Genomic DNA, 72,089 nt, shown 5'->3' with positions numbered 1-72,089 from the left:
CAGAACCAGTACATAACAGAAAGATGTCTAACAGAACCAGTAGATAACGGACAGATGTCTAACAGAACCAGTACATAACAGACAGATGTCTAACAGAACCAGTAGATAACGGACAGATGTCTAACAGAACCAGTACATAACAGACAGATGTCTAACAGAACCAGTAGATAACGGACAGATGTCTAACAGAACCAGTACATAACAGACAGATGTCTAACAGAACCAGTAGATAACAGACAGATGTCTAACAGAACCAGTAGATAACGGACAGATGTCTAACAGAACCAGTAGATAACGGACAGATGTCTAACAGAACCAGTAGATAACAGACAGATGTCTAACAGAACCAGTACATAACGGACAGATGTCTAACAGAACCAGTAGATAACAGACAGATGTCTTACAGAACCAGGACATAACGGACAGATGTCTAACAGAACCAGTACATAAAGGACAGATGTCTAACAGAACCAGTAGATAACGGAAAGATGTCTAACAGAACCAGTAGATAACGGACAGATGTCTAACAGAACCAGTAGATAACGGACAGATGTCTAACAGAACCAGTAGATAACGGACAGATGTCTAACAGAACCAGTAGATAACGGACAGATGTCTAACAGAACCAGTACATAACGGACAGATGTCTAACAGAACCAGTAGATAACGGACAGATGTCTAACAGAACCAGTACATAACGGACAGATGTCTAACAGAACCAGTAGATAACGGACAGATGTCTAACAGAACAAGTAGATAACGGACAGATGTCTAACAGAACCAGTACATAAAGGACAGATGTCTAACAGAACCAGTAGATAACGGACAGATGTCTAACAGAACCAGTACATAACGGACAGATGTCTAACAGAACCAGTAGATAACGGACAGATGTCTAACAGAACCAGTACATAACAGACAGATGTCTAACAGAACCAGTAAATAAAGGATAGATGTCTAACAGAACCAGTAGATAACAGACAGATGTCTAACAGAACCAGTAGATAACAAACAGATGTCTAACAGAACCAGTAGATAACGGACAGATGTCTAACAGAACCAGTACATAACGGACAGATGTCTAACAGAACCAGTAGATAACGGACAGATGTCTAACAGAACCAGTAGATAACGGACAGATGTCTAACAGAACCAGTAGATAACGGACAGATGTCTAACAGAACCAGTACATAAAGGACAGATGTCTAACAGAACCAGTAGATAACGGACAGATGTCTAACAGAACCAGTACATAAAGGACAGATGTCTAACAGAACCAGTAGATAACGGACAGATGTCTAACAGAACCAGTAGATAAAGGACAGATGTCTAACAGAACCAGTAGATAACGGACAGATGTCTAACAGAACCAGTACATAACGGACAGATGTTTAACAGAACCAGTAGATAACAGACAGATGTCTAACAGAACCAGTAGATAACAGACAGATGTCTAACAGAACCAGTACATAACGGACAGATGTCTAACAGAACCAGTAGAGAACGGACAGATGTCTAACAGAACCAGTACATAACGGATATATATCTAACAGAACCAGTAGATAACGGACAGATGTCTAACAGAACCAGTACATAACAGACAGATGTCTAACAGAACCAGTAGATAAAGGACAGATGTCTAACAGAACCAGTACATAACGGACAGATGTCTAACAGAACCAGTACATAACAGACAGATGTCTAACAGAACCAGTAGATAACGGACAGATGTCTAACAGAACCAGTACATAACAGACAGATGTCCAACAGAACCAGTAGATAACGGACAGATGTCTAACAGAACCAGTACATAACAGACAGATGTCTAACAGAACCAGTAGATAACGGACAGATGTCTAACAGAACCAGTACATAACGGACAGATGTCTAACAGAACCAGTTGATAACGGACAGATGTCTAACAGAACCAGTAGATAACGGACAGATGTCTAACAGAACCAGTAGATAAAGGACAGATGTCTAACAGAACCAGTAGATAACGGACAGATGTCTAACAGAACCAGTACATAACGGACAGATGTCTAACAGAACCAGTAGATAACGGACAGATGTCTAACAGAACCAGTAGATAACGGACAGATGTCTAACAGAACCAGTACATAAAGGACAGATGTCTAACAGAACCAGTACATAAAGGATATATATCTAACAGAACCAGTACATAAAGGATATATATCTAACAGAACCAGTACATAAAGGATATATATCTAACAGAACCAGTAGATAAAGGATATATATCTAACAGAACTAGTACATAAAGGATATATATCTAACAGAACCAGTAGATAACAGACAGATGTCTAACAGAACCAGTACATAACGGACAGATGTCTAACAGAACCAGTACATAACGGACAGATGTCTAACAGAACCAGTACATAACGGACAGATGTCTAACAGAACCAGTACATAACGGACAGATGTCTAACAGAACCAGTAGATAACGGACAGATGTCTAACAGAAGCAGTACATAACAGACAGATGTCTAACAGAACCAGTACATAACGGACAGATGTCTAACAGAACCAGTAGATAACGGACTGATGTCTAACAGAACCAGTACATAACAGACAGATGTCTAACAGAACCAGTACATAACGGACAGATGTCTAACAGAACCAGTAGATAAAGGACAGATGTCTAACAGAACCAGTAGATAACGGACAGATGTTTAACAGAACCAGTAGATAACGGACAGATGTCTAACAGAACCAGTAGATAACAGACAGATGTCTAACAGAACCAGTACATAACGGACAGATGTTTAACAGAACCAGTACATAACAGACAGATGTCTAACAGAACCAATAGATAAAGGACAGATGTCTAACAGAACCAGTAGATAACGGACAGATGTCTAACAGAACCAGTACATAACGGACAGATGTTTAACAGAACCAGTACATAACGGACAGATGTCTAACAGAACCAGTACATAACGGATATATATCTAACAGAACCAGTAGATAACGGACAGATGTCTAACAGAACCAGTACATAAAGGATATATATCTAACAGAACCAGTACATAACAGAAAGATGTCTAACAGAACCAGTAGATAACGGACAGATGTCTAACAGAACCAGTACATAACAGACAGATGTCTAACAGAACCAGTACATAACGGACAGATGTCTAACAGAACCAGTACATAACGGACAGATGTCTAACAGAACCAGTAGATAAAGGACAGATGTCTAACAGAACCAGTACATAACAGACAGATGTCTAACAGAACCAGTAGATAACGGACAGATGTCTAACAGAACCAGTAGATAAAGGACAGATGTCTAACAGAACCAGTAGATAACAGACAGATGTCTAACAGAACCAGTAGATAACGGACAGATGTCTAACAGAACCAGTAGATAACGGACAGATGTCTAACAGAACCAGTAGATAAAGGACAGATGTCTAACAGAACCAGTAGATAACGGACAGATGTCTAACAGAACCAGTAGGTAACGGACAGATGTCTAACAGAACCAGTAGATAACAGACAGATGTCTAACAGAACCAGTACATAACGGACAGATGTCTAACAGAACCAGTACATAACAGACAGATGTCTAACAGAACCAGTACATAACGGACAGATGTCTAACAGAACCAGTACATAAAGGATATATATCTAACAGAACCAGTACATAAAGGATATATATCTGACAGAACCAGTAGATAACGGACAGATGTCTAACAGAACCAGTACATAAAGGATATATATCTGACAGAACCAGTAGATAACGGACAGATGTCTAACAGAACCAGTACATAAAGGATATATATCTGACAGAACCAGTAGATAACGGACAGATGTCTAACAGAACCAGTACATAAAGGATATATATCTAACAGAACCAGTAGATAACGGACAGATGTCTAACAGAACCAGTACATAAAGGATATATATCTGACAGAACCAGTAGATAACGGACAGATGTCTAACAGAACCAGTACATAAAGGATATATATCTAACAGAACCAGTACATAAAGGATATATATCTGACAGAACCAGTAGATAACAGACAGATGTCTAACAGAACCAGTAGATAACGGACAGATGTCTAACAGAACCAGTAGATAACGGACAGATGTCTAACAGAACCAGTAGATAACGGACAGATGTCTAACAGAACCAGTACATAACGGACAGATGTCTAACAGAACCAGTACATAACGGACAGATGTCTAACAGAACCAGTACATAACGGACAGATGTCTAACAGAACCAGTACATAACGGACAGATGTCTAACAGAACCAGTAGATAACGGACAGATGTCTAACAGAACCAGTACATAACGGACAGATGTCTAACAGAACCAGTAGATAACGGACAGATGTCTAACAGAACCAGTACATAACGGACAGATGTCTAACAGAACCAGTACATAAAGGATATATATCTAACAGAACCAGTACATAACAGACAGATGTCTAACAGAACCAGTACATAACGGACAGATGTCTAACAGAACCAGTACATAACGGACAGATGTCTAACAGAACCAGTACATAACGGACAGATGTCTAACAGAACCAGTAGATAACGGACAGATGTCTAACAGAACCAGTAGATAACGGATATATATCTAACAGAACCAGTAGATAAAGGACAGATGTCTAACAGAACCAGTACATAACAGACAGATGTCTAACAGAACCAGTACATAAAGGACAGATGTCTAACAGAAACAGTAGATAACGGACAGATGTTTAACAGAACCAGTAGATAACGGACAGATGTCTAACAGAACCAGTACATAACAGACAGATGTCTAACAGAACCAGTAGATAACGGACAGATGTCTAACAGAACCAGTACATAACAGACAGATTTCTAACAGAACCAGTACATAACGGACAGATGTCTAACAGAACCAGTAGATAACAGACAGATGTCTAAAAGAACCAGTAGATAACGGACAGATGTCTAACAGAACCAGTACATAACGGACAGATGTCTAACAGAACCAGTACATAACAGACAGATGTCTAACAGAACCAGTAGATAACGGACAGATGTCTAACAGAACCAGTACATAACAGACAGATGTCTAACAGAACCAGTAGATAACAGACAGATGTCTAACAGAACCAGTACATAACAGACAGATGTCTAACAGAACCAGTAGATAACGGACAGATGTCTAACAGAACCAGTAGATAACGGACAGATGTCTAACAGAACCAGTACATAACGGACAGATGTCTAACAGAACCAGTACATAACGGACAGATGTCTAACAGAACCAGTAGATAATGGACAGATGTCTAACAGAACCAGTACATAACGGACAGATGTCTAACAGAACCAGTACATAACGGACAGATGTCTAACAGAACCAGTAGATAACGGACAGATGTCTAACAGAACCAGTACATAATGGACAGATGTCTAACAGAACCAGTAGATAACGGACAGATGTCTAACAGAACCAGTACATAACGGACAGATGTCTAACAGAACCAGTACATAAAGGATATATATCTAACAGAACCAGTACATAACAGACAGATGTCTAACAGAACCAGTACATAACGGACAGATGTCTAACAGAACCAGTACATAACGGACAGATGTCTAACAGAACCAGTACATAACGGACAGATGTCTAACAGAACCAGTAGATAACGGATATATATCTAACAGAACCAGTAGATAAAGGACAGATGTCTAACAGAACCAGTACATAACAGACAGATGTCTAACAGAACCAGTACATAAAGGACAGATGTCTAACAGAAACAGTAGATAACGGACAGATGTTTAACAGAACCAGTAGATAACGGACAGATGTCTAACAGAACCAGTACATAACAGACAGATGTCTAACAGAACCAGTAGATAACGGACAGATGTCTAACAGAACCAGTACATAACAGACAGATTTCTAACAGAACCAGTACATAACGGACAGATGTCTAACAGAACCAGTAGATAACAGACAGATGTCTAAAAGAACCAGTAGATAACGGACAGATGTCTAACAGAACCAGTACATAACGGACAGATGTCTAACAGAACCAGTACATAACAGACAGATGTCTAACAGAACCAGTAGATAACGGACAGATGTCTAACAGAACCAGTACATAACAGACAGATGTCTAACAGAACCAGTAGATAACAGACAGATGTCTAACAGAACCAGTACATAACAGACAGATGTCTAACAGAACCAGTAGATAAAGGACAGATGTCTAACAGAACCAGTAGATAATGGATATATATCTAACAGAACCAGTAGATAACGGACAGATGTCTAACAGAACCAGTACATAACGGACAGATGTCTAACAGAACCAGTAGATGAAGGACAGATGTCTAACAGAACCAGTACATAACAGACAGATGTCTAACAGAACCAGTAGATAACGGACAGATGTCTAACAGAACCAGTACATAACGGACAGATGTCTAACAGAACCAGTAGATAACGGACAGATGTCTAACAGAACCAGTACATAACAGACAGATGTCTAACAGAACCAGTAGATAACAGACAGATGTCTAACAGAACCAATAGATAACAGACAGATGTCTAACAGAACCAGTAGATAACAGACAGATGTCTAACAGAACCAGTACATAACAGACAGATGTCTAACAGAACCAGTAGATAACGGACAGATGTCTAACAGAACCAGTACATAACAGACAGATGTCTAACAGAACCAGTAGATAACAGACAGATGTCTAACAGAACCAGTAGATAACAGACAGATGTCTAACAGAACCAGTAGATAACAGACAGATGTCTAACGGAACCAGTACATAACAGACAGATGTCTAACAGAACCAGTAGATAAAGGACAGATGTCTAACAGAACCAGTAGATAACGGATATATATCTAACAGAACCAGTAGATAACGGACAGATGTCTAACAGAACCAGTACATAACGGACAGATGTCTAACAGAACCAGTATATAAAGGACAGATGTCTAACAGAACCAGTACATAACAGACAGATGTCTAACAGAACCAGTAGATAACGGACAGATGTCTAACAGAACCAGTACATAACGGACAGATGTCTAACAGAACCAGTAGATAACGGACAGATGTCTAACAGAACCAGTACATAACAGACAGATGTCTAACAGAACCAGTAGATAACGGACAGATGTCTAACAGAACCAGTACATAACGGACAGATGTCTAACAGAACCAGTAGATAACGGACAGATGTCTAACAGAACCAGTACATAACAGACAGATGTCTAACAGAACCAGTAGATAACAGACAGATGTCTAACAGAACCAGTAGATAACAGACAGATGTCTAACAGAACCAGTAGATAACAGACAGATGTCTAACAGAACCAGTAAATAACAGACAGATGTCTAACAGAACCAGTAGATAAAGGACAGATGTCTAACAGAACCAGTAGATAACGGATATATATCTAACAGAACCAGTAGATAACGGACAGATGTCTAACAGAACCAGTACATAACGGACAGATGTCTAACAGAACCAGTAGATAACAGACAGATGTCTAACAGAACCAGTACATAACAGACAGATGTCTAACAGAACCAGTAGATAAAGGACAGATGTCTAACAGAACCAGTACATAACAGACAGATGTCTAACAGAACCAGTAGATAACGGACAGATGTCTAACAGAACCAGTACATAACGGACAGATGTCTAACAGAACCAGTAGATAATGGACAGATGTCTAACAGAACCAGTACATAAAGGACAGATGTCTAACAGAACCAGTAGATAACGGACAGATGTCTAACAGAACCAGTAGATAACGGACAGATGTCTAACAGAACCAGTAGATAACGGACAGATGTCTAACAGAACCAGTAGATAACGGACAGATGTCTAACAGAACCAGTACATAACGGACAGATGTCTAACAGAACCAGTAGATAACGGACAGATGTCTAACAGAACCAGTAGATAAAGGACAGATGTCTAACAGAACCAGTACATAACAGACAGATGTCTAACAGAACCAGTACATAACGGACAGATGTCTAACAGAACCAGTACATAACGGACAGATGTCTAACAGAACCAGTACATAAAGGATATATATCTAACAGAACCAGTAGATAACGGACAGATGTCTAACAGAACCAGTAGATAAAGGACAGATGTCTAACAGAACCAGTACATAACGGACAGATGTCTAACAGAACCAGTACATAACGGACAGATGTCTAACAGAACCAGTACATAACGGACAGATGTCTAACAGAACCAGTACATAACGGACAGATGTCTAACAGAACCAGTACATAACGGACAGATGTCTAACAGAACCAGTACATAAAGGATATATATCTGACAGAACCAGTAGATAACGGACAGATGTCTAACAGAACCAGTACATAACAGACAGATGTCTAACAGAACCAGTAGATAACGGACAGATGTCTAACAGAACCAGTACATAACGGACAGATGTCTAACAGAACCAGTAGATAAAGGACAGATGTCTAACAGAACCAGTACATAACGGACATATGTCTAACAGAACCAGTAGATAACGGACAGATGTCTAACAGAACCAGTAGATAACAGACAGATGTCTAACAGAACCAGTACATAACAGACAGATGTCTAACAGAACCAGTACATAACGGACAGATGTCTAACAGAACCAGTAGATAACAGACAGATGTCTAACAGAACCAGTAGATAACAGACAGATGTCTAACAGAACCAGTAGATAACGGACAGATGTCTAACAGAACCAGTAGATAAAGGACAGATGTCTAACAGAACCAGTAGATAACGGACAGATGTCTAACAGAACCAGTACATAACGGACAGATGTCTAACAGAACCAGTACATAAAGGATATATATCTAACAGAACCAGTACATAACAGACAGATGTCTAACAGAACCAGTACATAACGGACAGATGTCTAACAGAACCAGTACATAACGGACAGATGTCTAACAGAACCAGTACATAACGGACAGATGTCTAACAGAACCAGTAGATAACGGATATATATCTAACAGAACCAGTAGATAAAGGACAGATGTCTAACAGAACCAGTACATAACAGACAGATGTCTAACAGAACCAGTACATAAAGGACAGATGTCTAACAGAAACAGTAGATAACGGACAGATGTTTAACAGAACCAGTAGATAACGGACAGATGTCTAACAGAACCAGTACATAACAGACAGATGTCTAACAGAACCAGTAGATAACGGACAGATGTCTAACAGAACCAGTACATAACAGACAGATTTCTAACAGAACCAGTACATAACGGACAGATGTCTAACAGAACCAGTAGATAACAGACAGATGTCTAAAAGAACCAGTAGATAACGGACAGATGTCTAACAGAACCAGTACATAACGGACAGATGTCTAACAGAACCAGTACATAACAGACAGATGTCTAACAGAACCAGTAGATAACGGACAGATGTCTAACAGAACCAGTACATAACAGACAGATGTCTAACAGAACCAGTAGATAACAGACAGATGTCTAACAGAACCAGTACATAACAGACAGATGTCTAACAGAACCAGTAGATAAAGGACAGATGTCTAACAGAACCAGTAGATAATGGATATATATCTAACAGAACCAGTAGATAACGGACAGATGTCTAACAGAACCAGTACATAACGGACAGATGTCTAACAGAACCAGTAGATGAAGGACAGATGTCTAACAGAACCAGTACATAACAGACAGATGTCTAACAGAACCAGTAGATAACGGACAGATGTCTAACAGAACCAGTACATAACGGACAGATGTCTAACAGAACCAGTAGATAACGGACAGATGTCTAACAGAACCAGTACATAACAGACAGATGTCTAACAGAACCAGTAGATAACAGACAGATGTCTAACAGAACCAATAGATAACAGACAGATGTCTAACAGAACCAGTAGATAACAGACAGATGTCTAACAGAACCAGTACATAACAGACAGATGTCTAACAGAACCAGTAGATAACGGACAGATGTCTAACAGAACCAGTACATAACAGACAGATGTCTAACAGAACCAGTAGATAACAGACAGATGTCTAACAGAACCAGTAGATAACAGACAGATGTCTAACAGAACCAGTAGATAACAGACAGATGTCTAACGGAACCAGTACATAACAGACAGATGTCTAACAGAACCAGTAGATAAAGGACAGATGTCTAACAGAACCAGTAGATAACGGATATATATCTAACAGAACCAGTAGATAACGGACAGATGTCTAACAGAACCAGTACATAACGGACAGATGTCTAACAGAACCAGTATATAAAGGACAGATGTCTAACAGAACCAGTACATAACAGACAGATGTCTAACAGAACCAGTAGATAACGGACAGATGTCTAACAGAACCAGTACATAACGGACAGATGTCTAACAGAACCAGTAGATAACGGACAGATGTCTAACAGAACCAGTACATAACAGACAGATGTCTAACAGAACCAGTAGATAACGGACAGATGTCTAACAGAACCAGTACATAACGGACAGATGTCTAACAGAACCAGTAGATAACGGACAGATGTCTAACAGAACCAGTACATAACAGACAGATGTCTAACAGAACCAGTAGATAACAGACAGATGTCTAACAGAACCAGTAGATAACAGACAGATGTCTAACAGAACCAGTAGATAACAGACAGATGTCTAACAGAACCAGTAAATAACAGACAGATGTCTAACAGAACCAGTAGATAAAGGACAGATGTCTAACAGAACCAGTAGATAACGGATATATATCTAACAGAACCAGTAGATAACGGACAGATGTCTAACAGAACCAGTACATAACGGACAGATGTCTAACAGAACCAGTAGATAACAGACAGATGTCTAACAGAACCAGTACATAACAGACAGATGTCTAACAGAACCAGTAGATAAAGGACAGATGTCTAACAGAACCAGTACATAACAGACAGATGTCTAACAGAACCAGTAGATAACGGACAGATGTCTAACAGAACCAGTACATAACGGACAGATGTCTAACAGAACCAGTAGATAATGGACAGATGTCTAACAGAACCAGTACATAAAGGACAGATGTCTAACAGAACCAGTAGATAACGGACAGATGTCTAACAGAACCAGTAGATAACGGACAGATGTCTAACAGAACCAGTAGATAACGGACAGATGTCTAACAGAACCAGTAGATAACGGACAGATGTCTAACAGAACCAGTACATAACGGACAGATGTCTAACAGAACCAGTAGATAACGGACAGATGTCTAACAGAACCAGTAGATAAAGGACAGATGTCTAACAGAACCAGTACATAACAGACAGATGTCTAACAGAACCAGTACATAACGGACAGATGTCTAACAGAACCAGTACATAACGGACAGATGTCTAACAGAACCAGTACATAAAGGATATATATCTAACAGAACCAGTAGATAACGGACAGATGTCTAACAGAACCAGTAGATAAAGGACAGATGTCTAACAGAACCAGTACATAACGGACAGATGTCTAACAGAACCAGTACATAACGGACAGATGTCTAACAGAACCAGTACATAACGGACAGATGTCTAACAGAACCAGTACATAACGGACAGATGTCTAACAGAACCAGTACATAACGGACAGATGTCTAACAGAACCAGTACATAAAGGATATATATCTGACAGAACCAGTAGATAACGGACAGATGTCTAACAGAACCAGTACATAACAGACAGATGTCTAACAGAACCAGTAGATAACGGACAGATGTCTAACAGAACCAGTACATAACGGACAGATGTCTAACAGAACCAGTAGATAAAGGACAGATGTCTAACAGAACCAGTACATAACGGACATATGTCTAACAGAACCAGTAGATAACGGACAGATGTCTAACAGAACCAGTAGATAACAGACAGATGTCTAACAGAACCAGTACATAACAGACAGATGTCTAACAGAACCAGTACATAACGGACAGATGTCTAACAGAACCAGTAGATAACAGACAGATGTCTAACAGAACCAGTAGATAACAGACAGATGTCTAACAGAACCAGTAGATAACGGACAGATGTCTAACAGAACCAGTAGATAAAGGACAGATGTCTAACAGAACCAGTAGATAACAGACAGATGTCTAACAGAACCAGTAGATAACAGACAGATGTCTAACAGAACCAGTAGATAACAGACAGATGTCTAACAGAACCAGTAGATAACAGACAGATGTCTAACAGAACCAGTAGATAACAGACAGATGTCTAACAGAACCAGTACATAACGGACAGATGTCTAACAGAACCAGTACATAACAGACAGATGTCTAACAGAACCAGTACATAAAGGATATATATCTAACAGAACCAGTACATAAAGGATATATATCTAACAGAACCAGTACATAAAGGACAGATGTCTAACAGAACCAGTACATAACAGACAGATGTCTAACAGAACCAGTACATAAAGGATATATATCTGACAGAACCAGTAGATAAAGGATATATATCTAACAGAACCAGTACATAAAGGATATATATCTGACAGAACCAGTACATAAAGGATATATATCTGACAGAACCAATATGATATGGTACTGCAGTCCTACACAGAAAGTCCCTTTCTACTCAGAAAGGGGCTGAACTTGAGATGTAGCATGTCAATTATTGATGCAATGATGACACACAATTTAATGACATGATGAGTGTGTGTGTGTGTGTGTGTGTGTGTGTGTGTGTGTGTGTGTGTGTGTGCTGCTGCAGCATGTCTACATAGTTCTCCATTAAATATCTAATGGTCCGTTGGGGTTACGTAACCCTGGAGACAAGAGGTGGAGCCACACACTGAACACACACAGAAACCTCTCTAGCCCAACTTTATAATCAGGCCCCCAGTGTCCGGTCTGGAGGGTGAAGTCACGAGCTCTGCTGGTTGGCTACTGCATAGCAACCCAGCTGTGCCAAAAGCCCTGGTCGGCCCTAGAAAGCCTATATAAATTATGATAGCCAGAAAGGGAAATTATTATTGTTTTTACATTTTTGTTATTTTTTGGGCTCCACTTTTTTATTTTTTATTATGACCTCCAAAGTGAATTATTTTAAAGTTAGCTACAAATGTATATTTTTAATTAAATAGTGATCATTCTGACTACCTCATATGTCTTCACATAGGACCACGTGCTGACAGAGAAAACTACAGACCATGATCCTTTGCAAGCTACTGACACTTTCACCATGATCCTTAGCTATTTTGTGGTTCCATTCAGCCCAAATTCAGCAATTTGGCTCGATTCAAATTCACATACTTCCGGCATTGAGGGGATTTTCCCATAGGAATGCGTGAATGACGTCAGCGCCTCCACCATCTGCTGGTCTAAGGTTATAGTGCGTAGATGTCTGGCACTGAAACAGTTCACCTCTGCAAACGGGAGGTGCTCAGCTCTGCCCGCTGTCGGCACATTTGCATATCTGTCAGGACACTTCCATTGTCTTCCATTGCCTTTTGTCTTCCATTGTCTTCCATTGCCTTCCATTGCCTTCCATAGCTTTCCATTGCCTTCCATAGCTTTCCATTGCCTTCCATTACCTTCTACTGTCTTCCATTGCCTTCCAATGCCTTCCATAGCCTTCTATTGTCTTCCATTGCCTTCCAATGCCTTCCATAGCCTTCTATTGTCTTCCATTGCCTTCAATAGCTTTCCATTGCCTTCCATTACCTTCTACTGTCTTCCATTGCCTTCAATTGCCTTCTATTGCCTTCCATTGCCTTCCAATGCCTTCCATAGCCTTCCATTGCCGTCCATTGCCTTCCATTGCCTTCCATTACCTTCCATTGCCTTCCATTACCTTCCAAAGCCTTCTATTGTTTTCCATTGTCTTCCATTGCCTTCCATGGTGTCACGCCTGCTCCAGCTCTCCCTCTCTGGCGCTCGAGGGCACACCTGTCACCATCATTATGCACATCAGCGGTCATTGGACTCACCTGAACTCCTTCACTTTGTTGATTGCCCCTCTCTATATCTGTCTGTTCCTCAGTTTGTTCCCCAGGTCAGGATTAATGTCGTTACATCGTTTTGTTCCCCCAGTCCAGACGCTGTCCATTTTTTTTTCTTTTAAAATCAAATATTCACTCCCTGTACTTGCTTCTCGTCTCCCAGCGTCTGTCCTTTACACATAGCCTTTTCTTTTGTTATTCCCAGCCATGGCTCCTCCCCCACTGGACTCTGTAACTGGTGGGGAAAAACAGCAGGGTGGAGCTACAGAGCTACAGACTATCAAGGCACAAGGTGATACACAGATATAGAGACAGGAGGCAGATAGTTGGAGTCTTACAATGTTTATTCATCCAAAAGGAGTAGGCAAGAGAATGGTCATGAACAGGTAAAAAAGGTCCAAACCAGATCAGATTCCAGGAGGTACAGAACGGCAGACCGGCCCGTGGTCAACGCAGGCAGAAAGGTCAGGCAAGGGTCAAAACCAGGAGGACTAGAAAAAGGAGAATAGCAAAAGCTGTATGGGAAAAACACGCTGGTTGACTTGACCAAACATACAAGATGAACTGGCACAGAGAGACAGGAAACACAGGGATAAATACACTGGTACAGAGAGACAGGAAACATAGGGATGAATACACTGGCACAGAGAGACTGGAAACACAGGGATAAATACACTGGTACAGAGAGACAGGAAACATAGGGATAAATACACTGGTACAGAGAGACAGGAAACACAGGGATAAATACACTGGTACAGAGAGACAGGAAACACAGGGATAAATACACTGGTACAGAGAGACAGGAAACATAGGGATAAATACACTGGTACAGAGAGACAGGAAACACAGGGATAAATACACTGGTACAGAGAGACAGGAAACACAGGGATAAATACACTGGTACAGAGAGACAGGAAACACAGGGATAAATACACTGGTACAGAGAGACAGGAAACATAGGGATAAATACACTGGTACAGAGAGACAGGAAACACAGGGATAAATACACTGGTACAGAGAGACAGGAAACACAGGGATAAATACACTGGTACAGAGAGACAGGAAACACAGGGATAAATACACTGGTACAGAGAGACAGGAAACACAGGGATAAATACACTGGTACAGAGAGACAGGAAACACAGGGATAAATACACTGGCACAGAGAGACAGGAAACACAGGGATAAATACACTGGCACAGAGAGACAGGAAACACAGGGATAAATACACTGGTACAGAGAGACAGGAAACACAGGGATAAATATACTGGGGAAAATAAGCCACACCTTGGAGGGAGTGGAGACAATCACAAGGACAGGTGAAACAGATCAGGGTGTAACACAGACACCTTATGGGGAGGACACAGTTCGCCACTCTCTTTTTGGTGCGAGACAGACACATTAGACAGGGATAAGCGACAACACAGCAGTAAGCAACCAGGAATAAAACAATTTAAAAAATGGAAGGGCGAGGGGAAAGTGGAAAGAAGTAAAAAGGAGAGAGAGACTGTGTGAGTGTAATGTTTACTGTTCATTCTTATGGTTCATTTTAGTTTGAGAGAGAGACTCTGTGAGTGTAATGTTTACTGTTCATTCTTATGGTTCATTTTAGTTTGAGAGAGAGACTCTGTGAGTGTAATGTTTACTGTTCATTCTTATTGTTTATTTTAGTTTGAGAGAGAGACTCTGTGAGTGTAATGTTTACTGTTCATTCTTATTGTTTATTTTAGTTTGAGAGCGAGACTCTGTGAGTGTAATGTTTACTGTTCATTCTTATTGTTTATTTTAGTTTGAGAGAGAGACTCTGTGAGTGTAATGTTTACTGTTCATTCTTATTGTTTATTTTAGTTTGAGAGAGAGACTCTGTGAGTGTAATGTTTACTGTTCATTCTTATTGTTTATTTTAGTTTGAGAGAGAGACTCTGTGAGTGTAATGTTTACTGTTCATTCTCATGGTTTATTTTAGTTTGAAAGAGAGACTGTGAGTGTAATGTTTACTGTTCATTCTTATGGTTTATTTTAGTTTGAGAGAGAGACTCTGTGAGTGTAATGTTTACTGTTCATTCTTATTGTTTATTTTAGTTTGAGAGAGAGACTCTGTGAGTGTAATGTTTACTGTTCATTCTTATTGTTTATTTTAGTTTGAGAGAGAGACTCTGTGAGTGTAATGTTTACTGTTCATTCTTATTGTTTATTTTAGTTTGAGAGAGAGACTCTGTGAGTGTAATGTTTACTGTTCATTCTTATTGTTTATTTTAGTTTGAGAGAGCGAGACAAGAAAAGGGCAGTGAAGAACAAAAACACATTTATTTAGGTTTTCCCTTTTACTTGAACTATTTGCACACAGTTTGTGTTACAACACTGTATATGAAATGTCTCTGTTATTGTAACGGTTTTCTTCCGTTGAAGGAGAGGAGGACGAAAATGCAGCGTGGTTAGAGTTCAACATGTTTTAATAAAGGCCATACACGAGAACACTACAAAATAACAAATGTGAAACCCAAAACAGGCCTATCTGGTGCAAAGACAGAAGACAATCACCCACAAAGTACCCACACAATATGGCTGCCTAAATATGGTTCCCAATCAGAGACAACGATAGACAGCTGCCTCTAATTGAGAACCAATCTAGGCAACCATAGACCTACAAAATACCTAGAAAGGAAACAGCCCCATAAACATTCAAAAAACCCTAGACCAGGCAAAAAACACATAAATCCCCCATGTCACACCCTGACCTAACCAAAATAATAAAGAAAACAAAGATAACTAAGGCCAGGGTGTGACAGTTATTTTGGAACATGTGTGAGTGTAATATTTACTGTTCCCTTTTTATTGTTTATTTCACTTTTTGTTTAACTTCTTATGGCTGCAAGCAAAACGCATTAGCGAAGGTGCTACACGGCGTACAGACCCCCCCCCCCCCCCCCCCACACTCAACAAATGCAGTTTGTACAATACGTCAAAATATGTTTGAGTTTCCCTGCATTTGGGCGAGCTTGTGAAGCGAGCTGTAGCCTTTTGCCTGTATGATGCCTTTCATTAAACAAAATATATAGCTGTTGTTTAGGCTATCGCCTAAAATACATGAGATCATACGGGCAGAATCTTATATTTCGTAGGACACCTCATTTTTATCAGTTATTAACGTTTCTAGCGCAGGGGTTCCTCGACAACATTCAAAAATATTATTTTGAAATATGTAACTTTCACACATTAACTTTTTATGGCTGCAGGGGCAGTATTGAGTAGCTTGGATGAAAGGTGCCCATATCAAACGGCCTGCTCCTCAGTCATAGTTGCTAATATTTGCATATTAATATTAGTATTGGATAGAAAACACTCTGAAGTTTCTAAAACTGTTTGAATGATGTCTGTGAATATAACAGAACTCCTATTGGCAGGCAAAATCCTGAGTTGAAATCAAAACAGGAAGTCAGAAATCTGAGCTTGTACGTATTCACCAGAGTCCCCAAAGAAATCCCCTTGAGATATGAACGATGTTGCACTGCCTAGGGTTTCCACTAGATGTCAACCATCAATATAAATTATAATGAGGCTTTTATGTTGTTGTGAGAGTGAATGAGAGCAGAATATATCAGCTGTCCATCAAGCAGCCATTTTGTGATCCCACTTTTTCCTCATGGTAGTCACTTGCGTTCCATTGCTCACGAAGACAAGAAGGAATACTCCGGTTGGAACTTTATTGAAGCTATATGTTAAAAATATCCTAATGATTGATTCTCTACTTAGTTTGAAATGTTTCCTCGACCGGTAATACAACTTTTTAAAAGTTTTTGTCCGACATAACGCTGACCAGAATTAGCGTTTGTATACCAAACGCTCTAACAAAAGAAGGTATTTGGACATAAATAACGGACATTTTCGAACAAAACAAACATTTATTGTGGACCTGGGATGCCTGGAGTGCTTTCTGATGTAGATCAAAGATAAGGGAATATTTATCATGTAATTTCTTGTTTATGTTGACGCCATCTTTGCGGCTGTGTTGTTTTTACTTCTGAGCGACGTCTCAGATTACTGCATGCGTTTCTTTTTCCGTAAAGTTTTTTTTAAATCTGACACAGTGGTTGCATTAAGGAGAGGTATATCTATAATTCCATGTGTATAACTTGTATTATCATCTACATTTATGATGAGTATTTCTGTTGAAACGATGTGGCTATGCAAAATCACTGGATGTTTTTGAAACTAGTGAATCTAATGCGCCAATGTAAATAAAAAATGTTTATATATAAATATGAACTTTATCAAACAAAACATGCATGTATTGTGTAACATGAAGTCCTATGAGTGTCATCTGATGAAGATATTTCAAGGTTAGTGATTAATTTCATCATTATTTCAGCTTTTTGTGAATGCTATATTTAGCTGGGAAATGGCTGTGCTTATTGTGGTTTGGTGGAGACCTAACATAATCGTTTGTAGTGCTTTCGCTGAAAAGCCTATTTGAAATCGGACACTTTGGTGGGATTAACAACGAGAAAAGCTTTAAAATGATACAAGACACATGTATGTTTTAGGAATTGTAATTATGAGATTTCTGTGGTTTGAATTTGGCGCCCTCTATTTTCACTGGTAGTTGTCATATCAATCCCGGTATCGGGATTGCAGCCATAACAGGTTTGAACCATTTCACTTGCTTTGGCAATGTAAACATATGTTTTCCTTGACAATAAAGCCCTTTAAATTAAATTGAAAAGAGAGAGAGTTAGAGAGAGAGAGAAGAAGCAGCATATTTGTTAATAAATCAGAAGGACACAGACTTGACACACTAGGACAAGGTTGGAGAGTTCTGGGTTTAAAGAGCTCCACTCTGTTTTCATGTGGTCTGTTTCCATCATAGGCTGAGTGTTGAGAGAAGACTATATAAATAGCCCCTATTGAGGACGGCAGTGTCTGGTATGCATGTGAGAGAGAATGTGAGACGATGAGAGGGGGAAAGGATGAGAGAGGGGAATGGATGAGAGAGGGAATGGATGAGAGAGATAATGAGAGAGGGAAAGGATGAGAGATAATGAGAGAGGGAAAGGATGAGAGATAATGAGAGAGGGAAAGGATGAGAGGGGGAAAGGATGAGAGAGATAATGAGAGAGGGGAATGGATGAGAGATAATGAGAGAGGGAATGGATGAGAGGGAAAGGATGAGAGAGATAATGAGAGGGGGAAAGGATGAGAGAGAGAGAAAGGGGGAAATGAGAAAGAGTGGGGGAGATTTAGAGAGAGAAAGGGAGAGATGGACAGAGAGCAAATGAGGAGATGGAGAGAGAGAGAGGAAATGGTGATCTATATATATATATATATATATATATATATATATATATATATATATATATATATATATATATATATATATATATATTTTTTCACCTTTATTTAACCAGGTAGGCTAGTTGAGAACAAGTTCTCATTTGCAACTGCGACCTGGCCAAGATAAAGCATAGCAGTGTGAACAGACAACACAGTTACACATGGAGTAAACAATTAACAAGTCAATAACACAGTAGAAAAAAAGGAGAGTCTATATACATTGTGTGCAAAAGGCATGAGGAGGTAGACGAATAATTACAATTTTGCAGATTAACACTGGAGTGATAAATGATCAGATGGTCATGTACAGGTAGAGATATTGGTGTGCAAAAGAGCAGAAAAGTAAATAAATAAAAACAGTATGGGGATGAGGTAGGTAAAAATGGGTGGGCTATTTACCGATAGACTATGTACAGCTGCAGCGATCGGTTAGCTGCTCAGATAGCAGATGTTTGAAGTTGGTGAGGGAGATAAAAGTCTCCAACTTCAGCGATTTATGCAATTCGTTCCAGTCACAGGCAGCAGAGAACTGGAATGAAAGGCGGCCAAATGAGGTGTTGGCTTTAGGGATGATCAGTGAGATACACCTGCTGGAGCGCGTGCTACGGGTGGGTGTTGCCATCGTGACCAGTGAACTGAGATAAGGCGGAGCTTTACCTAGCATGGACTTGTAGATGACCTGGAGCCAGTGGGTCTGGCGACGAATATGTAGCGAGGGCCAGCCGACTAGAGCATACAGGTCGCAGTGGTGGGTGGTATAAGGTGCTTTGGTGACAAAACGGATGGCACTGTGAAAAACTGCATCCAGTTTGCTGAGTAGTGTGTTGGAAGCAATTTTGGAGATGACATCGCCGAAGTCGAGGATCGGTAGGATAGTCAGTTTTACTAGGGTAAGTTTGGCGGCGTGAGTGAAGGAGGCTTTGTTGCGGAATAGAAAGCCGACTCTAGATTTGATTTTCGATTGGAGATGTTTGATATGAGTCTGGAAGGAGAGTTTACAGTCAAGCCAGACACCTAGGTACTTATAGATGTCCACATATTCAAGGTCGGAACCATCCAGGGTGGTGATGCTAGTCAGGCGTGCGGGTGCGGGTGCAGGCAGCGAACGGTTGAAAAGCATGCATTTGGTTTTACTAGCGTTTAAGAGCAGTTGGAGGCCACGGAAGGAGTGTTGTATGGCATTGAAGCTCGTTTGGAGGTTAGATAGCACAGTGTCCAAGGACGGGCAGGAAGTATATAGAATGGTGTCGTCTGTGTAGAGGTGGATCAGGGAATCGCCCGCAGCAAGAGCAACATCATTGATATATACAGAGAAAAGAGTCGGCCCGAGAATTGAACCCTGGGGCACCTCCATAGAGACTGCCAGAGGACCGGACAAGGCAAGGCAGTCATCAGAAAAACCGAGGCTACTGAGTCTGCCGATAAGAATATGGTGATTGACAGAGTCGAAAGCCTTGGCAAGGTCGATGAAGACGGCTGCACAGTACTGTCTTTTATCGATGGCGGTTATGATATCGTTTAGTACCTTGAGCGTGGCTGAGGTGCACCCGTGACCGGCTCGGAAACCAGATTGCACAGCGGAGAAGGTACGATGGGATTCGAGATGGTCAGTGACCTGTTTGTTGACTTGGCTTTCGAAGACCTTAGATAGGCAGGGCAGGATGGATATAGGTCTGTAACAGTTTGGGTCCAGGGTGTCTCCCCCTTTGAAGAGGGGGATGACTGTGGCAGCTTTCCAATCCTTGGGGATCTCAGATGATATGAAAGAGAGGTTGAACAGGCTGGTAATAGGGGTTGCAACAATGGCGGCGGATAGTTTCAGAAATAGAGGGTCCCGATTGTCAAGCCCAGCTGATTTGTACGGGTCCAGGTTTTGCAGCTCTTTCCGAACATCTGCTATCTGGATTTGGGTAAAGGAGAACCTGGAAAGGCTTGGGCGAGTAGCTGCGGGGGGGGGGGGGGGGGGGGGCTGTTGGCCGAGGTTGGAGTAGCCAGGCGGGGAAGGCATGGCCAGCCGTTGAGAAATGCTTGAAGTTTTCGATAATCATGGATTTATCGGTGGTGACCATGTTACCTAGCCTCAGTGCAGTGGGCAGCTGGGAGGAGGTGCTCATATTCTCCATGGACTTCACAGTGTCCCAGAACTTTTTGGAGTTGGAGCTACAGGATGCAAATTTCTGCCTGAAGAAGCTGGCCTAAGCTTTCCTGACTGACTGCGTGTATTGGGTCCTGACTTCCCTGAACAGTTGCATATCGCGGGGACTATTCGATGCTATTGCAGTCCGCCACAGGATGTTTTTGTGCTGGTCGAGGGCAGTCAGGTCTGGAGGTCTGGCTATATCTGTTCTTAGTTCTGCATTTTTTGAACGGAGCATGCTTATCTAAAATGGTGAGGAAGTTACTTTTAAAGAATGACCAAGCATCCTCAACTGACGGGATGAGGTCAATGTCCTTCCAGGATACCCGGGAAGGTGAGATGGAGAGAGGGGGAAGGAGATGGAAAGAGAGAGCAAGTGGGGAAGAGAGAGAGAGAGGGGGGGGGGGATGGGGAGAGAGAGAGAGGTGAGATGGAGAGAGGGGGAAGGAGATGGAAAGAGAGAGCAAGTGGGGAAGAGAGAGAGAGGGGGGGGGATGGAGAGAGAAAGGGGGAGATGGAGAAATGGAGAGGGGGGGTGCAGAGAGAGCTAGAGAGAGGGGGTGAGATTAAGTGATAGAAAGAGAGAGGGGGGTAGATGAAGAGAAAGTGGGATGGGAAGATGCTGAAGGAGAGGGAGGATATGGAGAAAGAGAGAGGGGGAGACATTGAAAGAGAGAGATGTCAGGTGGAGAGAGAGGGAGAGATGGAGAGAGAGAAATGGAGCGATATAGAGAGAGAAATAGAAAGGGGAGATGGGAATAGAGAGAGAGAGAGGCGGGAGATGGAGAGAGAGTGGGACGGGAAGATGCTGAAGGAGAGGGAGGAGATGGAGACAGCGAGTGGGGGAGAAGGAGAGAGGGGGAAACGGAGAGAGAGGGAAACGGGGAGAGAAGATGAAGAGAGATATTGACAGAGGGAGAGGGGGGAATGGAGAGAGAGACGAGGGGGAAAGGAGAGAGAGAGACGGGGGGGGAAAGGAGAGAGTAGGAACGGCGAGAGAGACCTGGCTCGCGGTAGAAAATAGGCTATGTGCAACACTGCCCACAAAATGAGGTGGAAACTGAGCTGCACTTCCTAACCTCCTGCCAAGTGTTTGACCATATTAGAGACACATATTTACCTCAGATTACACAGACCAGCAAAAGAATTTGAAAACAAACCCAATTTTGATGAACTCCCACATCTACTGGGTGAAGTACCACAGTGTGCCATCACAGCAGCAAGATTTGTGACCTGTTGCCACAAGCCCCTGAAATTGAATTGAAAAATTGAGAGAGCGAGGGGGAGATGTAGAGAGGGGGGGGGGGGGTGTTTACAGTGTGGAAAGAGAGTGGAAGGGAGGGACACAGAGAACTTGAGCTAACAGCTTTGTGAACTCATTCAACCCTGCTTCTCTAAAACAGTCACGTAGCATCAATAAACCAGCACTCAGAGACATAAAGGAATACATCCTATTCTGCCCAGCGCAGAGCAAAACACTTCTCCTCAGTCACATACACATGTGGACGTAAACTCAACGTGTGTGTGTGTGTGTGTGTAATCCTACCTACCTGAGATAAGTCTACTATGTTATTTCCTCAACAATGAACACGTGTAGACAGCGCACACACACACACACACACACTTGAATAAACACAACTATGCAGATCCCTGGCTGTTGTTATGATAATGTATTCAGAACCATGGAAATAAAGTTGAATGATTAAGCTGTAGAACTGACTGTAATAGTAACTATCCTGAGCAGCAACAGCCTGGACTCCTCCAGCTGATTCGGCGGCCTGGACTCCTCCAGCTGATTCGGCGGCCTGGACTCCTCCAGCTGATTCGGCGGCCTGGACTCCTCCAGCTGATTCGGCGGCCTGGACTCCTCCAGCTGATTCTGCGGCCTGGACTCCTCCAGCTGATTCGGCGGCCTGGACTCCTCCAGCTGATTCTGAAACAACCAACATCTTTATTGGAAGCAACTCTCAAAATATATATATATTTATATATTTACCTTCATTTAACTAGGCAAGTCAGTTAACCTCTAGCGTCGAGCAATCCCGTATCCGGGAGCGTAATCATAGCCTCAAGCTCATTACCATAACGCAACGTTGCCTATTCATGAAAATCGCAAATGAAATGAAATAAATATATTGAAACACAAGCTTAGCCTTTTGTTAACAACACTGTCATCTCAGATTTTCAAAATATGCTTTAACCAAAGCTACACAAGCATTTGTGTAAGAGCATTGATAGCCTAGCATAGCATTAAGCCTAGTATTCAGCAGGCAACATTTTCACAAAAACAAGAAAAGCATTCAAATAAAATCATTTACCTTTGAAGAACTTCGGATGTTTTCAATGACGAGAGACTCAGATAGCAACTGTTAATTTTTTCCAAAAAGATTATTTGTGTAAGAGAAATAGCTCCGTTTTGTTCATCACGTTTGGCTAAGAAAAAAACCGAAAATGCAGTCAACGCCGAACTTTTTTCCAAATTAGCTCCATAATATTGACAGAAACATGGCAAACGTTGTTTAGAATCAATCCTCAAGGTGTTTTTCACAATTCTATTCGATGAAAAATCATTCCTGGCAGTCGGTTTCTCATCAAAGGCAAACGGAAAAATACTGCAGCTGGAGATTACGCAATAATTGTGACGGAGGACACCAAGCGACCACCTGGTAGATGTAGTCTCTGATTGTCAATCTTCCAATGATATGCCTACAAATACGTCACAATGCTGCAGACACCTTGGGTAAAACGTGGAAAACATAAGCTGACTCCTAGCTCCTCCACAGCCATATAAGGAGTCATTGGCATGCAGGGCTTTCAAAAAATGGGGCACTTCCTGGTTGGATTTTTATCTGGGTTTCGCCTGTAACATCAGTTCTGTGGCACTCACAGACAATACAGTGCCTTGCGAAAGTATTCGGCCCCCTTGAACTTTGCGACATTTCAGGCTTCAAACATAAAGATATAAAACTGTATTTTTTGTGAAGAATCAACAACAAGTGGGACACAATCATGAAGTGGAACGACATTTATTGGATATTTCAAACTTTTTTAACAAATCAAAAACTGAAAAGTTGGGTGTGCAAAATTATTCAGCCCCCTTAAGTTAATACTTTGTAGCGCCACCTTTTGCTGCGATTACAGCTGTAAGTCGCTTGGGGTATGTCTCTATCAGTTTTGCACATTGAGAGACTGAATTTTTTTCCCATTCCTCCTTGCAAAACAGCTCGAGCTCAGTGAGGTTGGTTGGAGAGCATTTGTGAACAGCAGTTTTCAGTTCTTTACAACATGATGCTGCCGCCCCCGGGTTTCACGGTTGGGATGGTGTTCTTCGGCTTGCATGCCTCCCCCTTTTTCCTCTAAACATAACGATGGTCATTATGGCCAAACAGTTCTATTTTTGTTTCATTAGACCAAAGGTCATATCTCCAAAAAGTATGATCTTTGTCCCCTTGTGCAGTTGCAAACCGTAGTCTGGCTTTTTTATGGCGGTTTTGGAGCAGTGGCTTCTTCCTTGTTGAGGTAAGGGTAGAGAGGTAGAGGTAAGGGTAGAGAGGTAGAGGTAAGGGTAGAGAGGTAGAGCAATGTAGAGGTAGAGCGGTGTAGAGGAAAAGGTGGGGGTAGAGGAAGAGGAAGAGGTGTAGAGGAAGAGGTAAGGGTAGAGGTAAGGGTAGAGGTAAGGGTAGAGGTTTACATTTAGTCATCTCAACCCACTTTACATAAAATGTGACCAGAAACATAAAAAACAGGACTGAAGATTGACACAAATGATAACAATAGATGGTCTAAAAGAGAGATACCATTGTATCCTTGGCGACGCTGTCCAGTATCTGAGGGCGTGGATAATGACAATCTCCTCCCGCTGTGACACGTCAGTCACATCCAGATCATACACTACTGTGACGTTGTCCCCTGTTCCTGGAGGAGGAGGGGGGGGGGGGGGGGGGGTTGAGTGAGAGAGAGAGAGAGAGAGAGATCAGTCACGTCCTGACCATGTACTGCTGGGGCGTTGTCCCCTGGTCCTGACAATAGAGAGACAGAGACGGACACAGAGGGTGGACTGGACAGATTCATTCAGCTTGTTTACATGAGGCCAAACACCACAGCGACGTTGTCCCCTGGTCCTAGGGAGAGAGAAACGTAGGTTTTGTTCTGATTCTATACACTCTCTATATGCCTTAATGATTTCAAAAGCATCACCTGACCCTGACGAGAGAGACATGGCTTGCCTACTGCAACGGATGGATATAAAAGCATGGGATTGGTGTAGGCATGCGCTAAAGGGAGTTTGTCTTATTTCTCCTTTTAAATCATTGATGAGAGTGAACAAGAGCACGCTACAGAAAGAAGGGGGGAGAGTCAATTGGGTTTCATTGTGCGTCAATCATATGAGCTCATTTTCCATCTCTAACGTGTGAGCGCAATACAGTCTGTGTGCCACTGCAGCTTTCACTGGATGCCATTGTGGCTCTACATTACTGCAGTCCAGTGTCGTTGTGGTGTGAGTGGAGCCACACCCGAGAGCTGTGTCAATCTGCTGATTCACAGTGGCTCCATGAACTCTCTCTCTCTCTCAATTATATTCAATTTAAGGATCTTTATTGGTATGGGAAACATGTTAACATTGCCAAAGCAAGTGAAATAGATAATAAACAAAAGTGAAATAAACAATAAAAATGAACAGTGAACATTACACTCACAGAAGATCCCAAAGAATGAAGACATTTCAAATCTCTCTCTCTCTCTGTCTCTCTGTCTCTCTCTCTCTCTCTCTCTCTCTCTCTCTGTCTCTCTCTCTCTCTGTCTCTCTCTCTCTCTCTCTCTCTCTCTCTCTCTATCTCTCTCTCTCTCTCTCTGTCTCTCTCTCTCTCTCTGTCTCTCTCTCTCCCTCTCTCTCTCTCTCTCTCTCTCTCTCTCTCTCTGTCTGTCTCTCCCTCTCTGTCTCTGTCTCTCCCTCTCCCTCTCTCTGTCTGTCTCTCTCTCTCTCGCTCTCTCTGTCTCTCTCTCTCTCTCTCTCTCTCTCTCTGTCTCTGTCTCTGTCTCTCCCTCTCTCTCTCTCTGTCTCTGTCTCTGTCTCTCCCTCTCCCTCTCTCTCTCTCTCTCTCTCTCTCTCTCTCTCTCTCTCTCTCTCTCTCTCTCTCTCTCTATCCCATCACTCATCTGTTCTGCTATAGTCAGCAGCCTCCTCCTCTCCCACTCCCATCTCCCCCTCCCTTCCCTCTCTCCTAAGGTCTGTCTAGCAGTGCAGTGAGAGCCACAGGCCATTATTGATTTAGTCTCTGACTCTCTACACAATGGAACAGATAGAAGATGCACAGAGATAGGGGCATGTGGTACAGCTAGAGACAGGGACAGGGGTGGGTGGCTTGTATATAAACGGTCTGTCTCAGAGAGATGAAGGCCCAGGGGGCGTGGCTTTGACAGACGGTCTGTCTCAGAGAGATTAAGGACACAGGGGGCGTGGCTTTGACATAGACAGTCTGTCTCAGAGAGATGAAAGCCCAGGGGGCGTGGCTTATACATATAAGGTCTGTCTCAGAGAAATTAAGGCCCAGGGGGTGTGTCTTCTGGAGGGAGAGATGGTGCAACGGTCTAAGGCACTGCATCTCAGTGCTAGAGGCGTCACTACAGACCCTGGTTCGACCACGGGCTGTATCACAACCAGCCGTGATCGGGAGTCCCATAGGGCGGCGTTGTCCAGGTTAGGGGAGGGTTTGTCTGCGGTAGGCCGTCATAGTAAAACAAGAATGTGTCAACAACCTATTTGATGTATTCTATAAAACTTCTAAAAATAAAAAAAAATGTGTGATACTATTACATGTTAACTTTTCATGACCAATACCTCTCTTTTCTCTATCGACCTACTCTACTGCTCCCACCTCACCGTTTTCCATTCGTTCTCCATCCATTTACCTTCTCCAACCCCTGTCGCCTCCTCACTCTCTCTCTCCTCTTGATGTTCTCTTTCATCTGCCATCACCCTTTCTCTATCCTTTCAAATCTGTCTCTGTCTGCCATCTCCCTTTCTCTATCCTTTCAATTCTGTCTCTGTCTGCCATCTACCTTTCTCTATCCTTTCAATTCTGTCTCTCTGTCCTGCCACCTCTGTCTGCCATCTCCCTTTCTCTATCCTTCCAATTCTGTCTCTCTGTCCGCCATCTCTGTCTGCCATCTCCCTTTCTCTATCCTTTCAATTCTCTCTCTGTCCGCCATCTCTGTCTGCCATCTCCCTTTCTCTATCCTTTCAATTCTGTCTCTCTGTCCTGCCACCTCTGTCCGCCATCTCCCTTTCTCTATCCTTTCAATTCTGTCTCTCTGTCCTGCCACCTCTGTCCACCATCTCCCTTTCTCTATCCTTTCAATTCTGTCTCTCTGTCCTGCCACCTCTGTCCGCCATCTCCCTTTCTCTATCCTTTCAATTCTGTCTCTCTGTCCTGCCACCTCTGTCCGCCATCTCCCTTTCTCTATCCTTTCAATTCTGTCTCTCTGTCCTGCCACCTCTGTCCACCATCTCCCTTTCTCTATCCTTTCAATTCTGTCTCTCTGTCCTGCCACCTCTGTCCGCCATCTCCCTTTCTCTATCCTTTCAATTCTGTCTCTCTGTCCTGCCACCTCTGTCCGCCATCTCCCTTTCTCTATCCTTTCAATTCTGTCTCTCTGTCCTGCCACCTCTGTCCACCATCTCCCTTTCTCTATCCTTTCAATTCTGTCTCTCTGTCCTGCCACCTCTGTCTGCCATCTCCCTTTACCTTTCCTTTCAATTCTGTCTCTCTGTCCTGCCTCCTCTGTCCGCCATCTCCCTTTCTCTATCCTTTCAATTCTGTCTCTGTCCTGCCTCCTCTGTCCGCCATCTCCCTTTCTCTATCCTTTCAATTCTGTCTCTGTCCTGCCTCCTCTGTCCGCCATCTCCTCTCTCTCGTGTCCGAGGAAGAGACACAAAGTGAGGATGAGATGAAAGTATAATAAAAGGGGAAGAAGATGAGTGACAAGGAAATAAGGAAGCTGAGAAAGGAGAGAGTGACATTAAAGGGAGGAAGATGAGGAGGGTGAAATGGGGGAGAGAGGGTATGGTTGTCCTTCAACCCTAACTCAGTCCACTCACATACGCACAACGGTTCTTCCCCCGCAGGAAGTTGAAAAGGTTTGGCAGCTGAACCATCGAGAGCGTCTTTGACTAGATGCGTCACTGCTTGGTATGGCAACACCACCGTCCTCCATTGCAAAGCGCTACAGAGAGTGGTGCGGACAGCCCAGTACCCCACCCCCAAGCTCCCTGTAATCCTGGACGTCTATATCAGGCGGTGTGGCAAGGAAGGCCCTAAAAATTGTTCAAGAGTCCAGTCACCCGAGCCATAGACTGTTGTCTCTGCTTCCGCACAGCAAGCGTCAAGTCTGACACCAACAGGCATCTATCCCCAAGCAATACGACGGACCAATAGTTGGCAGAATGGCTATACGGACGATCAGATTTCACCCTTGTATTTATTTATATTTTTAATGCACATTCACAGGACTCTACACACTCACGCACACTGACACTCCAACACACACATAACAAGCACACACATTTATACTGACTCTACACACGTGCTCACATCTCATGCGCTTTGCAGCTACTCTGATCGTTACTTTGGTTTTTCCATTTATATTTGGAGGATGGATATTAGTATGTTAGCGCGTAGGGAGCGCAGACTGGCTCTCACCTCGTTAGTCAGTATGTGTTACATCTGTGCTGGCTTGTTCATCTCGTTAGATGAAAGGCGTTTCACTTTTGCTGTTCCTGGTGATATTTAGTAAGAGCTGCTGGCCCAGTGCTCCAGTTGTCTTGATAGATGTGGAGGGTTAACTCCTTTAGTTGTCTCTCTCTCCTTATTTGATATGCTAGACAAACAACATTTTTATCTGATATCCCTGTTTTAAATTTGCTCCTGCTTTATGGTTTGCTTCCTATCTTTAAGTTTGGTGTGAATTTTGTTTGCCTCTTCTTGGGAAAATGTTGTGGACGCTCATGGTGGGTGTCTTTTAGGTCCTAGTCAACAGACAGAGGGCACACCCACCCCCCCCCCCATGAGTGTCTTTCTGAACCACCCCTTAAACTCCTCCTCTTACACCCCACCTCTTAAACCCCACCTCTTAAACCCCGCCTCTTAAACCCCGCCTCTTAAACCCCACCCCTTAAACCCCACCCCTTAAACCCCACCCCTTAAACTCCTCCTCTTAAACCCCACCTCTTAAACCCCACCTCTTAAACCCCGCCTCTTAAACCCCACCCCTTAAACCCCACCAGTTTTGTTTTGGTTGTTGTCAGTGACTCAGTGATCGTTCCCCTTCTGTTTAAGCGACATTTTAGGGTTTTCTTGCTGGGGAACGTAACCCTGTACATATCTACCTCCATCACTCCAGTATCCCTCTACATATCTACCTCCATCACTCCAGTATCCCTCTACATATCTACCTCCATCACTCCAGTATCCCTCTACATATCTACCTCCATCACTCCAGTATCCCTCTACATATCTACCTCCATCACTCCAGTATCCCTGTACATATCTACCTCCATCACTCCAGTATCCCTCTACATATCTACCTCCATCACTCCAGTATCCCTCTACATATCTACCTCCATCACTCCAGTATCCCTCTACATATCTACCTCCATCACTCCAGTATCCCTGTACATATCTACCTCCATCACTCCAGTATCCCTGTACATATCTACCTCCATCACTCCAGTATCCCTCTACATATCTACCTCCATCACTCCAGTATCCCTGTACATATCTACCTCCATCACTCCAGTATCCCTGTACATTGTTTATATAGCTTCTTATTATTATTATTTTTAGTGCTACATTGATATTGATTGCTGTATTGTTGGGTTTAGAGTTTGCTAGAAAGGCATTTCACTGTACCCGTGCACCTGACATTAAAACTGTCCCTGAGTGAACCTTAACCTGTTTTAACTTAAAACATCCAAGCACTCGGGCAAGCATCATCTCTCACTCACTCACTCACTCACTCACTCTCTCTCTCTCTCTCTATGCCTCTCTCTCTGCCTGTCTCTCTGCCTCTCTCTCTGTGCCTCTCTCTCTCTGCCTCTCTCTCTCTCTCTGCCTCACTCTCTCTCTCTCTGCCTCTCTCTCTCTCTCTCTCTCTCTGCCTCTCTCTCTCTCTCTCTGCCTCTCTCTCTCTTTCTCTGCCTCTCTCTCTCTCTGCCTCTCTCTCTTTCTCTGCCTCTCTCTTTCTCTGCCTCTCTCTCTGCCTCTCTCTCTGCCCCTGCCTCTCTCTCTCTCTGCCCCTCTCTCTGCCCCTGCCTCTCTTTCTCTCTGCCTCGCTCTCTCTGCCTCTCTCTCTCCTAATCATCCCCGGCTTACACTTGGCTCATTCATCCCCCTTCCCTCTCCCCTGTAACTATTCCCCAGGTCGTTGCTGTAAATGAGAACGTGTTCTCAGTCAACTTACCTGGTAAAATAAATGTATTAAAAAAATCACGCAGTCTCCTCTGAACAGTTGATGGTGAGATGTGTCTGTTACTTGAACTCTGTGAAGCATTTATTTGGCCTGCAATTTCTGAGGCTGGTAACTCTAAATGACTGACTGATGTTGACTAATGAATCTGGATAGTCTATGCCCTGGCAGTATAGGGGATTGAGAGAGGTAGCTAACTCTATAAAAGTCTATCATAAAACAGCTGGTTAACATCATTGTAGGCCAGCACATCCCACAGTACCTATTGACCCCAATGGAGGTCATTAATAATGATCTTCAACACATTGACCTCAACGGACGGCTGACATCTTGTGACTAAACAGTCTAGTGAAAAGTTCAGACTAATGCCCCCGAGAGTCTGTAACCTTCTCTCGTGTCTCTTGCCACCAGTGACGGTGAAGAAAGCTTGGTTGGAGATTGAGAAAGGTAGCTACATAAAGTCGTCCTAACACTCTTATGAACATAATGACTGGCCAGCACCGTCTGGCCCTCAGTGGAGGCCGTCATTAACATCGTTAGCGATGTTGATTGACCATCGTCACCTGCTAGAGACGACGAAGAAGGCTTGGCACTAAACACCAAGGCTGGCCAGACAAACAGACACCCAGACATATACACACACACATGCACACACACACACACACACACACACACACACACACGCACACACACACACAGAGTCTTACAGACACAGCCTATCCATCTGGAGCAGGCCACTGAAGTACGACAAGGACGAGGAGGTTTTTGCCACTTCGGTCCTAGCAGGATTAGGACGGCGGGAGATGAGCGAGCGAGAGAGAGGGAGAGACAGGTGGGGGAGCAAGGATCAAGGCTAAGGGGTTAGTGAAGATCAAGAGTGATTCAGGATGTCTGCATGCCTGGACCCTATCCCCTAGCCACCTACACCCTAGCCTAGACACTTCATGTACACAGGGTTGGGGAGTAACGGATTACATGTAATCCGTTAGACCTAAAGGATTGCAAAAAAATATTGTAATCAGATAACAGATACTTTTGAAAAACTAGATGATTACTTCAAGGATTACTTTTCAATTCAGAAAGGATATTTGCGAGAAGAAAATAAATCTTTGACACTTCTCTGTTTTCTCAATGACATTCAAATCAGCATTGAAAAAAAAGTCTCAAGTTTAAGTTTGTTCCACCTGAGCGAGTCTGTCCACCAATCAGAGACCACTATGATGACACAACAAATGATGACCACCAATCAGAGACCACTATGACACATCAAATGATGACCACCAATCAAAGATCACTATGATGACACACCAAATGATGACCACCAATCAGAGACCACTATGATGACACCACAAATTATGACCACCAATCAGAGACCACTATGATGACACATCAAATTATGACCACCAATCAGAGACCACTATGATGAGAGAACAAATGATGACCACCAATCAGAGACCACTATGATGACACATCAAATGATGACCACCAATCAGAGACCACTACGATGACACATCAAATGATGACCACCAATCAGAGACCATTACGATGACACGATAAATGATCTAAATGTATATTTGAACCCAATAATAGTTATGTTCAAGAAGTTTAATGCTAAATTGTAATTATTTCACCACTATGGCCTATTTATTGCCTTACCTCCCTTACTACATTTGCACACACTGTATATAGACGTTTCTATTGTGTTATTGACTGTACTTTTGTTAATTTTTAACTCTGTTGTTTTTGTCGCACTGCTTTGCTTAATCTTGGCCCAGGTCGCAGTTGTAAAGGAGAACTGGTTCTCAACTGGCCTACCTGGTTAAATAAAGGTGAAATAAATCAAATATAAAATTAATTGGTATAACCTGTTATGGCTGCAATCCCCCTATCGGGATAAGTGTCGTCAACAACCGCTGAAAAGCATAGCGCTACATACAATAAATATTACTATAAATATTTATATTCATGAAATCACAAGTGCAATATAGGAAAACACAGCTTAGCCTTTTGTTAATCCACCTGTCGTGCCGGATTTTGAAATTATGCTTTACAGCGAAAGCAATCCAAGCGTTTGTGTAAGTTTATCGATCGCAAAACGACAAAACATTAAGTGCACTTAGCTCGGTCATCAGGTAGCTCGGTCATCAGGTAGCTCGGTCATCAGGTAGCTCGGTCGTCAGGTAGCTCGGTCATCAGGTAGCTCGGTCATCAGGTAGCTCGGTCATCAGGTAGCTCGGTCATCAGGTAGCTCGGTCAGAAAAGCAATCAAATTAATCGTTTACCTTTGATGATCTTCAGATGTTTTCCCTCACGTGACTCCCAGTTACACAACAAATGTTCCTTTTGTTCCATAAAGATGATTTTTATACCCAAAATACCTCCGTTTGTTTGTCGCGTCATGTTCAGAAATCCACAGGAAAGAGCGGTCACGACAACGCAGACGGAAATTCCAAATAATATCTATAATGTCCACAGAAACATGTCAAATGTTTTTTATAAAATATATAAAATATATAATCGATAATATATCAACCGCAAATATCTTTCACAGTAAGAGAGGGAAAAGCAATGGCTGTTCAAACTCATGCGACCACTTGACGCGATGTTATCGTTATGGCTCATTTTTCAAAATAAAAGCTTGAAACTATGTCTGAAGACTGTTGACACCTTGAGGAAGCGATAGGAAAAGGAATCTGGTTCATATCCCTTTAAATGGAGCAAAGGGAGGCTATGGAACATGGAGTTTTCAAAATAGAAGCCACTTCCTGTTTTGATTTTCCTCAGGGATTCGCCTGCAATATCAGTTCTGTTGTACTCACAGACAATATTTTGACAGTTTTGGAAACTTTAGAGTGTTTTCTATCCAATACTAATAATAATATGCATATATTAGCAACTGAGACTGAGGAGCTGGCCGTTTACAATGGGCACATTTTCATCCAAGCTACTCAATACTGCCCCTGCAGCCATATAAAGATAATCAATATGGTTATGGCTAGTGGCTCCACCATGGAATCCCCCTCTCTCTCACACACTTTCATTACCATACAATCAATAGCATAGGGGGTGTGCTGTGTGTGTGTGTGTGTGTGTGTGTGTGTGTTTGTGTGTGTGTGGTAGTAGTAGCTTGTTTGTGTGTTTAATGATCTGTGTAAATCTTGTAAAAGTGAGTGCTGTTGACTAAAGCATCATGTTGATTCACACACACACACACACACACACACACACACACACACATACACACAGAAGAGATGGAGGATGAGAGGGAAGGGAGAAAGAGGAGGAGATGGAGGGTAGAGAGGGAAAGGAGGAAGATGAGGTACCCAGGTCTGTGTCTACTCTGTGTCATTAGAGGATATGATGGGTTGGGGCTGGTGTCTACTCTGTGTCATTAGATGATATTATGGGTTGGGGCTGGTGTCTACTCTGTGTCATTAGATGATGGGTTGGGGCTGGTGTCTACTCTGTGTCATTAGATGATGGGTTGGGGCTGGTGTCTACTCTGTGTCATTAGATGATGGGTTGGGGCTGGTGTCTACTCTGTGTCATTAGATGATGGGTTGGGGCTGGTGTCTACTCTGTGTGATTAGATGATATGATGGGTTGGGGCTGGTGTCTACTCTGTGTCATTAGATGATGGGTTGGGGCTGGTGTCTACTCTGTGTCATTAGATGATATGATGGGTTGGGGCTGGTGTCTACTCTAATGACACAGATGATGGGTTGGGGCTGGTGTCTACTCTGTGTCATTAGATGATGGGTTGGGGCTGGTGTCTACTCTGTGTGATTAGATTATATGATGGGTTGGGGCTGGTGTCTACTCTGTGTCATTAGATGATGGGTTGGGGCTGGTGTCTACTCTGTGTCATTAGATGATATGATGGGTTGGGGCTGGTGTCTACTCTAATGACACAGATGATGGGTTGGGGCTGGTGTCTACTCTGTGTAATTAGATGATGGGTTGGGGCTGGTGTCTACTCTGTGTCATTAGATGATGGGTTGGGGCTGGTGTCTACTCTGTGTGATTAGATGATATGATGGGTTGGGGCTGGTGTCTACTCTGTGTCATTAGATGATGGGTTGGGGCTGGTGTCTACTCTGTGTGATTAGATGATATGATGGGTTGGGGCTGGTGTCTACTCTGTGTCATTAGATGATGGGTTGGGGCTGGTGTCTACTCTGTGTCATTAGATGATATGATGGGTTGGGGCTGGTGTCTACTCTAATGACACAGATGATGGGTTGGGGCTGGTGTCTACTCTGTGTCATTAGATGATGGGTTGGGGCTGGTGTCTACTCTGTGTGATTAGATGATATGATGGGTTGGGGCTGGTGTCTACTCTGTGTAATTAGATGATGGGTTGGGGCTGGTGTCTACTCTGTGTCATTAGATGATGGGTTGGGGCTGGTGTCTACTCTGTGTGATTAGATGATATGATGGGTTGGGGCTGGTGTCTACTCTGTGTCATTAGATGATGGGTTGGGGCTGGTGTCTACTCTGTGTCATTAGATGATATGATGGGTTGGGGCTGGTGTCTACTCTGTGTCATTAGATGATGGGTTGGGGCTGTTGTCTACTCTGTGTCATTAGATGATATGATGGGTTGGGGCTGGTGTCTACTCTAATGACACAGATGATGGGTTGGGGCTGGTGTCTACTCTGTGTCATTAGAATATGATGGGTTGGGGCTGGTGTCTATTTAGTGTCTAGTAAACACAGTACCAGCTGACTGACTGGATAATTTGTTTACGCAAATAACACACACAGACACAGACACACACACACACACAGTGGGGGTACAGTTTGCCAGAACAGCCTGTCTAGAAGCTGTGAGAGGGTTAGAGACTGTGAGAGGGTTAGAGACTATGAGAGGGTTAGAGACTGTGAGAGGGTTAGAGACTGTGAGAGGGTTAGAGACTGTGAGAGGGTTAGGTCACGCTGCTCCTCTATGTGTGTGTGTGTGTGTGTGTGTGCGTGTGTGTGTGTGGGGGAGGGGGGGGGAGTTTGTGTTTAACACTCATTATAACCTAGCCTCTGATCTTACGTTACCTCAGGGTGTACTATTGAGGCCAGTTCAGGATCAACCTCCGTCAGCTCCGTTTTCTCCAACTCCACCTTCCTATCAGGACACCCACCTTTCTTCCCTTTTCCTTCATTTTCCTGCTGAGAGAGAGAGTGAGGGAGCATGAGAGGAGAGAGAGAGAGAGAGAGAGGGAGCATAAGAGGAGAAAGAGAGGGAGCATAAGAGGAGAAAGAGAGAGAGAGTGAGGGAGCATGAGAGGAGAAAGCGAGAGAGAGTGAGGGAGCATAAGAGGAGAAAGAGAGAGAGAGTGAGGGAGCATGAGAGGAGAAAGAGAGAGAGAGTGAGGGAGCATGCGAGGAAAAAGAGAGAGAGAGTGAGGGAGCATGAGAGGAGAGAGAGAGAGAGAGTGAGGGAGCATGAGAGGAGAAAGAGAGAGAGAGTGAGGGAGCATGAGAGGAGAAAGAGAGAGAGAGTGAGGGAGCATGCGAGGAAAAAGAGAGAGAGAGTGAGGGAGCGTGAGAGGAGAGAGAGAGAGAGAGTGAGGGAGCATAAGAGGAGAAAGAGAGAGAGAGTGAGGGAGCATGCGAGGAGAGAGAGAGAGAGAGAGTGAGGGAGCATGAGAGGAGAGAGAGAGAGAGAGTGAGGGAGCATAAGAGGAGAAAGAGAGAGAGAGTGAGGGAGCATGCGAGGAAAAAGAGAGAGAGAGTGAGGGAGCATGAGAGGAGAGAGAGAGAGAGAGTGAGGGAGCATGAGAGGAGAAAGAGAGGGAGCATAAGAGGAGAAAGAGAGAGAAAGAGAGGGAGTATAAGAGGAGAAAGAGAGAGAGAGTGAGGGAGCATGCGAGGAAAAAGAGAGAGAGAGTGAGGGAGCATGAGAGGAGAGAGAGAGAGAGAGTGAGGGAGCATGAGAGGAGAAAGAGAGAGAGAGTGAGGGAGCATGAGAGGAGAGAGAGAGAGAGAGTGAGGGAGCATGAGAGGACAAAGAGAGAGAGTGAGAGAGCATGAGAGGAGAAAGAGGAGAAAGAGAGGGAGCATGAGAGGAGAAAGAGAGAGAGAGTGAGGGAGATTGAGAGGAGAAAGAGAGGGAAGAGAGAGAGGAGAAAGAGGTGAGAGAGAGGAGAAAGAGGAGAAAGAGAGAGAAAGAGAGGGAGCATGAGAGGAGAAAGAGAGAGAGTGAGAGAGCATGAGAGGAGAAAGAGGAGAAAGAGAGGGAGCATGAGAGGAGAAAGAGAGAGAGAGTGAGGGAGCATGAGAGGAGAAAGAGAGGGAGGAGAGAGAGGAGAAAGAGGTGAGAGAGAGGAGAAAGAGGTGAGAGAGAGAGAAAGAAAAGAGGTAACATTCTTACCTCTGTACCCGCCAGTTCTCTCCACAGCAGTGACTCATGTAGTGGTGAGAAGGGATGAGGAGAGGTGAGGAGGTAAGGGGTAGATTACTTCTCCTGTCTTATCCGGTGTCCTGTGTGAATTTAAGTATGCTCTCTTTAATTCTCTCCTTCTTTCTCTCTCTCGGGGGACCTGAGCCCTAGGACCATGCCTCAGGACTACCTGACATGATTACTCCTTGCTGTCCCCAGTCCACCTGGCCGTGCTCCGTGCTGCTGCTCCAGTTTCAACTTCCACCTGACCGTGCTGCTGCTCCAGTTTCAACTGTTCCGCCTGTGATTATTATTATTGGACCATGCTGGTCATTTATGAACATTTGGACATCTTGGCCATGTTCTGTTATAATCTCCACCCGGCACAGCCAGAAGAGGACTGGCCACCCCACATAGCCTGGTTCCTCTCTAGGTTTCTTCCTAGGTTTTGGCCTTTCTAGGGAGTTTTTCCTAGCCACCATGCTTCTACACATGCATTGCTTGCTGTTTGGAGTTTTTGGCTCGGTTTCTGTATAGCACTTTGAGATATCAGTTGATGTACGAAGGGCTTTATAAGTAAATTTGATTTGATTTGGAGAGGGGTGAGTAAAGGGGTGAGTAAAGGGCAGAGTAGAGGGCTGAGTAGAGGGCTGAGTTGAGGGCTGAGTAGGGGGCTGAGTAGAGGGCTGAGTAGAGGGCTGAGTAGAGGGCTGAGTAGAGGGCTGAGTAGAGGGCTGAGTAGAGGGCAGAGTAGAGGGCTGAGTAGAGGGCTGAGTAGAGGGCAGAGTAGAGGGCAGAGTAGAGGGCAGAGTAGAGGGCTGAGTAGAGGGCTGAGTAGGGGGCTGAGTAGGGGGCTGAGTAGAGGGCTGAGTAGGGGGCTGAGTAGGGGGGTGAGTAAAGGGGTGAGTAGGGATAAGGGGTGAGTAGGGATAAGGGGTGAGTGAGGGGGTGAGTGAGGGGGTGAGTGAGGGGGTGAGTAGGGATAAGGGGTGAGTGAGGTTGTGAGTGAGGGGTAAGGAAGGGTGAGTAAGGGGTGAGTAATGTAGTTCTTAACCCTGCATCCATCAGCAGTCTCCAATGTATCCATCAGCAGTCTCACTGTATCCATCAGCAGTCTCTAATGTATCCATCAGCAGTCTCCACAGCAGTGATTCTATATAGTAGGTAGTTCCTCCTACTATGCTAGGCAGCTTCTCTCTCCTGTACACGTTCTCTATGTGAGGTGGTGAAGGAAACACTGATAAACTCTATAATACACCAAGACGTATGGCTGAGTGGCATATACCACCACAGCCATGATAAATAAGCCTGTCATAACACATGGTCTCTCGTATAGTATTACTTTTATACAACAGTATATGTAGATTTTGTTCTCTGAGGCTACCAGGAACATATCCCAGTCCACGTGATCGAAGCAATCTTGAAGCGTGGAATCCGATTGGTCAGACCAGCGTTAGATAGACCTAAGCATGTGTGTTTCTTGTTTTAGTTTCTTCCTGTAGGAGGGGAGCAACAAGATGGAGTTATGGTCAGATTTGCCAAAAGGAGGCTACCAACATATTCAAATAATGATTTTCATATTTTAATTAAAAACATTATTCTGATCAAATTTATTCATTCTAAACTATTTCATACTTACACAAGATATAGTCCCGACACAAACCTAGGCTTTCTAACCAAGCCAGCTGGTCATTTGTTCTATTGGTTCAGATGCGACCCAGTTGTTAAAACCTGTTACGGCTAGGGGTTCTGCTAGCGGAACGTCTCGACAACATCCGGTGAAATTTCAGAGCGTGAAATTCCCCCCACAAAAATTGAAATATTTAACTTTCATACAATCACAAGTGCAATACACCAAAATACAGCTTAACTTCTTGTTAATCCAGCCACCATGTCAGATTTCAAAAAGGCTTTACAGCGAAAGCAAACCATGCTATTATCTGAGGACAGCACCCCATCAAACAAACACATGACTATCATATTTCAAACCGCCAGGCGCGACAAAAACTCAGAAATAACGATATAATTCATGCCTTACCTTTGAAGATCTTCTTCTGTTGGCACTCCAAAATGTCCCATAAACATCACAAATGGTCTTTTTGTTCGATTAATTCCGTCGTTATATATCAAAATGTCTATTTATTTGGCGCGTTTGATTCAGAAAAACACCGGTTCCAACTCACCCAACATGACTACACAATATCTAATAAGTTACCTGTAATCTTGGTCCAAACATTTCAGACAACTTTTCCTAATACAACTTTAGGTATTTTTTAACGTAAATGATCAATAAAATTTAAGACGGGATAAACTGCGTTCAATAGCGGACAAAAACAACGTGGAGCGAGCTTTCAGGTCGCACGCCCCAGCCACAACAGTACACTTGGCTATCCACCCAGATAGGAAACGGCTACTTCCTCATTTCTCAAAGGAAAAACGTCAACCAATTTCTAAAGACTGTTGACATCCAGTGGAAGCGATAGGAACTGCAAGTAAGTGCCGTTAGAAATCTAGATCCACATAGAAATCTCATTGAAAACACCGTCACCTCAAAAAATAATTAATGGATGGTTTGTCCTTGGGGTTTAGCCTGCCAAATGAGTTATGTTATACTCAGACATAATTCTAACAGTTTTAGAAACATTAGAGTGTTTTATATCCAACTCTATCAATTATATGCATATCCTAGCTTCTGGGCCTGAGTAGCAGGCAGTTTACTTTGGGCATGCTTTTCATCCGGACGTGAAAATACCGCCCCCTCGCCCGTTACCGCTAATGATGTGAGATTTCTCCTGGCATAGAAAATGGTCTGTCTCATTTATCTATGGATGCGACCCAGTCGTTGGTTCTAAATATTCCGTTGCAATGATGGCTAGCAACATTCTTATCCCTTGCTTGCTAGCTAGCCAACTTTGGCTAACACGTAAATCAGAGCAGCCAGAATAACAGCAAAGTAGCCGCATTTGCATTTGTTTAAGCTGTTTGCAATAGGTTTATTTGGGGGGGATACATCCTTAATAATGATGTGCAATTTCATCTGGCATAGAAAATATCACGTTTTGGACACTGTTGTCTTACGGCAGGGTGATGGCAGGCTTACGACAAGTTAATGGCAGGCTTACGACAGGGTGATGGCAGACTTACGACAGGAGCTAGCCAGCAACACAGCTAACACAATCACTTTAACTGAAGATGGAAAGACTTCAAACTAGCTGCATTTAGTTTAGTTTGACCTGTTTTCTACTGAAATGTCTTTGTATATATAAATAAAAATTATGTGGATTAATGATTTTGACTGACTAAGAAAAGCTGCCTGCCTGTCTGTCTCGTCACGACTCCCGACCCCTACACGTTCATCACTATTGGAAAGCTTGAGATCAAATTTCAATATTGAAACAATTTGCACTCACTGCACTCCCCAAGGGGTGAGCTGGCGGAAGGGAAGGGAGGGAGGGAGGGAGGGAGGGAGGGAGGGAGGGAGGGAGGGAGGGAGGGAGGGAGGGAGGGAGGGAAAGAAGAGGAGAGGAGAAGGGTATGGGAAGGAGAATATGAGCCTGTTCGAGGGACGGAGGAGAGGAGAGGAGTATGGGAGGGAGGGAGGGAGGGAGGGAGGGAGGGAGGGAGGGAGGGAGGGAGGGAGGGAAAGAAGAGGAGAGGAGAAGGGTATGGGAAGGAGAATATGAGCCTGTTCGAGGGACGGAGGAGAGGAGAGGAGTATGGGAGGGAGAATATGGGAGGGAGGGAGGGAGGGAGAATATGGGAGGGGGAATATGAGAGGGAAGGAAGGAGGAAGGAAGGAAGGAAGGCTGACAGTGAAATATAAAGGTAGGGGGAAAGGTAAAGAGATGCAGAGAGGGAGAGAGGATGAGGATTGGCGAGGAAGAGACGAGAGTAAAAGCGGGAAATGAGACATGTCCCCGACACGTTCACTCCTATGGGACAGCTGTAGATCACATTTCAATATTGAAACAACGTTGCAAAAGAGACAAACCTCAAGGTTTAAGCAAATCTCCCCTGTTGAAAACCAGTTGTGGGTCTAAAATAAATGGGAGATGAACATTTGACTTGTCTATGGGGCTCAATATGAAGCTGTGAATGAGATACGACAGGCTAATGGCAGGCTTACGACAGGCTAATGGCAGGCTTACGACAGGCTGATGGCAGGCTTACGACAGGGTGATGGCAGGCTTACGACAGGCTAATGGCAGGCTTAAACCAGGGTGATGGCAAGCTCATGACAGTCTAATGGCATGCTTACGATAGGGTGATGGTAGGCTTACGACAGGCTAATGGCAGTCTTACGACATTCTAATGGCATGCTTACAATAGGGTGATGGTAGGCTTACGACAGGCTAATGGCAGGCAAACGACAGGCTGATGGCAGGCTTACGACAGGGTGATGGCACGCTTACGAAAAGGCTAATGCCAGGCTTACGACAGGGGTGATGGCAGGCTTACGACAGGCTAATGGCAGGCTTACCACAGGGTGATGGCAGGCTTTCGACAGGCTAATGGCATGCTTACAATAGGGTGATGGTAGGCTTACGACAGGGTGATGGCAGGCTTACCACAGGGTGATGGCAGGCTTACCACAGGCTAATGGCAGGCTTACCACAGGGTGATGGCAGGCTTACGACAGGGTAATGCCAGGCTTACGATAGGGTGATGGCAGGCTTACCACAGGCTAATGCCAGGCTTACGACAGGGTGATGGCAGGCTTACGACAGGGTAATGGCAGGCTTACGATAGGGTGATGGCAGGCTTACGACAGGGTGATGGCATGCTTATGACAGGCTAATGGCAGGCTTACCACAGGGTGATGGCAGGCTTACGACAGGCTAATGGCAGGCTTACCACAGGGTGATGGCAGGCTTACGACAGGGTGATGGCAGGCTTACAACAGGCTAATGGCAGGCTTACCACAGGGTGATGGCAGGCTTACGACAGGGTGATGGCAGGCTTACGGCAGGGTGATGGCAGGCTTACAACTGGCTAATATACAGGCTTATGACAGGCTAATGGCAGGCTTACGATAGGGTGATGGCAGGCGTACGACAGGCTAATGGCAGGCTTATACAACAGGGTGATGGCAGGCTTACGTATGGCTAATGGCAGGCTTATGACAGGGGTGATGGCAGGCTTACAACATTGTGACGGTAGGCTTATGACAGGGTAACGACAGGCTTATGGCAGGGTGAAGGTAGGCTTATGACAGGGTGATGGCAGGCTTATGACAGGGTGATGGCAGGCTTATGACAGGGTGATGGCAGGCTTATGACAGGGTGATGGCAGGCTTATGATAGAAAGTCACCAGGTGCTGTTCTGGAGTTATGAATATTGAACAGTGGCTAACAGCTGCTACCTTCCTTCTCTCTATCTCGCTCTCCCTCTCTCCCTCTCTTTTTCTCTCTCTCTCCCTTTTCACTGTATATTTCCCTCCCCCTCTCCTTCCCTCCCTCCTTCCCTCCCTCTCTCTTCCACCCTCTATCCCACCATCTCTCTCCCTCTAGTAGTGATTATTCGATAACTTTTCAGACAAGGTAAGGCCCATCAGCCATCATCACTCCCCCTCCCTCATACACACACACACAGTACACACACACACAGTAAACACGCAGTACACACACACGTACATACACACAGTACACAGTACACATTGTACAAACACACACACACACAGGACACACACACACACACACACACAGGACACACACACAGTACACACACACATTGCACAAACAGTGCACACACACGGTATACACACACAGAATACACACACACACAGTACACACACACAGTACACACACACACAGCACACACACACACAGTACACACACACAGTACACACACACACACACACACACAGAAATGCACATGCAGTCCCCGCCCTGCGTCACTTTGCACTCACTGCACTCCCCAAGGGTGGAGCTGGAGGAAGAGAGGAGAGGAGAGGAGAAGAGTATGGGAGGGAGAATCTGATCCTGTTGGGAGGGAGGGAGGAGAGGAGAGGAGAAGGGTACAGGAGGGAGGGAGAATATGATCCTGTTGGAGGGAAGGGGCGAGAGAGATGGATGGATAGAAGAGGAGAGGGGTACGGGAGGGAGAATATGAGCCTGTTAGAGGGAGGGAGGGCGGGAGGGAGGGAGAAAGATGGGGAGAGAAGAGGAGAGGAGAAGGGTACGGGAGGGAGGGAGAATATTAAACTATTGGAGGGAGGGGGAGAGAGAGATGGATGGAAAGAAATAAAGAGAGAAGAGATACAGAGGAGGCAAGACTGAAAAGTAGGCACATCGTGAAAGTAGGCACATCGTTACATCATATAGCCAACACAATATATAGACAGCACTTCATATAGTCAACACTATATGTAGCCAAAACTTCATATAGCCAACACTGTATATATCCAGCACTTCATATAGTCAATACTATATATAGCCAAAACTTCATATAGCCAACACTGTATATATCCAGCACTTCATATAGTCAATACTATATATAGCCAAAACTTCATATAGCCAACACTGTATATAGCCAACACTGTATATAGCCAACACTGTATATAGCCAACACTGTATATAGCCAACACTCTATATATCTAACACTATATATAGCCAACACTATATATAGCCAACACTCTATATAGCCAACACTCTATATAGCCAACACTCTATATAGCCAACACTGTATATAGCCAACACTGTATATATTCACTGTATATAGTCAACACTTCACTTAGTAAACACTCTGTATAGTCAACACTGTATATAGCCAACACTCTATATAGTCAACACTGTATATATTCACTGTATATAGTCAACACTTCACATAGTCAACACTTCACATAGTCAACACTGTAGATATCCAACACTCTATATAGCCAACACTCTATATTGCCAACACTCTATATAGCCAACACTCTATATAGCCAACACTCTATATAGCCAACACTGTATATAGCCAACACTGTATATATTCACTCTATAAACTATGCCTGACTTCACCGCTCATCAGAGACTTCACTCCTCACATTAATTGAGTAGATTAGGTGTGATATTAGAGCTCTGTCTTTCTTGTGTTTTTTTGTTAATAGTCGTTAACAAGAGTTCCGTTCGTGGTGCTGAATGCACAGTGTATGTTTCCCTCCGTGTAGTTTCATTGCATGTTTAATAATGAAAATAGCTACCAAATGGTCAACATGGATGTGGTTTATTTCTCTGCATGTTAAAAAGAGTATATCAATCAATCAATCAATCAAATTTATTTTATATAGCCCTTCGTACATCAGCTGATATCTCAAAGTGCTGTACAGAAACCCAGCCTAAAACCCCAAACAGCAAGCAATGCAGGTGAAGAAGCACGGTGGCTAGGAAAAACTCCCTAGAAAGGCCAAAACCTAGGAAGAAACCTAGAGAGGAACCAGGCTATGTGGGGTGGCCAGTATAATAAGTAGCATATCTGGACGGGATTTACAGTAGATGTATATGTCAACACAGTCATACACATGATGTATAATCCTGCAATATGTGGCCCGCTCAATTCCTCCCTCCTCCATTCCATTCTTCTAACACCTCCAACTTTCTCTCTCCCTCCATCAACTTCCTCGCAATCTCTTCCATTCTTTCTCCGTGTCCCTCTATCTCTCTCTCTCATTCCCCCTCTCCCACTGTCTCTCCCCCATCTGTATCCCTCCCCCTCTCCCTGCCACCATCTGTCTCTCCTTCCCTCCCCCTCTCCCACCATCTGTCTCGCTCCTCCTCTGTCTCTCTCTCTCTCCCCGTCTATCCGAGTCTCTCTCTCTCTCAGTCTCTGCGTCTGTCTCTCTCTCCCTGTCTCTCTCTATCCTTGTCTCTTGCTCCCTGTGTCTGTCTGCCTGTCTCTGTCCTGTCTGTTCGTCTCCCTGTCCATCTGTCTCAACCCCTCTCACCGTCTCTCTCTCTCTCCCCACCCCTCCCTTCCACCGTCTGTTCCGCTCTCGCTCTCCCTTCCCCTCTCTCAATTTCTCTTCACCGGCACACGAGGGCTGCATCGATTATTAGTCTCACTCACTACAGCTGAACATACACGTGTGTGTGTGTGTGTGTGTGTGTGTGTGTGTGTGTGTTTGTGTGTGTGTGTGTGTGTGTGTGTGTGTGTGTGTGTGTGTGTGTGTGTGTGTGTGTGTCTGTGTCAAATCAAAGTTTATTGATCACGTACACAGTTCGGCCGTTGTTATCGTATGTGCATCAAAATGCTTGTGTTTCTAGCTCTGACAGAGCAGTAATATCTAATACCTATATTTCTAGCCCCAACGGTTTAGTAATATTTATACAATATCAGTCAAACGTTTGGACACACCTACTCACACCTGGAATGCATTTCAATTAACAGGTGTGCCTTGTTAAAAGTTAATTTGTGGAATTTCTTTCATTCTTAATGAGCCAATCAGTTATGTTGTGACAAGGTAGCGTTGGTATACAGTAGTACAGCCCTATTTGGTAAAATACCAAGTCCATATTTATTTATTTTATTTATTTCACCTTTATTTAACCAGTTAGGCTAGTTGAGAACACCTTTATTTAACCAGGTAGGCCAGTTGAGAACAAGTTCTCATTTACAACTGCGACCTGGCCAAGATAAAGCAAAGCAGTTCGACATGTACAACAACACAGAGTTACACAGTAAAACAAACATACAGTCAATAATATAGTAGAAAAAATGAGTCTATATACAATGTGAGCAAATGAGGTGGGATAAGGGAGGTAAAGGCAAAAAAAGGCCATGGTGGCGAAGTAAATACAATATAGCAAGTAAAAATAAAATAAATAAAAATAAACACTGGGAATGGTAGAAGAAGAATGTGCAAAGTAGAGAATATTATGGCAAAAATAGCTCAAAAAACAAAGAGAAATGACAGACCATATTTACTCTAAGACATGAAGGTCAGTCAATCCGGAACATTTCAATAACTTTGAAAGTTTCTCCAAGTGCAGTCGCAAAATGATCAAGCACTATGATGAAAGTGGCTCTCATGAAGACTTAATATTTATTATTATTCTACAATGTAGAAAATAAAGAAGATCCCTTGAATGAAGATAACGTTTGACTGGTACTATATATATATTTTTTCTGAGTATATATATATATATATATATACTCATACTCAGAAAAGAAACGTCCCTTTTTAAGGACCCTGTCTTTCAAAGATAATTCATAAAAATCAAAGTAACTTCACAGACCTTCATTGTAAAGGGTTTAAACACTCGTTCCCATGCTTGTTCAATGAACCATGAACAATTAACGAACATGCACCTGTGGAACAGTCGTTTAGACACTATCAGCTTACAGACGGTAAGCAATTAAGGTCACAGTTATGAAAACTTAGGACACTAAAGAGGCCTTTCTACTGAATCTGGAAACACCAAAAGAAAGATGCCCAGGGTCCCTGCTAATCTGCGTGAAAGTGCCTTAGGCATGCTGCAAGGAGGCATGAGGACTGCAGATGTGGCCAGGGCAATAAATTGCAATGTCCGTACTGTGAGACGCCTAAGACAGTGCTACAGGGAGACAGGACGGACAGCTGATCATCCTCGCAGTGGCAGACCACGTGTAACAACACTTGCACAGGATCGGTACATCGGAACATCACACCTGCGAGACAGGTACAGAATGGCTGCCTGAGTTACACCAGGAATGCACAATCCCTCCATCAGTGTTCAGACTGTCCGTAATAGTCTGAGAGAGGCTGGATTGAGGGCTTGTAGGCCTATAGTAAGGCATGTCCTCACCAGACATCACTGGCAACAATGTCACCTATGGGCACAAACCCACCGTCGCTAGACCAGACAGGAATGGCAAAAAGTCACCGTTTTGTCTCACCAGGGGTGATGGTCGGATTCACGTTTATCGTCGTAGGAATGATAGTTACACCGAGGCCTGTACTCTGGAGCGCAATCGATTTGGAGGTGGAGGGTTTGTCATGGTTTGGGGCGGTGTGTCACAGCATCATCGGACTGAGCTTGTTGTCATTGCAGGCAATCTCAAAGCTGTGCGTTACAGGGAAGACATCCTCCTCCCTCAGGTGGTACCATTCCTGCAGGCTCATCCTGACATGACCCTTCAGCATGACAATGCCACCAGCCATAGTGCTCATTCTGTATGTGTGTTCTGCAAGACAGGAATGTCAGTGTTCTGCCATGTTCAGTGAAGAGCCAGGATCTCAATCCCATTAAGCACATCTGGGACCTGTTGGATTGGAGGGTGAGGGCTAGGGCCATTCCCCCCAGAAATGTACGGGAACTTGCAGGTGCCTTGGTGGAAGAGTGGGGTAACATTACATAGCACGAACTTGCAAATCTGGTGCAGTCCATGAGGATGAGATCAAATCAAATCAAATTTATTTATATAGCCCTACGTACATCAGATGATATCTCAAAGTGCTGTACAGAAACCCAGCCTAAAACCCCAAACAGCAAGCAATGCAGGTGTAGAAGCACGGTGGCTAGGAAAAACTCCCTACAAAGCCCAAAACCTAGGAAGAAACCTAGAGAGGAACCAGGCTATGTGCGGTGGCCAGTCCTCTTCTGGCTGTGCCGGGTGGAGATTATAACAGAACATGGCCAAGATGTTCAAATGTTCATAAATGACCAGCATGGTCGAATAATAATAAGGCAGAACAGTTGAAACTGGAGCAGCAGCACGGCCAGGTGGACTGGGGACAGCAAGGAGTCATCATGTCAGGTAGTCCTGAGGCATGGTCCTAGGGCTCAGGTCCTCCGAGAGAGAGAAAGAAAGAGAGAATTAGAGAGAGCACACTTAAATTCACACTGCAGTACTTAATGCAGCTGGTGGCCACACCAGATACTGACTCTTACTTTTGATTTTGACCCCTCCTTTGTTCAGGGACACATTATTCCATTTCTGTTAGTCACTTGTCTGTGGAACTTGTTCCGTTTATGTCTCAGTTGTTGAATCTTGTCATGTTCATTCCAGAGGTGTGGACTCGAGTCACAAATATGATGACTTGCAACTCGACTTTGACTTTAACACCAATGACTCGTGACTTGACTTGGACTTAAGCCTTTTGACTCGACCTGACATGATACCCTCCCCAAACCTCTCCAAGCCCAAATATTAAAAATGATGCTATTAAAAAAAGTGTGCAGCGCATCAACTCTTCATTTAACGGATTACAGTTTGAATCGGACAGCAGCCAATCGATTTCTCATGGCTACCTGTCACGAACCTCGCCGAGGTTGGTGCCTCTTCCTGTTCGGGCGGTGCTCGGCGGTCGTCGTCGCCGGCCTATTAGCTGCCATCGATTCCCTTTCCGTTTGTTTTGGGTTATTGGTTAATTGGGTACACCTGTTTTGTATTAGGATTTGTTTGTAGGGTATTTAAGGGCACTAGGCCCGCTGGGTATTTGTGCGGGCTTGTTTTTGTTACTCTGTGTTTTGTTGGTGTGATTTATTATTGTATTTATTCTCCGGACTGTTTAGTCCTGTTGTTGTTTTGGACTAGCAACGTATTTACGCCCTGTGTGTTGGCGTGACTGTTTTTGTTGCGCTGGGGAATAAATCTGAGGAAAACGACTGAACCCTGCTCTCTGCGCCTGATTCCACCCACCACACCTAGTAGATCGTAACAGAAGCCCGCACCACTTGAAATGGAGTCAGCAGGAGCAGCGACCACTCCTCTCCCCACTATGGAGGAGCGCGTTCATCACCATACAGCTGTCCTCCATCGGATTGGTACCGCGATGGATCAGATGATGGAGAGGATGGAACAATGGGAGCGGAGTGGTTTCCCGACATCTACCCCAGCTCCCCCACTCCCGACACCACCTACTCCACCTACATCGTCCTCTGGGTCCGGCGCACTACGTCTCTCCCCCCCGAGGGAGTACGATGGAGCGGCTGCTGGGTGCCAGGGATTTTTGCTCCAGCTGGAGCTCTACCTGGCTACCGTGCGTCCGGCTCCCTCGGGTGAGGAGAGTGTGAGCCTCCTCGTCTCCTGTTTAACGGGCAGGGCCCTGGACTGGGCTAACGCAGTCTGGAACAGTCCAGACTCAGCTCGGGACAACTACCTGGAGTTCACTCGCCGTTTCCGAGCAGTGTTCGATCATCCACCAGAGGGTAAAACGGCGGGTGAGCGACTGTTCCACCTCAGACAGGAGACGAGGAGCGCGCAGGACTTCGCGTTGGAGTTTAGGACCCTAGCTGCTGGTGCTGGGTGGAGTGACAGGGCCCTGATGGACCATTTCCGGTGTAGTCTCCGGAAGGACGTCCGCCGGGAGCTGGCTTGCAGGGACACAACTCTCTCCCTGGATGAACTAATAGACATGTCTATTCGATTGGACAACCTGCTAGCTGCCCGCGGGCGTTCAGAAGGGGTCCTGTTAATTCCACCGTCCAGCTCTCCCACTCCCACTCCGATGGAGTTGGGAGGAGCTGCATCTAGGGGGATCAGAGGGGGCTCCTCCTGCTCCTATTGTGGACGGAGAGGACACACTTCGGACCGGTGTTGGAGGAGTCCCTCTGGGAGTCGAGATGGTCGGCAGAGCGCTCCTCGGCCACCCCAGGTGAGTAAGCTCCAAACTCACCCAGAGCTCCCTGTTGGTCACATGTTTTTGTTAATTTTTTTCCCTGCATTTTTCCCCTCTCTTCAGCATAAGGCGCTAGTCGATTCAGGCGCAGCTGTGAGCTTTATGGATCGTGGACTCGCCCGTAAATTGGGTATTCCGTTAGTGCAGATAGACCCACCTGTCCCCGTGCACTCCTTAGATAGCCGACCGCTAGGGTCAGGGCTGGTCAGGGAGGCCACGATTCCACTGGACATGGTAACGCAGGGGAATCATAGGGAGAGGATCAGTTTCTACCTTATTGATTCACCTGGGTTTCCGGTGGTGTTGGGGGTTCCCTGGCTGGCTATTCACAATCCCCTTATTTCCTGGAAACAGGGGGCTCTTAAGGGGTGGTCAGACGAGTGTTCAGAGAGGTGTTTAGGAGTTTCCATCGGTGCCACGACGGTGGAGAGTCCAGACCAGGTTTCCACCGTGCGCATTCCCCCAGAATATGCCGATTTGGCTATCGCTTTTAGTAAGAGGAAAGCGACCAAATTACCACCCCATCGACGGTGGGATTGCGTGATAAACCTCCTGGAGAACGCTGCACTTCCCCGGAGTCATGTGTACCCACTGTCACAGGAGGAGACGCTGGCTATGGAAACATATGTCACGGAAGCTCTGAGACAGGGGTACATTCGGCCCTCCATGTCACCTGTCTCCTCGAGTTTCTTTTTTGTGAGGAAAAAGGAGGGAGGTCTGCGTCCGTGCATTGATTATCGAGGTCTCAATTCGATCACAGTGGGTTTTAGTTATCCGCTACCTCTCATCGCTACGGCGGTGGAATCATTCCACGGAGCGCGTTTCTTCACAAAACTGGACCTCAGGAGCGCGTATAATCTGGTGCGTATTCGGGGAGGAGACGAGTGGAAAACAGCGTTTAGTACCACATCAGGCCACTATGAGTACCTCGTCATGCCGTATGGGTTGAAAAATGCTCCAGCCGTCTTTCAATCCTTTGTAGATGAGATTCTCAGGGACTTGCACGGGCAGGGTGTGGTAGTCTATATTGATGACATCTTGATTTATTCTGCCACACGCGCCGCGCATGTTTCCCTGGTGCGCAAGGTTCTTGGGCGACTGCTGGAGCATGACCTATACGTCAAGGCTGAGAAATGTGTGTTTTCCAAACCAGCCGTTTCCTTCCTGGGTTATCGCATTTCCAGCTCTGGGATGATGATGGAGTGTGACCGCGTTAATGCCGTGCGTAATTGGCCGACTCCGACCACGGTAAAGGAGGTGCAGCGGTTTTTAGGGTTTGCCAATTACTACCGGAGGTTTATCCGGGGTTTTGGCCAAGTAGCGGCGCCCATTACCTCACTGCTGAAGGGAGGGCCGGTGCGTTTGCGGTGGTCAGCAGAGGCTGATGGAGCCTTCAACCAGTTGAAGGCACTGTTCACTGGGGCTCCCGTGTTGGCGCATCCGGACCCTTCGTTAGCATTCATAGTGGAGGTGGATGCGTCCGAGGCTGGGGTTGGAGCCGTGCTGTCTCAGCGCTCGGGTACGCCACCGAAGCTCCGTCCCTGCGCTTTCCTTTCTAAGAAGCTGGGTCCGGCAGAGCGGAACTATGATGTGGGGGACCGGGAGTTACTAGCTATGGTAAAGGCCCTGAAGGTGTGGAGACACTGGCTAGAGGGGGCTAAACACCCTTTTCTCATCTGGACTGATCACCGTAATCTGGAGTATATTCGTGCAGCGAGGAGACTGAATCCGCGCCAGGCTAGGTGGGCCATGTTCTTTACACGTTTTAGATTTACGATCTCTTACAGACCAGGTTCCCTCAACACTAAGGCCGACGCATTGTCCCGTCTCTATGACACTGAGGACCGGTCTATCGAACCCACTCCCATCCTTCCTGCTTCTCGGCTGGTGGCCCCAGTGGTATGGGAGGTGGACGCGGACATCGAGCGGGCATTGAGGGTTGAACCTGCGCCTGCACAGTGTCCGACTGGCAGAAGTTACGTACCGCTTGGTGTTCGTGATAAGTTGATTCGGTGGGCTCACACACTACCGTCTGCGGGTCATCCGGGGATCGATAGGACAGTGCGGGGTCTTAGAGGGAAATACTGGTGGCCCACTTTAGCTAGGGATGTGAGGCTCTATGTCTCTTCCTGTTCGGTATGCGCCCAGAGTAAGGCTCCTAGGCACCTTCCTAGAGGGAAGTTACAGCCCCTCCCGATTCCACAACGGCCATGGTCCCATCTCTCGGTAGATTTCCTTACTGATCTTCCCCCATCTCAGGGGAACACTACCGTTCTGGTCGTTGTGGATCGGTTCTCTAAGTCCTGCCGTCTCCTTCCATTGCCTGGTCTCCCTACGGCCCTACAGACTGCAGAGGCTCTTTTTACCCACGTCTTCCGGCACTATGGGGTCCCAGAGGATATCGTCTCCGATCGGGGTCCCCAGTTCACATCTCGGGTTTGGAAGGCGTTTATGGAGCGTCTGGGGATCTCGGTCAGCCTTACCTCTGGTTATCACCCCGAAAGTAATGGGCAGGTGGAGAGAGTAAACCAGGAAGTGGGCAGGTTTCTGAGGTCGTATTGCCAGGACCGGCCAGGAGAATGGGCAAGGTACGTCCCATGGGCAGAGTTGGCCCAGAATTCTCTTCGGCATTCGTCCACGAATATGTCGCCATTCGAATGTGTACTGGGTTACCAGCCGGTCCTGGCTCCGTGGCATCAGAGTCAGACCGAGGCTCCTGCGGTGGAGGAGTGGGTACAGCGCTCTAGAGAGACCTGGCGGGCAGTCCAGGATTCTCTCAGGCAGGCCAGTGAACGGCAGAAGAGAGACGCTGACCGCCACCGCAGTGAGGCCCCGGTGTTCGCACCAGGGGACAGGGTCTGGCTCTCGACCCGAAACCTGTCCCTCCGCCTGCCCTGCCGGAAGCTGGGGCCGCAGTGTGTGGGGCCATTTAAAGTCCTGAGGAGGATAAACAAGGTGTGTTATAGATTGCAACTTCCCTCTTATTATCGTATTAACCCCTCGTTTCATGTGTCTCTCCTCAGGCCGGTGGTAGCTGGTCCCCTACAAGACAGTGAGGTACCGGAGGTCCCTCCACCCCCTCTGGACATCGAGGGGTCCCCGGCGTACACAGTACGAGCTATTCTGGACTCGAGACGCCGGGTGAGGGGCCTGCAGTACCTCGTGGACTGGGAGGGGTACGGTCCGGAGGAGAGGTGCTGGGTACCGGGGAGGGACATTTTAGATCCTTCCCTCTTGAGGGATTTCCATCGCCTCCACCCGGATCGCCCTGCGCCTCGTCCTCCGGGTCGTCCTCGAGGCCGGGGTCGGCGCGCTGCGGGAGCCGCGCGTCAGGGGGGGGGTACTGTCACGAACCTCGCCGAGGTTGGTGCCTCTTCCTGTTCGGGCGGTGCTCGGCGGTCGTCGTCGCCGGCCTATTAGCTGCCATCGATTCCCTTTCCGTTTGTTTTGGGTTATTGGTTAATTGGGTACACCTGTTTTGTATTAGGATTTGTTTGTAGGGTATTTAAGGGCACTAGGCCCGCTGGGTATTTGTGCGGGCTTGTTTTTGTTACTCTGTGTTTTGTTGGTGTGATTTATTATTGTATTTATTCTCCGGACTGTTTAGTCCTGTTGTTGTTTTGGACTAGCAACGTATTTACGCCCTGTGTGTTGGCGTGACTGTTTTTGTTGCGCTGGGGAATAAATCTGAGGAAAACGACTGAACCCTGCTCTCTGCGCCTGATTCCACCCACCACACCTAGTAGATCGTAACACTACCCATGTATTTCCATGGAAATATAATGTTTATTTGGAAAGTAATAGATACATAGATATTTTTAAAAGCATTCATGATTTGCGTAAATGTAATATACTAACTATTTATCTTGTTAAAAATAAGAAATGGTATTACATTTGGTGAAGAGCCCATTGTGACTTGACAACAGTGACAACAAGCTCAGTCTGTTAAGGACTCAAAACTTAGAGTTTAGGACTTGAGACTTGACTTGATACTTGATGGTCTTGACTTGAGACTTGACTCGGACTTGCCTGCCTTGATCCTTAGAGCCTTAGATCAAAGGATCCTTAGATTGTTTCTGACAATTTCTGCAGAAATTCTTTAATTGTGCAAAACCACAGTTTCATCAGCTGTCCGGGTGGCTGGTCTCAGACAATTCCGCAGGTTAAAAAGCTGGATGTCGAGGTCCTAGGCTGGCATGGTATACGGTTATGAGGTCAGTTGGACGTACTGCCAAATTCTCTAAAATTACATTGGCGGTGGCTTATGGTAGAGAAATGAACATTCAATTCCCTGGCAACTGATCTGGTGGACATTCCTCCAGTAGGCATGCCAACAACATGCTCCATCAAAACTTGAGACATCTGTGGCATTGTGTTATGTGACAAACCTGCATATTTTTGAGTGGCCTTTTATTATCCCCAACACAAGGTGCACCTGTGTAATCAAATCAAAATGTATTAGTCACATGCGCCGAATACAACAGGTAGACCTTACTGTGAAATGCTTACTTACAAGCCCATAACCAACAATGCAGTTTAAAAAAATATATGAGTAAGAATACGAAATAAAAGTAACAAGCAATTGAAGAGCAGCAGTAAAATAACAATAATGAGACTATATACAGGGAGGTACCGGTACAGAGTCAATGGTAGGTGGCACCGGTTAGTTGGGGTAATAGGTAGAGTTATTAAAGTGACTATGCATAGATGATAACAACAGAGAATAGCAGCGGTGTAGAAGAGGGGGGGAGAGGTGGCAATGCAAGTAGTCTGGGTAGCCATTTTGATTAGATGTTCAGCAGTCTTATGGCGTGGAGGTTGAAGCTGTTTAGAAGCCTCTTGGACCTAGACTTGGCGCTCCGGTACCGCTTGCCGTGCGAGAGAGAGAACAGTCTATGGCTGGAGTCTTTGACAATTTTTAGGGCCTTCCTCTGACACCGCCTGATCCTGGATGGCAGGAAGATTGGCCCCAGTAATGTACTGCTCCATATCCACTACCCTCTGTAGTGCCTTGCGGTCGGAGGCCGAGCAGTTGCTGTGCCAAATCTTTTCAGTCTCCTGAGGGGGAATAGGTTTTGTCGTGCCCTCTTCATAACTGTCTTGGTGTGCTTGGGCCATGATAGTTTGTTGGTGATGTGGACACCAAGGAACTTTAAACTCTCAACCTGCTCCACTATAGCCCCGTCGATGACAATGGTGTTTAATTAATCAGCTTCTTGATATGCCACAACTGTCAGGTGGATGGATAATCTTGGCAATGGAGAAATGCTCACTAACAGGGATGTAAACAAATGTATGCACAACATTTGAGAGAAATAAGCTTTTTTTGTGTGTCTCAAAGTAAGAAAAGCAATTCAAGAATTGCCCCAAAAAATATTTTAAAAAATAAACATTTTACTGGATATGAATGATAGTTTCATACTCGGCATAAGTTCAATCTGAATTAGTGATTTATTTTTGAAAATTATTTTTGAAAATCTCCGGGATCTTTCACTTCAGTTAATGAAACTTTACATGTTGTGTTTATTATTTATGTTCTGTGTACATATAAAGTGGTAAAACAATATGTAAAAAAGTGACCAGTGAGTGTCACTGGCGACCAGTGTTTCAGTGTGTGAGTGTTGACTTACTGTGTGTATGAGACACACACACGTAAACACAGTAAGTAGAATCGTAAAGGATATGAGAGCCAGGGCCTTGTTCCTGAAGTCCACCACAGTGTTACAACCAAACCTGTCCTCTGGTATATTCTGTGACTACAGGAAGTAAAATATTAAAAGAATATGAGAGCAAGGGCCTTGTTCCTGAAGTCAACAACAGTGTAGCTGCTGACCAGGGTATCCATGAAGCTGATCATGTCATGACTGCACAGGGCACGCTCCTCAGCCATCAACTTATTGGTTATGATGTCCAGCCCACGATACACTTGAGGAAGACAGAGAGAACCAATCAGATGTCAAAAATAACAAGGCTGAGAAAGTTGTCCATGAAGTGTGTTGTGTTTCAGATTTCAATCCAACCCTAATTTAAACAGAACATTCTAGAGACACTTAAGCATAGTAGCCGGTATTAGAATAGTCAGGAGATCACTATTCCAACCACACAAGACTATTCCTTTTCTTCTCGAAGTAAGAAAAATTATTCAAGAATTGACTGCATTTTTTTATTTAAAAAAAAAAACAGCATTTTACTGGATATGATGGGAATGATAGTTTCATACTCTGCAAAAGTTAAATCTGAGTTAGTTAAATCTGAGTTAGTTCAATCTGAGTTAGTTAAATCTGAGTTAGTTAAATCTGAGTTAGTTAAATCTGAGTTAGTAAAATCTGAGTTAGTTAAATATGAGTTAGTTAAATATGAGTTAGTTAAATCTGAGTTAGTTAAATCTGAGTTAGTTAAATATGAGTTAGTTAAATCTGAGTTAGTTAAATCTGAGTTAGTTAAATATGAGTTAGTTAAATCTGAGTTAGTTAAATCTGAGTTAGTTAAATATGAGTTAGTTAAATATGAGTTAGTTAAATCTGAGTTAGTTAAATGAGTTACTTAAATATGAGTTAGTTAAATCTGAGTTAGTTAAATCTGAGTTAGTTAAATCTGAGTTAGTTAAATATGAGTTAGTTAAATATGAGTTAGTTAAATATGAGTTAGTTAAATCTGAGTTAGTTAAATCTGAGTTAGTTAAATCTGAGTTAGTTAAATATGAGTTAGTTAAATCTGAGTTAGTTAAATCTGAGTTAGTTAAATCTGAGTTAGTTAAATCTGAGTTAGTTAAATATGAGTTAGTTAAATCTGAGTTAGTTAAATCTGAGTTAGTTAAATATGAGTTAGTTAAATCTGAGTTAGTTAAATCTGAGTTAGTTAAATCTGAGTTAGTTAAATCTGAGTTAGTTAAATATGAGTTAGTTAAATATGAGTTAGTTAAATCTGAGTTAGTTAAATCTGAGTTAGTTAAATATGAGTTAGTTAAATATGAGTTAGTTAAATCTGAGTTAGTTAAATATGAGTTAGTTAAATATGAGTTAGTTAAATCTGAGTTAGTTAAATCTGAGTTAGTTAAATATGAGTTAGTTAAATATGAGTTAGTTAAATATGAGTTAGTTAAATCTGAGTTAGTTAAATCTGAGTTAGTTAAATCTGAGTTAGTTAAATCTGAGTTAGTTAAATATGAGTTAGTTAAATATGAGTTAGTTAAATATGAGTTAGTTAAATCTGAGTTAGTTAAATCTGAGTTAGTTAAATATGAGTTAGTTAAATATGAGTTAGTTAAATATGAGTTAGTTAAATCTGAGTTAGTTAAATATGAGTTAGTTAAATATGAGTTAGTGAAATCTGAGTTAGTTAAATATGAGTTAGTTAAATATGAGTTAGTTAAATACGAGTTAGTTAAATCTGAGTTAGTTAAATATGAGTTAGTTAAATCTGAGTTAGTTAAATCTGAGTTAGTTAAATATGAGTTAGTTAAATCTGAGTTAGTTAAATATGAGTTAGTTAAATCTGAGTTAGTTAAATCTGAGTTAGTTAAATATGAGTTAGTTAAATATGAGTTAGTTAAATCTGAGTTAGTTAAATCTGAGTTAGTTAAATCTGAGTTAGTTAAATATGAGTTAGTTAAATATGAGTTAGTTAAATATGAGTTAGTTAAATATGAGTTAGTTAAATCTGAGTTAGTTAAATATGAGTTAGTTAAATATGAGTTAGTTAAATATGAGTTAGTTAAATCTGAGTTAGTTAAATCTGAGTTAGTTAAATCTGAGTTAGTTAAATATGAGTTAGTTAAATATGAGTTAGTTAAATCTGAGTTAGTTAAATCTGAGTTAGTTAAATCTGAGTTAGTTAAATCTGAGTTAGTTAAATATGAGTTAGTTAAATACGAGTTAGTTAAATCTGAGTTAGTTAAATATGAGTTAGTTAAATCTGAGTTAGTTAAATATGAGTTAGTTAAATATGAGTTAGTTAAATATGAGTTAGTTAAATATGAGTTAGTTAAATATGAGTTAGTAATGTATTTTTCTTTAATATAAAAATATATATCTTAGAAAAGCCCATAAAGGTAAAGAAGAAAATACAATTTCTGAACTTAAGCAGCAACATGATCTTTTACTTTTGTAGAGAGCCAACACCTACTCAAACAAAACCTACTACTTAATAGCAAATAAACCTGGTAAATATCATGTGGCACTCAGAAAACAAATTCACACAAAACTAGAAATAATTTTAAAGATATAGATGCAAATGTGCTTATCAGAATGAAATAATGTGATTTATAAATCAGATTGAAATAACATTGCGATTATTAATCAGAATAAAACAACAATGTGATTTTAAATTAGAATGAAACAACAGTTGGACTGATCCTACAGAGTTCTTTGACTCAACAACCGTGAAGAAATTATCAGTAGACAAATAAGAAACACAATTTTTTATATATTAGACACTGGTAGCTTAAAGATTGTACCCTTTTCTTTAAAAAGTTCGGCCTAAAATGACATACCCAAATCTAACTGCCTGTAGCTTGGGATCTGAAGCAAGGATATTCATATTCTTGGTACCATTTTAAAGGAAACACTTTGAAGTTTGTGGAAATGTGAAATTAATGTAGGAGAATATAACACATTAGATATGGTAAAAGATAATATAAACAAAACACTTTTTATTTTTATCATCTTTGAAGTGCAAGAGAAAGGCCATACTTTCAGATAGGATTCTAGGTGTAATTTAGATTTTGGCCAACAGATGGCAGCGGTGTGTGTGCAAAGTTTCAGACTGATCCAGTGAAGAATTATTTTACTGCACAATATTTAGCATGGACTCTGCCAGGAGTTAGCCCAAATGTGCTGAATTGATACATTTCAGTACATAACTATAGAGAATTGATACATTTCAGTACATAACTATAGAGAACATACAAAAATTCTATGGTATTTAAAAAAAATTGTTTAGACACTCCCAGGAATGTCATACATGATGGATCATTAGTTTATAAACTAACTTTCACACATCTAGATGGCCGGGCGGGGAGGGTGTGGAGCCAGAGACAGCAGTGGGGTTTAACTGTAAACCCCAGTTCCTTCATTTGGACATAAAAATGGATTTTATCGAACAAAACTATGCTACATTTTATCTCTGGGACCCTCAGGATGACAAATCAGAGTAAGAATACTGAATATAAGTACATGATTTACCTTCAGAGGTGAATGTATCAAACCAGTTGCTGTGAAACAGAAAGGCAAAAATCTTCCCAGGGTTTATTAAAAATAGACAAACAAATACAATAACATATTTTAGCGTAACACAATACGCTAAAAAACAAGATATAGATTTACCAATAATGGCTGTTGTCTCAATGATCAAGGCTGAACAGGCTCCAGCCCACGATGGCACCAGTGGACCAGTCAATCGAGGGATTGTGTCACTGGAGCCAAGAGAATCCCAATACCACAGGAACCTGCGGAGACTCAATTAGCAGGAATTGGATCGTCTTGGACACAATCAGACCCTCCCTCCTACATTCCCTTAGCCGTCCATCAATCCGGATGGTCAAAGCGATGAGTGTGTCGTGATGCGTCTGTAGTTTCTGGGCTGCAAGCTCATCCTTTACTTCCTCCAATAATCCGTGCAGGAACGTGTCGAACAGTGCTTTCGGGTTCCAGGCACCCTCTGTTGCTAGTGTGTGGAAAACCACTGCATAGTCTATCACACTGAGAGAGTCCTGCTGAAGCTGGAGTAACTTCCGGGCAGCCTCTCTCCCAGACACCGAGCCTCGAAAACCTCCAGACTGAGGCAGACAGTGGATTGTTGCTCCCACAACACCGTGGCCCAGGCGAGTGCCCTCCCAGACATCAGCGTATTATATTACGCTATCCTCGAGTGGTCCGAGGGGAACAAAGAAGAAGGCTGCAGCTCGAAAACGAGGAAGCACTGGGAGGGAAAGGCCCGGCAGGTTCTGGAATCTCTATCGAGGCACTGCGGCTGCTACCACTCGGGTTGCTGAGGGGCTGGGAGGTTCCCATCGTGGTAGGCTGCCTACAAAATTGCTCCCGCAATGTGCCCAATGCATGGTTGTGACGTTCGGCCACGTCCTGGAACCCTTCCATCAGACCACGAAGCAACTCCTCGTGTCTACCAATGGTGGCTCCTTGGGAGGAGATGTCGTTGCGGAGCTGGTCCAAGTCTGCTGGGTCAGTCATTGGCCAGTTCGTACTCTCACTTTTCACCTAAGACCCAAATACAGACTGTGTTGAAGTAGCAATGTTTATTACAGCAACAGGGGTAGGCAAACAACAGGTCAAGGCAGGCAGAGGTCGATAGTGGCAAAGGCACAGGATGGCAGGCAGGCTCAGTGTCAGGGCGGGCAAAGGTCAAAACCAGGAGGGCGAGAAAAAGAGAGACTAGGGAAAAGCAGGAGCTGAGATAAGAAGCTGGTTGACTTGATAAACAAGACGAACTGGCACAGACAGACAGAAAACACAGGTATAAATACCCAGGGGGTAAGTGGGGAAGATGGGTGACACCTAGAGTGTGGGTGGAGACAAGCACAAGGACAGGTGAAACAGATCAGGGTGTGACATGTTGATACCAAAAATGCTTTTGACTGTTTTTGATAGACTTTTTTTAATTCAACATTTAGGAAGCTTTTAACTTTTCAGCTTGAAATTATAAATGTTATAAAAATATTATGTAAATGTCTTAACGCAAAAAATATACACAAAATAATAATACATTATCTGATGATGGAATTGCTTTAGAAAGGGGCACAAGACAGGGATGCCCTCATTTAACAGGTAACACCAATAAGGAATCATCCCAGCTAGCAACGCGGAATCGGACCAGAAGCAGCCCTCTTCTGGGGAGCCGGAACTGATTGAATCGACATGGAATTGGGTGTCGGAATCGGCCCGGAATCAAAAATGAATCAAAAACGAATGACTGCCCAGAATCAGTCCATTGAGCCATTTCCGTCTACCGGAATTCAGCCGACTTTGCCGACATCTTGCCAGTATCCCCACCGAAGAGGCCAGATGCTATTTTAAATAAATGTATACAAAATTACCGAATTTAGTCATTTTAAATATGACAATTATATATACAAATTATAACCATTCACAACCAAAAAAAAAACATTTTGTGTCGGAGGAAACACTGACCGTGTCAGTCTGCATGCGCCTGGCCCGCCACAGGAGTCACTACAGCGCGATGGGACAAGGACGTCCCGGCCGGCCAAACCCTCCCCTAACTGGGACGATGCTGGGCCAATTGTGGGTCTCCTCATGGGTCTCCCAGGCGCAGCCAGCACGGGTCTCGGACCAGCATCTGTAGAAACGCAGTTTGCACTGCGATGCAGTGTCTTAGACCCTTGCGGCACTTGGGAGGGTCCATCCACAGATTTTAATGCTTATCAATTGCCTTGCACAAAGTATCAAAATACTAAAATACCACACATGACTCTTAAATAATTGTATTTAAATGTTAATAGTATTTTTTGATGACAGAAAGAATGAGGAAAATATGGAAAAAATAAATAATGAAATGTTAATTACATAAAGCAGCCCCTGTAATCATCTGCCAGAGAGTAGCCCCAATCCGCCCGAGCCCCAAGTAGTACATTTGGGCCAGATAACTCACATCGGAATTGGCCCAAGCTTAATCCCCGCATCCTAGCCATACGTAATACTGCCGAAGGTGGCCCAGACTCGGACCACATGACGTCGGCCAAGTGCCCTGACTCTCAGAATCGGCCCAGATCCACTGTGCTAGCTGGGATAGCTTTCACCTGTATTTACCTGGTCAGTTTATGTCTTGGAAGAGCAGGTGTTCATAATGTTTGTACACTCAGTGTATCGTTAAATCCACTTAAGAGGAACAACGGATAAATATTGAAGATCCTCATACCTAGAATCTTTTTATGTGTTTATTTTCAAAATATTAAGCTAAGACAATTACCAACTTCATAGTTAAGAACACTAAAACAATATAGAACACTATAACAATATAACTATATAGAACACTATAACAATAAAGAACACTATAACAATATAGAACACTATAACAATATAGAACACTATCACAATATAGAACACTATAACAATATAGAACACTACAACAATATAGAACACTACAACAATATAGAACACTGTAACTATATGGAACACTATAACAATATAGAACACTACAACAATATAGAACACTACAACAATATAGAACAATACAACAATATAGAACACTGTAACTATATGGAACACTATAACAATATAGAACACTACAACAATATAGAACACTATAACAATATAGAACACTATAACAGTATAGAACACTATAACAATATAGAACACTATAACAATATAGAACACTACAACAATATAGAACACTACAACAATATAGAACAATACAACAGTATAGAACAATACAACAGTATAGAACTCTACAACAATATAGAACACTACAACAATATAGAACAATACAACAGTATAGAACACTGTAACTATATGCTAAGATTCTCCGAAAGAATTCCTCTCATGTACTGTAGTCTGTCTTTAGTCTCCCTACCTATTACCTATTAACGTACTGTAGGCTCTCACCTTTAGTCTCCCTACCTTTAGTCTCCCTATAGATTAATGACCTTGGGTCTGTCTTTAGTCTTTCTACCTATTAACATACTGTAGTCTCTGTCTTTAGTCTCCCTACCTATTAATGTACTGTAGTCTCTATCTTTAGTCTCCCTACCTATTAATGTACTGTAGTCTCTGTAGTCTCCCTACCTATTAATGACCCTGGGTCTGTCTTTAGTCTCCCTACCTATTAACATACTGTAGTCTCTGTCTTTAGTCTCCCTACCTATTAATGTACTGTAGTCTCTATCTTTAGTCTCCCTACCTATTAATGTACTGTAGTCTCTGTAGTCTCCCTACCTATTAATGACCTTGGGTCTGTCTTTAGTCTCCCTACCTATTAACGTATTGTAGGCTCTCTCTTTAATCTCCATACCTATTCAAATACTGTAGTCTCTTTGTAGTCTCCCTACCTGGACCAGTACTGTGATCTCCATATATGAATGTACTGTAGCCTCTATTTAGTCTCCATATATATGAATGTACTGTAGTCTCTCTTTAGTCTCCATATATATGAATGTACTGTAGTCTTTCTGTAGTCTCCATATATATGAATGTACTGTAGTCTCTCTTTAGTCACAATATATATGAATGTACTGTAGTCTCTCTTTAGTCTCCATATATATGAATGTACTGTAGTCACTCTGTAGTCTCCATATATATGAATGTACTGTAGTCTCTCTTTAGTCACAATATATATGAATGTACTGTAGTCTCTCTGTAGTCTCCATATACATGAATGTACTGTAGTCTCTCTGTAGTCTCCATATATATGAATGTACTGTAGTCTCTCTGTAGTCTCCATATATATGAATGTACTGTAGTCTCTCTTTAGTCTCCATATATATGAATGTACTGTAGTCTCTCTGTAGTCTCCATATATATGAATGTGCTGTAGTCTCTCTTTAGTCTCCATACATATTAATGTACTGTAGTCTTTCTGTAGTCTCCATATCTATTTACGTACTGTAGTCTCTCTTTAGTCTCCATATATATGAATGTACTGTAGTCTCTCTGTAGTCTCCATATATATGAATGTGCTGTAGTCTCTCTGTAGTCTCCATATATATGAATGTACTGTAGTCTTTCTGTAGTCTCCATACCCATCACCAAAATGTAGTGGGAAGAAGTTAGCGCTGTATCCTTCCAGTGTGTGTAGCTGTACAACAGTAGCAGGCAGCAGGACCATCGCGTGCTATAAACTGAGCTGCTCACAAACACTACTACTGAATTATTAACACACTTTTCTCTGCACGGCACCAGGACGGGACAGAGGGATGGGTGGGGGGGGGAGGGGAGGATAGAGGCAGTTGGAGAAGGGGTTGGGGTGAAAGGGAGGGAGAGAAGGATGGTTGGAAAGAAGGAGGGAAAGAAAGTGAATATGTGGTCAGGGATACGGACAAGAAATGCAGACTCAGTGAGCGTCAAATCAAATCTTATTGGTCACATACACGTGTTTATCAGATGTTAAATGCGAGTGTAGCGAAATGCTTGTGCTTCTAGTTCCGACAGGGCAGCGATATCTAACAAGTAATATCTAACAATTCCACAACTAATAGCTAATATACATACATCTAAGTAAAGGAATATAATTAAGAATATAGAAATATATGGACGAGCAATGTCAGAGCGGCATAGACTACGATAGTATAGAATCCAGTATATACATATGAGATGAGTAATGCAAGATATGTAAACATTATTATTAAAGTGACATCGGGTGCTGTAGGTGTCCTGGAGGGCAGGTAGTATGCCCCCGGTGATACGTTTCGCAGACCGCACCACCCTCTGGAGAGCCCTGCGATTGTGAGCAGTGCAGTTGCCGTACCAGGCGGTGATACAGCCCGACAGGATCCTCTCAATTGTGCATCTGTAAATGTTTGTGAGGGTTTTAGGTGACAAGCCAAATTTCATCAGCCTCCTGAGGTTGAAGTGGTGCTGTTGCACCTTCTTCACCACACTGTCTGTATGGGTGGACCATTTCAGTTTGTCAGTGATATGTACACTGAGGAACTTAATACTTTACACCTTCTCCACTACTGTCCCGTCAATGTGGATAGGGGGGTGCTCCCTCTGCCTTTTCCTGAAGTCCATGATCATCTCCTTTGTTTTGTTGACGTTGAGTGAGAGGTTATTTTCCTGACACCACACTCCCAGAGCCCTCACATCCTCCCTGTAGACTATCTCGTCATTGTTGACAATCAAGCCTACTACTGTTGTGTCGTCTGCAAACTTGATTATTCAGTTGGAGGCGTGCGTGGCCACACGGTCATGGGTGAACAGGGAGTACAGGAGAGGGCTAAGCACGCACCCTTGTGGGGCCCCAGCATTGAGGATCAGCGAAGTGAAGGTGTTGTTTCCTACCTTCACCACCTGGAGGCGGCCCATTAGGAAGTCCAGGACCCAATTGCACATGGCGGAATTCAGACCCAGGGTCTCAAGCTTAATGATGAGCTTGGAGGGTACTATGCTGCTGAATGCTGAGCTATAGTCAATGAACAGTATTCTTATATAGGTATTCCTCTTGTCCAGATGGGATAGGGCAGTGTGCAGTGTGATGACGATTTCATCGTATGTGGACCTGTTGGGGCGGTAAGCAAATTCGAGTAGGGTGGAGGGGATATGATCCTTGACTAGTCTCTCAAGGCACTTCATGGTGACAGAAGTGAGTGCTCGTCATTTAGTTCTGTTACCTTTGCATTCTTGGCTACAGGAACAATGGTGGCCATCATGTGGGGTCGTGGGGACAGCAGACTGGGATAGGGAGAGATTTAATATGTCCGTAAACACACTAGCCAGCTGGTCTGCGCAAGCTCTGAGGACTTGGTTATTGATGTCGTCTGGGCCAGCAGCCTTGCAAAGATTAATACGTTGAAATATCTTACTCACGTCGGCCACGGAGGAGGAGAGCCCACAGTTCTTGGTAGAGGGCCGTGTCGGTGGCACTGTGTTATCCTCAAAGCGGGCAAATAACGTGTTTAGCTTTTCCGGAAGCAAGACGTCAATGTTAGGGTAGGTATGAATAGTCGCAGTGGGTACAACATCTCCTATACACTTCTTGATAAACTCAGTAACCGTATCGGTATTTATGTAGCTATTATTCTCTGAAGCTACCCGGAACTTATCCCAGTCCACGTGATCAAAACAATCTTGAAGCGTGGATTCTGATTGTTCAGACCAGCGTTGAATAGTCCTTAGCACGGGTACTTCCTGTTTGAGTTTCTGTCTATAGAAAGGGAGGATCAAAATCGAGTCATGGTCAGATTTGCTGAAAGGAGGGCCGGGGAGGTTCTTGTTTGGGGACACGCACCTCAGGGCGAGTGCGTGGAAAGGAACAGGGTGTACTGGGCTCTGGAGGCACACAGGAAGTCTGGTGCATGGTGTTGGCACTGGTGGTACTGGGCTGGTTACACGCACCTCAGGGTGAGTGTGAGAAGGAGGCACAGGACCATGGAGACGCATCTCTGCTCTACCCGGTGCCTGACCAGTTATACGCTCCACACGGTAAGCACGAGGAGTTGGCTCAGGTCTCCTACCTGACGCAGCAAATCACCTCGTGTGCCCCCCCCAAAAACAATCTTGGGGCTGCCTCTCTGGCTTCCGTGCTAGCCGTGTACCTTCATATCGTCACTGTTCCTCTATTCTCCTATATTTATCCTCGTAGTATCGCCATTCCGCTTTCGCTGCCTCTAACTCCTCCTTATGACAGCGATGCTCCCCCAGCTGTGTCCAGGGTCCTGCTCCATCTAACATCTCCTCCTTATGACGGCGATGCTCCCCCAGCTGTGTCCAGGGTCCTGCTCCATCTCCTCCCAGGTCCATTTCCCCATTAAGCGCTGTTCCTCCTTTTCACGCTGCTTGGTCCTGGTTTGGTGGGTTATTCTGTCACGTTTGTCATAATGATGAGACCAAGGCGCAGCGTGATAAGAATACGTGTGTGAGCAAGGAGGCCTACAAACCTGACTCAGTTACACCAGCTCTGTCAGGAGGAATGGGCCAAAATTCACCCAAATTATTGTGGAAAGCTTGTGGAAGGCTACCAAAAATGTTTGACCCAAATTAAACAATTAGGTAAACAATTTAAAGGTAATGCTACCAAATACTAATTGAATGTATGTAAACTTCTGACCCACTGGGAATGTGATGAAAGAAATAAAAGCTGAAATAAATCATTCTCTCTACTATTATTCAGACATTTCACATTATTAAAATAAAGTGGTGATCCTAACTGACCTAAGACAGGGAATTTTTACTAGGATTATGAATGTCAGGATTTGTGAAAAACTGAGTTTAAATGCATTTGGCTAAAGTGTATGTACACTTCCGGCTTCAAATGTATGTCCCACAGCTGACACAGACTCACAAAGAATTTGAAAACAAATAAAACATTGATAAACTCTCATATTGTACATACCACAATGTGCAATCACAGCAGCATGATGCTTTACCCGTTGCCATGAGAAAGCATCAAAAAGTGGAGCACAAACAACATTGTAAATTCAACCAATATTTTTCTGATTACTTATCTTCCCCTACTATTCGTACAACTATTTCCACATTGTTAAAAAAAAACACTGTAATGTACATAGCTGATGATCTAACATTTAAATAGCTGATGATCTAACATTTATATAGCTGATGATCTAACATTTATATAGCTGATGATCTAACATTTATATAGCTGATGATCTAACATTTATATAGCTGGTGATCTAACATTTATATAGCTGATGATATAACATTTATATAGCTGATGATATAACATTTATATAGCTGATGATCTAACACTTACATAGCTGATGATATAACATTTATATAGCTGATGATCTAACACTTATATAGCTGATGATATAACATTTGTAATGTCTTCATCCCTCTCAGACCTTCATGATACCATGTTTACTGTTGTTTGTAAATTGTTTCTTCTCACTCTTGTTTATTTGTTTTTGTGTTTTTGTATTTTATATATATATATATATATATATATATATATATATATATATATATATATATATATATATATATATATATATATATATACTATTCCTGTTAGCTGTTGCCATCCAGTTAACAATGGGAATTCCAACTATAATCTATCAATGGCTTCATCCGAAATGGTACCCTTATCCCTATGTAGGGCACTGCTTTTTATTTTTTACCAGGGCCCATAGGGCACTGATCAAGTATAGTCTATAAGGAATAGGGTACCATTTGAGACGTGTTCCCTATTCATTAGGCCTATAGAACAAGCTCCACTTGCACAGTCTATTCCATGGTAACCGTTTAGTAACTACTGTGCATATGACTGTCCACATTTGCCACAGACATTAAAGGGATAGTTCGGGATATCTACTTCCCGCCCCCCAGAGTCAGATGAACCAATTTTTACGTCTCCACTTCCAGTGTGAAGGAAGTTTAGAGGTAGTTTTGCGAGCTAATGCTAACTGGCTTAGCGCAAATACTGGAAGTCGTCGCATGCTAGCTGTACCCGAAGCGTCTGCGCCAAACTAGCGGAACTGCATCCAACTTTCTTCATTATATATATTTTGTCATAACATGGTTTGTCCTCCTTAAGTTATCCTGACCAATAGTGGGGCTAATAACAGTCCATGGGTCACATTCACACACACCAGTCACACACAGTAATCACATTGGTTATGCACGAGGGGTTGGTGGTCACCCACACACTCACAATAAACCATGCCGAGACCTTCTAGCTTGTACGTGACCCGTGAAATTGGCACCTTGGGAGGTCCCCTACTGTGAAAAGAGGGAAGCTACACCCCTCTCCCTGAAAAGACCTTCACTTTTTTATAAAATGTAAAATGAAAACAGCAATATTAATACTTTGTCCTTCTTGAGAAGCCGTAGCCAGTAGACACTTCCTCAAAATAGTCAGAATTAAGAAATCTGTCATTCTTTTTTGTATTTTCCTTAATTATTATTTGCCCCTACCCACCCGTCCCCTAAGTAAACTAATGGCTTCTACTTCCTGTTTATACATACTATATACATGTTACGGACACAGTATATTTTACATTGTTTTTTTGCTAAGAGTATAATTATATTATTGTTTAATTGACTATGACTTTTCAAATCACCCAGCAGCGCTATTTGCAGAGTTAGCTCCAGGTAAATGTTGTCCCTCTTCAACCATTCCTGAACCTGCGTCCAGACACAAGCTACATATGGACAGTACCAAAACAAGCTACATATGGACAGTACCAAAACAAGCTACATATGGACAGTACCAAAACAAGCTACATATGGACAGTACCAAAACAAGCTACATATGAACAGTACCAAAACAAGCTACATATGGACAGTACCAAAACAAGCTACATATGGACAGTACCAAAACAAGCTACATATGGACAGTACCAAAACAAGCTACATATGAACAGTACCAAAACAAGCTACATATGAACAGTACCAAAACAAGCTACATATGAACAGCACCAAAACAAGCTACATATGAACAGCACCAAAACAAGCTACATATGAACAGTACCAAAACAAGCTACATATGGACAGTACCAAAACAAGCTACACATGAACAGTACCAAAACAAGCTACATATGAACAGTACCAAAACAAGCTACATATGAACAGTACCAAAACAAGCTACATATGGACAGTACCAAAACAAGCTACATATGGACAGTGCCAAAACAAGCTACATATGGACAGTACCAAAACAAGCTACATATGGACAGTGCCAAAACAAGCTACATATGGACAGTACCAAAACAAGCTACATATGGACAGTACCAAAACAAGCTACATATGGACAGTACCAAAACAAGCTACATATGGACAGTACCAAAACAAGCTACATATGGACAGTACCAAAACAAGCTACATATGGACAGCACCAAAACAAATGATCTAATGTTTTTTTTCTCTTTGCAGAAAAATCTGCATAGCTGGGATGGTTGTATTCCCCATATGTATAACATTATATTACTTGCAAGAATTTTGTATAACAATTTAAATAGAAAAACTCTCAATTTTGAATCCGGCGTCCTTTTGTGTATCAGTTCAGGAGATATTATCTGAGGAGATCTTAGTCGCGTAATTTAACATCTAACTAAGATGTTTGGTGCAGTCTTTCTCAATGAAAGAAATGTGTATGACAACAAAGACTTTAGTTAAGAATCCCTACTGCTGACCAATCACCAACGAAGGGGCGTAGACTTTGGCTACTGACTTCGGCTTGACCAAAGAAAAAAATGTAGATTCTCCGAACAACCGAAAAAAAATCCTTACCTAAGTCCAAAACTACATGTCATCATAATATATGAACAAACTCTTCCGAACCGTTTAGTTTGGGAAGCATGCGGACGCCTTTAGCCTCCTCTACCCTCCCTTACCCTCTCGTGACAAGAAACCCCATGACTACACCACCATCCCGTCCCCTCCCCTCCCCTCCTCTCACCTCACCCCTCTCAATCCCTGCCCTTATACCTCTACACGCTACAGTAAGTAGGCCTGCAAGCCAGCTTACACAGTGGCACGCACGCACACACACACACACACACACAGGGACAGCTAGGCAGTATTGTCTGATAAGGAGAATAGAGCATATTTTATAATCAGTTAATAATATCTAATCCCTTTTCAATGAACTCCAGAGTCAGGGCAGAGAGTCAAGGCAGAGAGTCAGGGCAGAGAGTCAGGGCAGAGTCAGGGCAGAGAGTCAGGGTCCTGTGGGAGAGTCAGGGCAGAGAGTCAGGGCAGAGAGTCAGGGCAGAGAGTCAGGGCAGAGTCAGGGTCCTGTTGGAGTGGGAGAGTTAGGGCAGAGAGTAGGGGAGAGACTGGATCCTTTGGGAGAGTTAGGGGAGAGAGTAGGGGAGAGACTGGGTACTTAGGGAGAGTTAGGGGAGAGAGTTAGGGGAGAGACTGGGTACTTAGGGAGAGTTAGGGGAGAGAGTAGGGGAGAGACTGGTACTAAGGGAGAGTTAGGGGAGAGACTGGGTACTTAGGGAGAGTTAGGGGAGAGAGTAGGGGGAGACTGGATCCTTTGGGAGAGTTAGGGGAGAGAGTAGGGGAGAGACTGGGTACTAAGGGAGAGTTAGGGGAGAGAGTAGGGGAGAGACTGGGTACTTAGGGAGAGTTAGGGGAGAGAGTAGGGGAAAGATCATGTGGGGAGACAATGGGAGTGGCAGACTGTGGGAACCGTTTCTCCCCTGGGAACAAGAGACACTTCCACCTAGTCACCACACAGTCCCCATTCACAGACACACAGTCTCCCATTCACTCACAACATTCACTCACTGGCAGTTAGGGTTAGCTATTGAATGAGAGAGCCAAGCTATGCTAAATATGCAACCCACAAGACACAATAGCTGGCTTCTCTAGTTAAACAAGCACAGAGTCTCTTTCTCTGTCAAAGACAGAAACACCAACCCTTTCTCGCACACGGTCACAACTAAACCAGTGTGTTTCTGCTGTATGAGCGATTTTGGAGATGTTACCTTTCTTTCTACCTCTCTCTCTCACATACACACACACACACACACACACACACACACACACACACACACACACACACACACACATGTGCGCGCGCACACACATACACACACGTGTGCGCGCGCACACACACACACATGGACACACAAAGGACCTGCAACTAGGCCAGCTGCGATATGTTTCCTGTCACTAGGCCAGCTGCGATGTGTTTCCTGTCACTAGGCCAGCTGTGGTGTGTTTCCTGTCACTAGGCCAGCTGCAGGGTGTTTCCTGTCACTAGACCAGCTGCAGGGTGTTTCTTGTCACTAGACCAGCTGCAGGGTGTTTCCTGTCACTAGACCAGCTGCAGGGTGTTTCCTGTCACTAGACCAGCTGCTGTGTGTTTCCTGTCACTAGGCCAACTGCTGTGTGCTTCCTGTCACTAGGCCAGCTGCTGTGTGTTTCCTGTCACTATGCCAGCTGCGGTGCGTTTCCTGTGACCACCTCTTCCAGGACAATAGGAGACACCATATTACATAGTTTAAGGGATGTATCAGTGGAGACCACCTCTTCCAGGACAATAGGAGACACCATGTTACATTGTTTAAGGGATGTATCAGTGGAGACCACCTCTTCCAGGACAATAGGAGACACCATGTTACATTGTTTAAGGGATGTATCAGTGGAGAACACCCCTTCCAGGCCAATAGGAGACACCATATTACATAGTTTAAGGGATATATCAGTGGAGACCACCTCTTCCAGGCCAATAGGAGACACCATGTTACATTGTTTAAGGGATATATCAGTGGAGACCACCTCTTCCAGGACAATAGGAGACACCATGTTACATTGTTTAAGGGATGTATCAGTGGAGACCACCTCTTCCAGGTCAATAGGAGACACCATGTTACATTGTTTAAGGATGTATCAGTGGAGACCACCTCTTCCAGGACAATAGGAGACACCATGTTACACTGTTTAAGGGATGTATCAGTGGAGACCACCTCTTCCAGGACAATAGGAGACACCATGTTACATTGTTTAAGGGATGTATCAGTGGAGAACACCCCTTCCAGGCCAATAGGAGACACCATATTACATAGTTTAAGGGATGTATCAGTGGAGACCACCTCT

General features: G+C 43.6%; 1 long non-coding RNA gene across 1 annotated transcript; it reads right to left on the bottom strand.

Moving 5' to 3' along the window:
* Window positions 1-24,482: 24,482 nt before the first annotated feature.
* On the bottom strand, window positions 24,483-29,511 carry LOC118946494 (uncharacterized). The gene is made up of 3 exons (XR_005041352.2): window positions 29,173-29,511; window positions 25,270-25,387; window positions 24,483-24,982 (listed from the first exon to the last, which is right to left on the bottom strand). It is a non-coding gene; the product is annotated as an uncharacterized LOC118946494 (long non-coding RNA).
* Window positions 29,512-72,089: the final 42,578 nt, after the last annotated feature.

The sequence above is a fragment of the Oncorhynchus mykiss genome, chromosome 30, assembly GCF_057628025.1.
Source record: "Oncorhynchus mykiss isolate SJ-2025 chromosome 30, ASM5762802v1, whole genome shotgun sequence".
Lineage (NCBI taxonomy): Eukaryota > Metazoa > Chordata > Actinopteri > Salmoniformes > Salmonidae > Oncorhynchus > Oncorhynchus mykiss.
The sequence above is the reverse complement of the archived record's forward strand: the minus strand, read 5'-3'. Positions and strand labels throughout refer to the sequence as shown.